Raw genomic sequence first — 72,089 nt, 5'->3', positions numbered from 1 at the left:
GTGATAAGCCTTTCAAATTTCAAAGGACAATACATATACAAAAACAAATTCAAACACAGACCATTGGGTAGAATGTGAAAGACAAAAGGAGAAATAGATTTAAGAAAAGGAAACCCAGACAGCATAGTAAAATAGAAAAGACAAAAAGAGAGCTAAAAGTCAGAATTAAAATACAATGGCAGAATCAAAACACACAGTAAACACAAATGTTATAAACTCACCTATGAAAAGACTTTCAAATAAATCACAAATAAAAATTCAAATATATTCTAAACATAAGAGATGTTGCTAAAACAAAGTGCCTCAGTGGTTGAAAGTAAAAGGATAAACACATTGTATCATATGTATGAAAACACAAGATTATTCAGAGGCTAAGATATTAGACAAAGTTGAATTCACAGCAAAGAAACATTAAATAAGACTAAGAAAGTATTTTGTAATGACAAATGCTATAATCCATAGGAAGGTACACTTCCTTAATACTTAAATACTGAACACTTAAACACTAAGTAACATAGCATAAGCATAATTATAAAAATTTAAAAAACTTAAGAATCTTAAAAATCTTAAAAAACTTAAGAATCTCCAAAAATTTTTAATCTTATTTAAAATACTCTCAGATGAGAGAAAAAATCAAAGCCAAAAATACTGAAACTATCCATTGAAATCTGTAGGGTTTACAAATAAAAAGGTTATCAGGAAAAAACAAGCTTCAAAGAAAAATCACGAAATAAGGAGCTAAAATAATTAAACATTCAAAATATGAAATTATGGTCATCAACAAAATAAATCTAAGGAAATCAGAAGTAAGGAACTGAAAGAAAATGAGAAATACCTGAATAGCTAAAACAACCAGAAAAAAAAAAAGAACAAAACTAATAAATTTAAGAAATTGTTTATATATTTTTTAATGTTTTTAATGTTTATTTATTTTTGACAGAGAGAGAGACAGAGCATGAGCAGGGGAGGGGAAGAGAGAGAGAGGGAGACACAGAATCCGAAGCAGGCTCCAGGCTGTGAGCTGTCAGCACAGAGCCCGACGCGGGGCTTGAACTCACAGACTGCGAGATCATGACCTGAGTTGAAAAAGGAGGCTTAACTGACTGAGCCACCCAGGCACCCCAGAAATTGTTATATTTTAAAGTTAATATGGGGCGCCTGGGTGGCGCAGTCGGTTAAGCGTCCGACTTCGGCCAGGTCACGATCTCGCGGTCCGTGAGTTCGAGCCCCGCGTCAGGCTCTGGGCTGATGGCTCGGAGCCTGGAGCCTGTTTCCGATTCTGTGTCTCCCTCTCTCTGCCCCTCCCCCGTTCATGCTCTGTCTCTCTCTGTCCCCAAAAAAATAAATAAAAAACGTTAAAGTTAATAAGATTGGTAAACCATAGACATAATTTTTTAAATGGTAAGAGATGAAGAAAGGACAAATATCTAAAGGGAGTAATTAAGTTGAGAACCTAAGTGTTGTTATTGAAGGAATTAAGAATTAAGAAGTAAGATGTATCTTTGTTTAAACTTGCATATGGATTGAAAAATCTAAATAAAATGGATATTTCTAAGAAATAAAAATCACCAAAATGACTTCAGAAAGTATAGAAAGTTTAAATAGACCATTCAGAGTAATTATGGAAGTTGTCAAAAAGTGCAGGCATCAGGCCTAGATTACACTGTATGTGATGCCTAACAAAAACTTTAAGGAACAAAAATTCCAATGCTGTTGAAATGACTCTAGAGTAGAGATTGAAGAAAACCCATTTTTTAATATTATCAATCATAATAATCATACCAAGATGTGATAGCATAATATAAGAAAACTATTAATCTTTCCTGTGAGTTTTGATTCCAAAACCCAAAAGAATACATTAGCAATCAGAATCTGACATTATTTTAAAAGAATACATCATAACTAAAGAGAGGAAATTAGCAATATTAGGAAAATTATTTATATTAATATACTATAATATATAATTTGAGTTACTATTATATGAGAAAAATGATATGACCATACTCAGAAAGGCTATAAAGGGATATCTAAGTTTGATATCCATTGCTGATAAAATCTCTACAACAATAATGAATAATAATTGTAATAGTAAACATTATAATATTTGCCACTTTGGCTGTAAATATTTACATTTACAGCCCAAAGTGTGCATGTCCTAAATTGTGAAACTGCTAGAGATATTTTCAAAAGAAAAAATATTATAATGTTTACTATTATAATTATTATTCATTATTGTTGTAGAGGTCCTAGATTTGCATTTAGAAAGGAGAAACAAATACAAGTTTGAAGAGAAGACCTAGAACTATCATTCTTTATGTATGATTAAATTGTATAGCTGGAAAACGAGAACTTGCAAATATCATTATCAACAGTAAGTAAAATAGCTGGCTATGGTATTAATACACACAAACCAGTTATTTTCATATGGTCAAGTGAGAGCTGAAATATAAAGGAATAAAAGTAGCATTTATTGTAAGAAGAAAATGATAAAATATAATAGGAACAACCTTAAGAAATGGTCAACATAGATATAAAGGACATTAAAAGAATATCAAGGGACAGATTAAGAATTGAACAAATGTAATTATATACTTTTTTGATAAGAAGATTTAATATTTTAAAGGTGGCAATTCTCTCTTTATTAAGCTTTACATTAATATTATCCCAGTGAAACTACTGCACAAATAATTTTTAGAATAGACCATGTAGAAACAAGATTTTTAAGGTGAAATTAGTTCCACAGGGTATTGAAATATAATGCTACATGAATTAAAATACATTTTTACTAGTACATAAAAACACAACATGAAAGGCATGTGGGTGTCTCAGCTGGTTGAGTATCTGACTCTTGGTTTCAGCTTAGGTCATGATCTCACGGTTCATTAGTTTGAGCCCCACCTCAGGCTCTGCTGCGCTGATGGCACAGAGCCTGCTTGGGATTCTGTCTTCCCCTCCCTCTCTGCCCCTTCCCACCTCTCTCTCTTTCTCTTTCAAAATAAATAAATAAACTTAAAAAAAATTTTTTTAAATGAATGGAAGAAATGAAGAGTTGAGATAGGTACCAAAATCCTCTTCTTATAAAAGGCTTCTTATAAAAGGCTTCTTATAAAATGGCTTCTTATAAAAGAAGCATTTCAAATTCATCCCCCCACCCAAAATGATTTATTCAATAACCAATGGGGAACAATTGCCTAGGCTTCTGGAAAATAATAAATTAATTCCTACTCCTGTCCTTGTGCCAAAATGAAATCCAATAGGATCAGAAATGTAAACTTTACAAAAGGAAACTCTAAAGGTACTAAAAAAAATTACATGAGAATTTTAAAATTAATGTTGGAATGAGATTAAGATGACACAAAATCTTGAAGACATAAAGGATGATAAATGTGTCTACATAAAAATTAAACATTTATGCATTAGAATACTGTAAAATCAGTGACAAGCTGGGAAGAATATATGGGTTTTCCTTTTTCAAGTTTTTATTTAAATTCTAGTTAGTTAACATACAGTGTAATATTATATTCACCTGTAGAATTTAGTGACTCATCACTTACATACAACACTCAGTGCTCATCACAAGTGCCCCTTTTAATCCCCATCACCCATTTAACCCATCCCCCCTCCTCCCATCCCTCTAGCAACCCTCAGTTTGTAATAAAATACAATCAGTGACAAGCTGGGAAGAATATTTGGAAGATATTATAGCACAAAGGACTATCTTTCTCAATATATTGATGTTCTTAAGGATCAATTAGAAAAAATATTTTAAAACTAGCAGGAAAATGGGGAAGGACATGAGCAGGCAGCTTACAAAAAAGTAAAATTCAAGCAGCTTTTAATTTAGCAAAGATATGTTCAGCCTTGTCAGTCATTAAGAAAATGTTCATTCAAATAACAATAATTTATCATTTAAGCCTATCAGATTGAGACATACTAAAGTATGTATGCATGTATGATTGTGTCCACATATGATCTCTCTGGGGTGGATCATATGAGATGTCCTCTGTGGAGGACAGCCAAGGGTCAAAGAAAGGTGAACATACACGTTTTTATGTCACACTATATTGCATGTTTAAATTTTTAACTGTGTGTATATTACTTTTAGGGAATAAAATCATTATTCAAAATATAAACTGAAGCCAGAGAAGTTAAGTAAATTAATTAATGTAATACTCTTAATAGAATATGTCACACAGTTAAATAAATTCAAACAAATTCAAGCCCAGGACAACATGATTTCTACAAAACTGCATAGGCATACTGTTGACATTAATTTGCATTATCATTTCCAGAGTTTTTGTCCACTAATTCAACTGTCTATAAAGCCTCTCTCTTGAGGAAGCACCAAATGAACACTTGTTGGGAGGTTGATATTTTTCCTCTCTTTGTACTGTTTTCTTTTTAAATTTTATTTTATAGAGACGGGAAACAACTTGTGACATATTCATTTTTAATGAACACCTCTAACAGATCTGGGGTCTTTTTAAAAAATTTTTATTTATTTTTTTTGGGGGGGAGGGGCAGAGAGAGAGGGAGAAAGAGAATCCCAAGCAAACTTTGCACTGTCAGCACACAGCCTGACATGGGGCTCGATCTCACGAACAGTGAGATCATGACCTGAGCCAAAATCAAGAGTTGGATGCTTAATCGGCTGAGCCATCCAGGCACCTCTTGTCTTCTTTTTAAGGTCTTTTTAAGCCTTTTCTTCATTAGTAAAATTAGCACTGGTGTGTGTGTGTGTGTGTGTGTGTGTGTGTGTGTGTGTGTGAATAAGTGTGTGTAATCATAACTATTTTTAAATAGTTTTAGACTATTAAATTCCAAAGCCTAGATTGAGAATAGAAATACTTTTGGTATCCTATTTGGCTAGATGAGATAAGTGGCTCTGAAGGAATTTACCTTTGGAGTAAATACTCCAAAGTAAATACTTACACAGTATTGAACTAGGAGACTCTCCTCCTCCTCCTACTCCTTCCATTCCCATTCCTCCTTCATTCTTTCCTCTCCCTCCTCCTCCCCCTCCTCATCCCCTTCCCTCTCCTCCTCCTTCTCCTTATTCTTCTCTTTTTAATCACAAACCCACTTATTAAAATTGTGCTTCATAGAGCATTGACCTTTACTATAATGGCTTCCTTTGGGCTATTAGAGCTTGTAGGGCAAATGTCTTCCAATCTTTCAACCCTCAAGTAAAGTTTACAAAGTTTTAGAGTACCAAGTACCTAACTCTCCACTTGCAAATTCTATTTCCTCACCCAAAACCAAAACCATTAGCCCACTCTGGGGACTTTTAGTGTATGGAATGACATTCTTAAAAGTCAAATTTAGGGGAGCCTGGGTGGCTCAGTTGGTTGGGCGTCTGACTTCGGCTCAGGTCACGATCTCGCGGTCCACGAGTTCGAGCCCCGCGTCGGGCTCTGGGCTGATGGCTCAGAGCCTGGAGCTTGCTTCCGATTCTGTGTCTCCCTCTCTCTCTGCCCCTCCCCTGTTCATGCTGTGCCTCTCTCTGTCTCAAAAATAAATAAACGTTAAAAAAAATTTTTTAAAAAAAGTCAAATTTATCTTTGAATAGAAAAGGGTTTTTTTTTGTTTGTTTTGTTTTTTAAAGTATAATCTCCTAAGATAATAGGTTTAACTGAAACCCTAAAAAACACCGAATAAAACCTCCTGCTCTGATTTAGGATTCCTGGGTTGTTTTCTGACCGAATTTGTAAAGAGAGAAGACTAGTTTTTATTTCAGTTAATGTTTCTTTGTAATATACACCAACATTTAAAGTAATTATCTAAGTAGTGAGGTTATCGGTGATCTTTTTCTTTTTGTTTATATATTTAAATGTTTAAATCAATAAACACATTAACTGTGTTTACAATTTAAGTGCAACATTGTGAAATCTAGAAAATACAAACATGAATAAGAATGAAAAACAAAATTGCCAAATAAATTTTGCTGCTTATCCTATCAGTATTTTCTGTGTAGTATAGTATATATATATATATATATACACACACTTGTATTATGAGTGGACTAATTAGCAAGTACTTTAAAAACTCCCAGTAGCAGTGGTATTGGAAAGAAAATAAGGCTTTTCTCTCTCATGTTAAAATCTAGACATAGAGAGTCCAAGGCTACATTGCATCTCTGTTCCATAAAGTTCTCAGGGAATTAATCCCTTCCACCTTATGGTCTTTCTGTGCATGGTTCTATTCCCAAGGTCATTTAATGATCCGAGATAGAAGCTCCAGCCATCACATTCACATTTTAGCCAGTAGGACAGGAGAAGGTGTAAAGAAAAGAACATAACTTACTTTTATTTTTATTTTATTTTATTTATTTTTTATTTTATTTATTTATTTTTTAATTTACATCCAAGTTAGTTAGCATATAGTGCAACAATGATTTCAGGAGTAGATTCCTTAATGCCCCTTAGTTAGCATATAGTGCAACAGTGATTTCAGGAGTAGATTCCTTAATGCCCCTTACCCATTTAGCCCATCCCCCCCACACAACCCCTCCAGTAACCCTGTTTGTTATCCGTATTTAAAAGTCTCTATGTTTTGTACCCCTCCCTGTTTTTATATGATTTTTTGCTTCCCTTCCCTTATGTTCATCTGTTTTGTCTCTTAAAGTCCTCATATGAGTGAAATCATATGATATTTGTCTTTCTCTGACTAATTTTGCTTAGCATAATACCCTCCAGTTCCATCCACGTAGTTGCAAATGGCAAGATTTCATTCTTTTTGATTGCCAAGTAATACTCCATTGTATATATATACCACATCTTCTTTATCCATTCATCCATCGATGGACATTTGGGCTCTTTCTATACTTTGGCTATTGTTGATAGTGCTGCTATAAACATGGGGGTGCATGTGTCCCTTCAAAACAGCACACCTGTATCCCTTGGATAAATGCCAAGTAGTGCAATTGCTGGGTTGTAGGGTAGTTATATTTTTAGTTTTTTGAGGAACCTCCAGACTGTTTTCCAGAGTGGCTATACCAGCTTACATTCCCATCATTGTGGTTTTGATTTGCATTTCCCTGATGATGAGTGATGTTGAGCATTTTTGCATGTGTCATTTGGCCATCTGGATGTCTTCTTTGGAGAAGTGTCTATTCATGTCTTTTGTCCATTTCTTCACTGGATTATTTGTTAGAGCATAACTTCCTTTTGATGAGAATTCCTGAAGCTAAACATGCCACTTGCATTTACTGGGTAATGCCTATAGCACAGTCTCATGACTGTAAATATCTCCTTGCATGAAGGGCTGGACAATATAATATTTTTTTCTGGATGGCCATGGCCAACTAAAAATCCCATGTCAGGTTTCCTGCTTACTAAATCCCATTGTTATATATCCTACCTACCACGCCTAATATGGGAGATAAATTTTTGAGAACTTAGATTTATTCACTCTGATGTATAAAATCAAGAAATGAAGATCAACTTTAAGACCATACAATGGGAATTTTTAAAAAAATAACATAAATCATCAACATTAACTTAAGGTGAAGTAGGATATAATAATTTGTAAAACAAACAAGTTCTCATTGCGTATCTATCTCCAACTTTCCTACATCCAAGTAAAGACATTCATCCCAAACATGTAATTTTACTAAACTCTCAGATTTTAAATAAGTTCTATTTTATAAAAACTGTCTTAGAGACTATGAAAAGAAGAAAGTTAATCCACTTATTTTATGAGGCTAGTAAAATCTTTATAGCAGGATTTATTAAAGAGAGCATAACAAAATAAATTCAGAATTGAAAGGCAGTTATGAATTTAGCTTAAGCTTGTGATATATCAAAAAATTGAGATGTTTGCTGGGTTTATATTAAATGTATAGATTAATCTAGGTGAGTTTCTTTTCATGTATAGGGAGAGGGTTATTGACAGATTTGAATTATTTTCTTATGCCATTTTTTATCCTCTACTATTCTGGAAATTAGCCACCATATGCTTATTTATTTAATGATTACACCTGCTGTTTTACACAAATGCTTAACAAAGTCTAACATTAATAAAGGTACTGGGTGAAGTTTTCTTAATTTATTCATCTTATTGAAAAAGTTTTGTTGGGTATACAATTTTAGATTGAGACTTAATTCTTTTAATGTACTTAATATACTATTCTACTATGTTCTGCCTTCACTATTGTAGAGAAGTCAGTTTTCAGTCTAAGTGCAATTTTTTATATGATCTCTCTTTTCTCCCAGGCTGTTTTCATATGTTATGTCTCATTCTTTTCATTTGTTTGTTGTTTGTTGTTTTTGTTTTTATTTTCTGTAATTCAAAGCTTATCTATAATGTGTCTAGGTGTGAGTATAATTTTTATAGTGTTTGGAATTTATTGGACTTCTTGGATCTAAGATGTGGCATCTTTTCACAGTATTAGAAAATTCACAGCCATTTAACTCATCAAATATTCTCTCCTTCTTGCCTTCTGAAACTCCAATCCAATGTATGTTAGATCTTCACAGTAAATTCTCGATGCCTTATAATCTACTTTTCATATTGTTCATATCTCTGGACTGTATCATAATAATTTCTTTGAAAATGAGTTCCAGATAATTGATTCTCTCCACAGCTGTTTAATGCTTTCACTCAGTTTTTAATTAGCTATAGTATTTCTCATTTCTATAAGTTGTATTTACTTCTTTTTCACATCCTCTTCATTATTCTTTAAGTTGTCATATTCCCTACTCATAATTTCATGATACTTAAAAAAATATCTTTGATAATATTAAACATGATTATTTTTATACTCTGCGTCTGATGATGTTAACACCTAAAATCTTTCTACATCTATTTATTCTGTTTTTTTTTCTGCCAGAAAACCCAGAGATTTTGATTTTCAGATGTTTTATAATTTTTACTATGAGTAGCTTATTTTCCTTTGAACTTGGAGTGGGAATTCTTTGAATTGGGGTTGAAATTGAGTTCCTCCAAAGAAGATGTGCATCCACTACTGACATAATCCCCTTAAATTAAGCTTCTTAGCTTTGGTTGTTGTATGTGGGTTTGGGGATGAATTTGGTTGTTTGTTACTGTTTTGGGTAATTTGGGTGTTTTTCATTTGGACAGTACATCTTGTAACATGAATTCATAATAAAAATCAAGTCTATAAAAGCAGACTTACAACTAAAGATTCTCAAGAGAGATTAGTTTTTTCTTCTTCTCACAATGCCAACTTCAAGACAGGCATGATTTTTTGCCCTTTATGTGAAGTGGGATTTTATCATGTACCCTTGTATTGAGGGTGTGGCCTTAAGGAAGTATCTCTTTGTGGAGATGCCCTTTCTGTGGGATTCTCCACTTAGGGCTGGCCTCAGGCTTTGCTTTTGTTTCCTGCATCTCTTATAGCTATCAAAGTGGAAGTGCAAGGTATCCAGGGTGTGTCAGAATTCCTTAGAGAAGAGGCAGCTTTGAAATTCACTCATCTTCCTGCTCTCATTTGTTTTGGGAATTTATAGATTCCTTATTTTCTTGTTAGGTCAATAATTCATTTAAAGGTATTGTTAAAAGCTTTCCCCAACTAGCTGTTCCTCTTGAGGTCTAATCTGCCATATTTCAGGAAATAGAAATTATTCAATTATGTCTTTACTTAATGTTTCTGTTTTAATTATGCTTGCTCTTTATCAAGCATATCAATTATATATATGAACAACCTCAATTCTCTGCTTCTTAGCAATGACTTTTTTCATTCTCCTGTTTTTCTTTTCCCCACTGTGTTTTATTAGAGCTGCTTATATGCTTGTCCCATTTCTCCTCTCATAATTCTTGGCAATTTCAATATCCAAATAGAAGACACTTCTAGCACCCTGGACTCTGAGTTCCTTACTCTCCTCTCCTCTGTACCTCAATCAGTCACTCTGTTAGTTATATCTTAGTCCTTGTCATTACCAATAACTGAAATTAGTCCATAATCTCAATTTCGACATTTCCCCTCTGCCCATTGCCTATCTTTTTAGCTCACTCCTAGGATTTTAACACTAGTAATTCTTCTATTCCTCAAGAATCTACAAGCTAATAATTGTACAGCCTTTTAGTCTCTCATGTCTATCCTCACTCCTACACTTACCCAGTTTGTATTCCATGGTCTAATATTAAAATCACCCTCTTGCATAAATCAACTCCGTGGTTCTTCTCTGGTTTTGACAACTGTCAGTCTTGGCAAATCCCGATTTTTCTGTATTCACCATATACCACTGTACAGCTGAATTTGGCTGGAGAAAAGCACATTCATATCGACTGGCTTCCCTTAAATTTATGGCCATTAATGTTAAGAGGATTTTTTTGTGCTGCCTGATATTCATATTGCATTTCTCATGACCATTTATGTTTGCATTCCCCTATAATTACTCTTTTACATTTTCTCTTTCCTCAAACCATCCTTCCCCATACTCACTCTTTTTTTAATTTATTTTTTTTAATTTCAAGTTTTTATATAAATTCTAGTTAGTTAACATATATGATAAAATTGGTTTCAGGTGTAGAATTTAGTGATTCGTCACTTACATATACCACCCAGTGCTCATCATAACAAGTGCCCTCCTATATGCCCATCACCCATTTAGTCCATCTCCTGCCCACATCCCTCTATCAACCTTCCATTTTTCTCCATAGTTAAGAGTCTCTATAGTTTAATTCCCTCTCTCTCTTTTTTCCCCCTTCCCATATGTTCATCTGTTTTATTTCTTAAATTCCACATGAGTGAAATCATATGGTATTTGTCTCTGACTGACTTATTTTGCTTAGCATAATACACTGTAGCTCCCTCCATCCATGTCATTGCAAATGGCAAGATTTTCTTCTTTTTGATGGCTGAGTAATATTCCTTTATAGATAGATATAAATATAGATATAGCTATAGATAGATATATAGATATAGATATATAGATGATATAGATATAGATATAGATATAGATATAGGTATAGATATAGATATAGATATAGATATAGATATAGATATAGATGATATAGATATAGATGATATAGATATAGATATAGATATAGATATAGATATAGATATAGATACACACACACACACACCCCACAGCTTCTTTACTCATCAGTTGATGAACATTTGGGCTCTTTTCATAGTTTGGCTATGGTTGATAATGCTGCTCTAAACATCGTGCATGTACCCCTTTGAATCAGTATTTTTGTATCCTTTTGGTAAATACTTAATAGTGCAATTGCTGGGTCATAGGGTAGTTTTATTTTTAATTTTTTGAGGAACCTTCATACTGTTTTCAAGAGTGGCTGCACCAGTTTGCATTCCCACCAACAGAGTAAGAAGTTTCCCCTTCTCTGCATCCTTGCCAACATCTGTTTTTTCCTGTGTTTAACCATTCTGACAGGTGTGAGGTGGTATCTCATCATGGCTTTAATTTGCATTTCCTTGATGATGAGTGCTGTTGAGCATATTTTCATGTGTCTGTTAGCCATCTGGACGTCTTTGGAAAATGTCTGTTCGTGTCTTCTGCACATTTCTTAACTGGATTATTTATTTTGGGGGGTATTGAATTTGGTAAGTTCTTTATAGATTTTGGATACTTACCCTTCATCTGATATGTCATTTGGAAATATCTTCTCCCATTCCATAAGTTGTCTTTCAGTCTTGTTGTTTCCTTTGCTGTGCAGAAGCTTTTTGTTTTGATGAAGTCCCAATAGCTCATGTTTGCTGTTTCTCTTGCCTCCAGAGACATGTCTAGAAGTTGTTGTGGCTGAAGCCAAAGAGGTTGCTGCCTGTGTTTGCTTCTAGGATTTCACTGGTTTCCTGTCTCACATTTAGGTCTTTTATCCATTTTGCATTTATTTTTGTGTATGGTGTAACAAAGTGGTCCAATTTCATTCTTCTGCGTGCTTCTATCCTGTTTTCCCAACACCATTTGTTGAAGAGACAGTCTTTTTTTCCATTGGATATTCTTTCCTGCTTTGTTGAAGATGAGTTGACCATAAAGTTGTGGGTCCATTTCTGGGCTTCTATTCTGTTTTATTGATCTATGTATCTGTTTTTTGCCAGTACCATACTTTCTTGATGATTATAGATTTGTAGTAGAGGCTACAGTCTGGGATTGTGATGCCTCCCAATTTGGTTTTCTTTCTCAATATTACTTTGGCTATTCGCGATCTTTTGCATTTCCATACAAATTTTAGGATTGTTTGTTCTAGCTCTTTGAAAAATGCTGGTGGTATTTTGACAGGGATTGCATTAAATGTGTAGATTGCTTTGGGTAGTATAGACATTTTAACAATATTTGTTCTTGCATCCATGAGCATGGGATGTTTTTCAGTTTCTTCATGTCCTCTTTCTTTCCCAAGTGTTCTATAGTTTTCAGAGTACAAATCTTTTACCTCTTTGGCTAGGTTTATTTTTAGGTATCCTATGGGTTTTGGTGCAATTGTAAATGGGATCAATTCCTTAATTTCTCTTTCTGCTGCTTCATCATTGGTGTATAAAATGCAACAGATATCTGTACATTGATTTTCTATCCTGTAACTTTGCTGAATTCATGTATTAGCATGAATTCAACAATTTTTTGGCAGACTCTTCTGGATTTTCTACATAAAGTATCATGTCTGCGAATAGTAAAAGTTTGAAGTCTTCTTTGCTGATTTGATTACTTTTATTTCTTTTTGTTGTCTGATTGTGGAGGCTGGGACTTCCAGTACTGCATGAAATAAGAATGGTGAGAGTGGACATCCCTGTCTTGTGCCTGACTGTAGAGGAAAAGCTCTCAGTTTTTCCTCATTGATGATGATATTAGCTGTGGGTCATTTGTATATATCACCTTTATGATGTTGAAGTATGTTCCATCTATCCCTAATTTGTTGAAGGTTTTTATCAAGAATGGATGCTGTATTTTGTCAAACATTTTTTTCTGCATCTATTGAGAGGATTATATGGTTCTTACCCTTTCTTTTATTAATGCGGTATATCACGTTGACTGATTTGCGAGTATTGAGCCACCCTACAACCCAGGAATAAATCCCACTTGATCATAGTGAATAATTATTTTAATTCACTCTTGGATCTAATTTGTTAGTATCTTGGTGAGAATTTTTGCATCCATGTTCATCAGGGTTATTGGCCTGTAATTCTCCTTCTTAGTGGGGTTTCTGTTTGGTTTTGGAATCAAGGTAATGCTAGCCTTAGAGTTTTGGAGTTTTCGTTTCATTTCTATTTTCTGGAACAGTTTGAGAAGAATGCATATTACTTATTCTTTAAATGTCTGGTAGAATTCCCCTAGGAAGCCATTTGGCCATGGACTTTTGTTTGTTGGGAGACCCATTCTCACTCTTAGCACTAACTTTGCTTCCTGTTTCGCTGAGAAGCAGTTAGAATAGACTTTCCAAACTCTTCCAATGCCACTCTACTTACCTATTTGAACCTAGACCAGTCTGTTTTTCTTCCTTTCATGAATGAACATTCTGTTTTAAGGCCATTTTTTATATGTCACATCTTGTCTGCTTGGGAGCATCATTCCAACAAAACTTCCCTCTCCTCAGCATCATCATTTCCCCCCTGCACTTCTCCATTATTTCCTTCTTACCTCTATTAATCAGTTCTTTGTTTAGCAGCCATAGTGCTAAAACATTCTTTGTTTAGTATATAAATGTAAATCAGAACATTTCATTCATCTGCTTATAATCCTCCAGTGGCTTTCCTTCATACTTGGGATAAAATTTAAATTCCTTAACCCAATTTGCAAAGCTATCTGTAATCTTGCCCCAAACTATCTATTGAAACCCTGTTGTACTATGTTCTGTCTTGTTCACTATATTCCAGTCACAGTAGCCTTACGATAACTTCCCACCCTATAGCTTTGTTCCAGTTTTTCTGTCAAGCTACCAGTCTCTTTCCTTGATATTCATGAGTATCTCTCTTTCCATTCATACTTTTGCTTGAAGTTATGTTCACAGAGAAGTTTTCATGATCATCTAATCCAAAGGAGGCAATGTCTATCACATTACTTTTAATTCTTAGTACAGTACTTATCACTCAGTGTGTGATATTTTCTTATTTATTGCTTATTTACCAATTGTTAATCCCTTCCTTCTAAATTTTTACCTCCATTATAGTGTGAACTTCCCCCTGCTATATATCCCTAGTACACAGAACAGTACTTTATATTAGACATTCAATAAATATGAATGAATGAATGAATGAATGAATGAATAATAAGTGAATGAGTGGAAAGCCTTCTAACTTACTTTTAACAAATTCCAGTGAAGGTAAGTCAACCTTCTTACTAAGACATATGTTACATTGCCTTATTTTAACACATTTATGTAATTTTAAATTCATTTTGTATGTATTTTAAATTCATTATAACAAGGGAAAGATGGGGGTTTCCATTAAACCTTAATTTTACTAAAGGAATTACATGTGGCTAATAGGAATCATAATTAACAGAATTACTTGGATTTCTTCCATGCTGTGGATGTAAAAAGAAACCAGTGGTAAATGTTCTGCCCTTTTAGTGAATATGATAGAACAAATGTACCAGACATAGTTAGAAAGATGGAGTCCTCACTTTTCCATCTCAGGTGCTAAGGACATGTAAATGTAACTTGAGAACTTCAGACCACCAGAGCTTTCTCCTTTTACCCAGGGAAAGTGAGTCTCTATGTACTTGTCACCTCTCCATCTATAGCACATCTTTAATGTTTCACATTTTATATTTCCTTCAGCTGAGTATGGAAATGTTTAGTTACTTAAATGGTTCCAAAGCTACTGTTAAGTGAAAATACTTAAATCTGGAACAGATGTTCAAGTATTGGGGTAATAAAGATATTATTTAGGGCAGCTGAAAAGCAGATAAAAGGATAGGGAAGATCAACTCATGATGGATGAGCACCTGCAGCCAAAGCAACTGCAGTAAGAAGCAGCAGGCAGTCGGCATCCAAAGGTGTGGGAGCCTCTGCCATTTTGTGAGGGGACAAAGGCCATCAGTATAGAAGAAACACCATGAGGCTCATCTGTTTCTTTTTGCTTCATGACATTTACTGATGGGAGAGAGTGTGTTTTAGAGCCTGAGGAATCCCCAGAGTGGTGGTTTCTCAAATTGTTCCCCAGAAGTTGTAGCAAGAATCCTGTGGGTGGATGAGTAGACAGGACTTCAGCTCCCCCATCCCCACCTCCATTGCTTCAACCTAAGCAGTTCTGCAGAAGATTTCATTTGGATAATAATATTTTGTTGTATGGAAGTTTACAAATTTATTCTAATTTATCTCGAAGAGTTAATGTAGAAATATAGCTACAAAAGTCCTATATTTCTTTTTAAAGAGTAATAGGCAAGAGGCTTTGCACTAAGTTCAGTTATTCTAAGCCTGTAATAAATAAAATGGCATATATTCTAAGCCTGTAATAAATAAAATGGCATATACTGGCTTAGTAATAGACAACTAGATCAACTAAATAAGAGGTACACAAACATATTAATAATACATAGAAATTTTTTATATAATAAGGTATTATTTCAAATCAAATAGAAAATGATAGATCATTCAATATATGATGTAGGAGTCCTAGCACACAATTACCGGATAGTTTAATAATTTAACTATGAAAAATAAAATCCTATAAGTACTTGAATAAAACATAGCTGAATGAATGTATTTTAAAACTTGAGATGGAAAGAAGTAAACAGCCAATCAGGACACCAAAACCAGAAATGATAAAGGAAACTTTTTTAAAAATGTTTATTTATTTTTAAGAAAGAGAGAGAGAGAGAGAGAGAGATCATGAGTGGAAGAAGGGCAGAGAGAGACAGAATCTGAAGCATGCTCTAGGTCTGGGCTGTCCGCACAGAACTCGATGATGCAGGGCTTGAACTCAGGAGCCATGAGATCATGACCTGAGCCAAAGTCAGATGCTTAACCAACTGAGCCACCAGGGGAACCCCCATAAAGGAAACTCTTAATTTTAACTATGTAAAAAGTAAAGATGCCTATATGGCAGAACACTAAAAGGAAGATTAAAAGATAAAAAGCAACTTGTGATGAGCACTGGGTGTTGTATATAAGTGATGAATCACTAAATACTACTCCTGAAACCACTACTACATATATATTAACTAACTTGAATTTAAATAAAATCTTGTAAGAAAAAAAAGACAAAAAAAAACCAAGGAAAATATTTGAAACATACAGGCAGATAGAGGATTGATATTCTTGACATGTTAAGTACTATTACTACTATAAAACAGCCAAATAGAAAAATATACTATGTTAATTGTACTTTACTAGAGAATTTAAATGGCCAATAAATACATGAAAAAATTAAACCTCATTAGCAGTCAAAGACATTAATTTTAAAAACTTTGGTTGATAATGTACAATTCTGTCAAACATATATAATAAAAAGTACTCTAATATACTCTAGGTGGCTTTACAATTTGGATACAACCTCTGTTGGGGTACAATTAAGTCAATTTCTATTGAAAGTTAAACTGCATACCTTTTAGCCCAGAAATTATATATTTCTAGGAATTTATTCTAAGGAAATAATCAAATAAATTTGAAAAAAATAATATAATAATACAGAATACATATTAATTATATAACTATATTAATAAATAATATCATATATATTCTAAGTATTATATATATATATATATATATATATATATATATATATACACACACGAAGATGTTCAGGGGTGCCGGGGTGGCTCAGTCGGTTGAGCGTCCAACTATTTTTTTAAATGTTTATTTATATTTGAGAGACACAGACAGACAGAGTGGGAGCAGGGGAGGGGCAGAGAGAGAGAGGGAGACACAGAATCTGAAGTAGGGTCCAGGCTCTGAGCTATCAGCACAGAGCCTCACGCGGGGCTCAAACCCATGAACCCTGAGATCATGACCTAAGCCAAAGTCAGAAGCTTAACCAACTGAGCCACCCAGGTGCTCCTGAGCGTCCAATTATTGATTTTGGCTCAGGTCATAATCCCAGGATCATAGGATTGAGTGTTGCATCAGGCTCCATGCTGAGTGTGGAGCCTGCTTGACATAGTCTCGTTCTGTCTCTCCCACACACTGTCTCTCTCAAAAAAAGTGTTCATTGCAGAATTGCTTGTAATAATGAGGAATTTGAAATAACCTATGTCCACATATGGACTATTATCCTGTATGTTAGTCAGGATAAGCTAGACTATGTTGCTGTACTAAGCAAATTCTGAAATCATGAAAGCTTTATATATAATTTTTTTTTTCCTTGCTCACATTGAGTGAGTGCATTGTAAGTCTGGTAATCTCCTCAGGGCAGCTCCTTGTCCAGGCTATCTCCATCCTGTAGCTCCATCATTTCTATTAATGCCACTGTGGCAGAGCTGAAGGGCAACACAAAGGCTCTTCACTGCCTCAGCCTGTAAGTGACAACATCATTTCTACTTACAGGTAATTGGCCAGAACTAGTCACATGGCTCTGCCTAACTTCAAGGCAACTGGGATGTGTATTCTTCAGTGTGCCTGGAAGAAGAAAATAGGATATGGGTAAGCTGTAATGATCTCTACCATATTTGGCATTAAAAATGCTATACATCTTTATTTACTAACACTAAAGGATGTCCACAATACATCATATAGGAGGAAAACATATTTTGGATAATTCATTTGTATAGGGGATGGGGGTAAATGGCAATGCAGACTGGAAAAATGTGGCAGTATATATCTCCACATACACATTGAAAAATGTGGAAGGAGTTATATACTAAAAAGTTAATAGCAAAGGTTTTCAAGTGATGGGATTATGGATACCTAAGTGTATTTAACTCAGATTTAGATGACAGCAGCGGTCTCAATCAAGCATAGTAATAACTAACACTGTAGACCACTTTAGTTTACACTGTGCATTAACATATTCTGGTTCACTTAAGCCTCTCAATAATTACGGCATTATCTATGTTTAACACATGGAAATCTACCTCAGAATTTGAGTGATTTACCCAGTGTTAGTAAGTAGGGTTACAAGGATCCACCAACTCTAAATAGCATGCCCCTTATTTATTTATTAAGAAATGTAATAATTTCTTTTGGATCCTGATTGAATCTGTTATTCCAGCAGACTAGGGCTTCCTGGATTCTTCCTATATGGATTCTGCTCTGAGTCGGAGGTTAGCCGAAAAATGTATTTTTTTAATAAAATAAATAAATGTGGGGTTCAGGAAGACCTTATATCTTTATGTTTCTGCCCACTTTCCTTCACAGTCATCCCATGCCTTGTGAAATATCTTCCACATTGATCTCTCATGTAGACAGTTTTTCAAGAAAGAATTAGGTCAAGGCCTTCACTTTCTGTTCTTTTTTTAAATTTGAATTCCACTATAACTAACATACAGTGTTATATTAGCCTCAGGTGTATAATATAGTGATTCAACACTTCTATACATTACTCAGTGCTCATCATGATAAGTGTACTCTTCATCCCCCCCGCCAACCTCCCCCTACACCTTCCCTCTGATAACCATCAATTTGTTCTCTATAGTTAAGAGTCTGCTTTTTGTTTGTCTCTTTTCTTCTTTGTTCGTTTTGTTTCTTAAATTCCACCTCTGGGTGAAATCATACGGTATTTGTCTTTCTCTGGATAACTTACTTCACTTATAGCATTATACCCTCTATATCCATCCATGTTGTAGCAAAGGGCAAGATTTTATTCTTTTTTATGGTCAACTAATATTCTCTCTCTCTCTCTCTCTCTCTCTCTCTCACACACACACACACACACACACACACACACACACACCCCATATCTTCTTTATCCATTCATGTATCAATGGACACTTGAGCTGCTTCAGCAATTTGGCTTGTAAATAATGCTGCAGTAAACATAGGGGCACATATATCTTTTCAAATTAGTGTTTTAGCATTGCTTGAGTAAATACCCAGTAGTAGAATTACTGAATCATATGGTAATTCTGTCTTTAATTTTTTGAGGATCCTCCATACTGTTTTCCACAGTGGCTGCAACAGTTTGCATTCCCACCAGCAATGCACAAGGGTTCCTTTTTCTCTACACCCTCGCCAACACTTGTTGTTTCTTGTTGTTTTGATTTTGGCCATTCTGACAGGTAGGAGGTGATATCACATGGTAGTTTTGATTTTCAGTTCCCTGATGATGAGTGATACAGGGCATACTTTCATATGTTTTTGGCCATTTATATGTCTTCTTTGGAGAAATGTCTGTTCATGTTTCTGCCCATAAATTGGATTATTTGTGGTTTTTTTGATGTTGAGTTGTATAAGTTCTTTATATATTTTGGATACTGACCCTTTATCAGATATGTCATTTGCAGATATCTTCTCCCATTCAGTAGGTTGTCTTTTAGATTTGTTGATGGTTTCCTTTGCTGCACAAAAGCTTTTTATTTTGATTTAGTTTCAATAGTTTATTTTTGCTTTTGTTTCCCTTGCCTCGGGAGTCATATCTAGAAAAAATGATGACACTATAGCTAATGTTAGAGTAAATACTGCCTATGCTCTCTTCTGGGATATTTATAGTCTAAGAGGCCTCACATTTGGGTCTTAAATCCATTTTGAGTTTATTATTGTGTATGGTATAAGAAAGTGGTCTAGTTTCATTCTTTTACATGTAGCTATCCAGTTTTCCCAACACCATTTGTTGAAGAGACTGTCTTTTCCCATTGCATATTCTTGCCTCCTTTGTTCAAAGATTATTTGACCATGTAATCGTGAGTTTATTTCTGAGCTTTCTATCCTGTTTCATTGATCTATATGTCTATTTTTGTGCCAATACCATACTGTTTTTGACTACTATGACTTTGTAGTATATCTTTGAAATCTGGGATTGTGATACGTCCAGTTTTGTTCTTCTTTTTCAAGATTGCTTTGGCTATGCAGGGTTTTCTGTGGTACCATACAAATTTTAAGATTATTTGTTCTTGTTCTGTGAAAAATGTTGGTATCTTGATAGGGATTGCATTAAATCTATAAATTGCTTTGGATAGTATGGACATGTTATCAATATTTGTTCTCTTGATCTATAATCATGGAGTATCTTTCCATGTCTTTATGTCATCTTCAATTCCTTTCATCCATGTTTTATAGTTTTCAGAGTATAGTTCTTTCACCCCCTTAGTCAAGTTTATTTCCAGATATGTTATTATTTTTGGAGCAATTTTAAATGGGACTGTTTTCTTAATTTCTTTTTCTGCTACTTTGTTATTAGTATATAAAAAAGCAATGGATTTCTGTACACTGATTTTTATATCCTGCAACCTTACTGAACTCATTAATCAGTTCTAGTCATATTTTGATGGAATCTTTAGGGTTTTTTATATATAGTATCATGTCATCTTCACTTGTCATGTTTTTCACATGACATGTTTCACTTCACATGTCATCTTTTTTTAACCTTACTGCTGGTCCTCTGCTCTATGCTGTCACCCATTCAATTCATCCTGCTTCCTATTCAGTGATCTAAGTGTGCCACTTTCTTCATCTAAGGAGCCTTCCCAGATTCAACTCATTCTAAGCTGACCCTTTCATGGTTTTGGATTCCCTTAGAATTTATGTATAAATAATCCTGCTTTATAAGCTATATGCTTGTATTTCCATGTGTGTAACATCCATTACAGAGTTTTGGACAGAGACCTTTATACTTAATCCTTTTTCCCTCTCTCCTTTCATATGTGTCAGACCTGCATTTTTCTGAATCCCCTCTCTCTCTATTCCTACTCCCTTTCCTTTTATTCTTCATAATCACTTCCCCCAATAAATCTCTTGTATGCCTATTCCATCTTGGCAAGTATGTCTTCTTTTTATTATTATTCTTATTATTATTATCATTCAATTTATTTAAACTAAAGCGAAATAAAACAGAGCTCTGAATGTCAAAGTGAAGTAATTCATTGAAGTGTGGGTAAATGGTGAGAATTACCATGACTCTCCTAAGATGAGTGCTTCTTGAAGGACCTGAGCTGCCACACATAGTGTCTGGTAAATGCCTAATAACTGCTTTTGAATGAACATTGGTGAAGAGTTTCTTCTGTCCACTGCACTTCAGTGTAGGAATAAACTGGATGTTACGTATAACATCCTAATTTTCCTGCTTTATGATTCTTTCTTTTTGACAGTGTAGACCAGTCACTCTTGTTTTTTTTTTTGAAAGAGAGGGGTGTGTGCCCGAGTTGGGGGGGAGGGGCAGACAGAGGGCGAGATGGAATCTTAAGCAGGCTCCACACCCCCTGTGGAGCTGGATATGGGGCTCTGTCTCACAACTCTGAGATCATGACCTCGGCCAAAATCAAGAGTCAGATGTTTAATCAACTGAGCCACCCAGCCATCCCAAGACCAGTTTTTCTTAGGTTTTTTTTTTTTTTTCTACCTTTCCATGCGTCAAACTCCCTAGACAGCTGTACAAGAATGTAGAGTAAGCTATGGACAATCCTGTCCTGCTAGTTCAAAACCCATTCCTTTTCTCTCTCTCAAGAGAGCACGGCATCATAAAATGACCTGGGTAATCCAGAGCTACTTTAATTTATTTTAAAAAGTAAATGATTTTTAAGCTTTGGACCCCTTCCTATTATTAGTTACAACTTCTTTCAACATACTTCATAATCAATTCTGACATACCAGTGTGTTGCAACATCACAGTGAGGATATTGCTCTAATCACAAGAAAACAGCTGTAAGTGTCCAACAGATGAGTGAGCAAGAATAAAATCGTGCTTTGTGAATGAAATCATAAAACATTTTGCAATCAAAGTAATAAATGTAGTTCAGAAGATATTAATGCACTTCAATTGGTAATTGCGTTTGTCATTATCAAGTACTCTATAATATAGTACTTAGTTATTCCAAAGTCACTCAGGTATATTAAACAATTAAACATGAGTCTGGGGAATAGCTTTGTTTAGTCTTTTTCAATTATAGAACCATGTATCATATTCAGTGTTTTCTCTATCAAGTATATGAGACAATACTATTTTAAAACAGAGTTTAAAATATATAAAAATATATACACTTTTTGTAATATAACAGTTGTTATTTCAAATGATTTTTACTCATATCTTTTCCCCAAACTTTCTATAATATCTTGCTGGACTTATCTTAAGAAATAAAATATTTAAACCCTAGATGTTTTTCATTGATAAAAACCTATTTTTAAATACAAGAAAGTTTAGGGGCTCCTGGGTGGCTCAGTCGGTTGAGCATCTGACTGGCTCAGGTCATGATCTCACGGCTCATGAGTTTGAGCCCCGCGTTGGGCCCCGTGTTGGGCTCTGTGCTGACACTCAGAGCCTGAAGGCTCCTCCGCATTCTGTGTTTCCCTTTCTCTCTGCCCTCCCCTTCTCACGTTCTGTCTTTCCCTCTCTGTCTCTCTCTCTCTCTCTCAAAAATAAATAAACATTAAAAAAAATTTTAATGCAAGAAAGCTTAGCTTTGAATAGTCTTGTGGTCTTTGAATGGTGACCACTGGCCACCATGGCAACAGCCTCATGACAAAAATATGAAGCTCAGATCATTTATAAATTAAATTATTAAGTAATACTATTTCATTACATAGCTAAATATTGTTGTATACATGTAAAAGCGTTCCAACTAAACAAAGCATTTTATGATGAAATAATCAGGTCCTGGATTTCTAACACCACAGTCCCACCCTACCCCATCCCATCCATCTTTTCGTTTGTTTGTTTGTTTGAGGAAAGGATAACTAAACGAGTACATTTGGAAACACAGTCATAAAAATTGTATCTGGAAATGAATTTAATTTAGGAAAATTATAACTTTAATGTGTGAAAGTTATTTCTGGCAAGGTTCTGCTCAGGTCTTGGGGCAGTGTACTTTTTTTTTTTTTTTTAATTTATTTTTTTGAGAGAGAAAGACAGAGTGAGTGGGGAGGGGCAGAGAGAGAGGGAGAGGCTCCGTGCTGCCAGCACAGATCCAGATGCAGATGCAGGGTTTGAACCCATGAAACTGTGAGATCATGACCTATGGAAACGGAAACCAAGAGTCAGATGCTTAACAGACTTAGCTACCCAGGCACCCTGGGACAGTGTACTTTTAAGATAACTCAAATATTAGCACCTTTGGGGCAGCTTCTGATGAAAAAACTTTTAGCGAGCCATTCTCTTTTGAGGAAAAAAATACATATTTATCAAAAAAGACAAAAATAAAGGATTCCTTTGTGAAATTAATGGGATTTGAGCCACTATTTCATGGGTGGACTTGAGGGATCCACCTCTAGGTAAGTTTTTGCTTTGGGACATTCTTGGTTGAATCACAAAAGTCCAAGTCCTCCACCCTTTGACAGAGACTCGCAGCAGATATGACACTCCAGTAAACATTCAAGTAGAGTGAGAAACTTTCCCAGTTTGCCCTGGGACTGAGGGGTTTCCTGAGACATAGAAGTTTTCATTCTAAAACCAGGACAGTCCCAGACCAACAAGAATGAGTTGGTCATCCTACCAAGGCTCTGGCTCCTGAACCTCTTCGGTTGTTTTTCCAGCAGTCCGTGTTAGGTAGTATTCTTAAGAAATGTTTTGGCTCAATTGGAACGCATTACATCTTGCAGCAATTCTGACAACTCTGCCATTCTCCAAAAATCTGGGGGAGGAAAGTTGGAGACCCCACTTCTTCCCTAGACAGTCAAGCTTTCCTCTGGGACTAGCAAAGCAGTATGATCTATGAACTCCTAAACTGCCTGTCTCAATTTCTCCCTTATCCACATGGCCCAGGTGTGGTATACAGGGGCATTGAGGTTCTGAGGCAACCCCATGGGATTATGAAACTTGATATGCCAGGCCTTTGTTACTACACACACATTTTATCCACAGTGGGTCATTTATTCATTCATTTAATTCAACGAATATTTGTTGAATGTTAATATGGGATGGCACTATTCTACATGCTGCAGATACTGTAATAAACAAAGCAGAATAAGTACCTTTGCTCAAAGGGCTTGCATTTTAGAGAGAAAGAAGTGGTCAATAAAAAAATATAAACAAATAAAAGAACCAGATATTTCTGTTGATCATAAGTGCTGCAAGATGCTCATTAGCAACTACTAATAAGTAGCAAATAATAAATTTCTAAAGTAGAGCTTCTCAAAGAGCTTTTTAAACTTTAATGTGCATATGAATTGCCTGAAGATCTTATTAAAGTGCAGATTTTGATTCAGTAGGTCTGGAGTAGATCCTGTGCTCCTAACAGGTTTCCTGGTGATGCTAATATTCCTGGTCTGTGAACCATACTTTGAATAGCAAGATTCGAAAAACATGTTAGGGAATTATGCTTGGAATTATACTTGGAAGGGAATGCTCCAACTACCAACCCTATTTAAGGCAGATAGGCTCAGAATGGGCATTGCTCTAGGTTTCTTAGCAAATCCCAACTATCAGATGGGATTTGAAATTGAAAACAGAAAACATGGAAACTCCTATGAGGACAGGATGTTTTTCAAAGAGCAGTGGAAGCCATAGCATACTATCACATTCCATCTAGCTATAAACATTAAATGCAATTCTTTTTTTTTTTTAATTTTTTTAATGTTTATTTATTTTTGAGAGAGAGGCGGAGGGGCAGAGAGAGAAGGAGACACAGAATCCGAAGCATGCTCCAGGCTCTGAGCTGTCAGCACAGAGCCCGACGTGGGGCTTGAACTCACAGAGTGCAAGATCATGACCTGAGCTGAAGTCAGAGGCTTAACTGACTGACCCACCCAGGAGCCCCTAAATGCAATTCTTATATTGTTCATATACAGGCATCTGCTGTGTTTAGACTTCATCTTAGTTCTTTAAAACCATAGCTCAGTGTCAGAAAGTGAGCCAAATACAACCCTCTTATTCTGCCCACTGTCCCTCCCCACCTCAACTTCGACCTAACGTATCACTTACAAATAAACAACAGGATTGTAGGGGGTACAGGTGGACTGATCATCTATCGCCACAGGACATGCCTCGCAAGGAACAACTTCCTTTGCAACCTCCTTTTTAACTGAGCCGTGAGAAAGGGCAGTGGAGTAGCAGTGAGTAAGCAAGAATCCTATGCGTGTGGAAGATCTGGGCCCACTGTGGCTCATCTAGGTACCACTTTACAACTCCCATCATCACATCAGTGGAACCACAACAAGCTCTGTGCAAGCCAAAGGGGAAAGTGTCATTGTGTAACTGAAGACAGCTGCTTCCATAATAGAACTAATTGCACACTGCATCACAGAACTAAATTAGTAGTGAAAACAGTTATAAAACCCGACAGACAGTGAAACATGACTCACTTAGGAACTGCTGCCAGTCAGGCACATTGTCATTGGCCACTGTTCAAAAACCCACACCTGCATTTTTTGAATAGTAAACATATAAGATGTAATTACTAGTAAAACATATGCCACTTTTCAAATGTGACAACGCTATGTTTTGTCCTTGGGACCATGAGTGGCATGGGACTAAACTGACCACAGTACTCATTCATCCCCAGGAGGCTTAGTAGATGAAGTAAAGCATAACTAAACGTTCTGAGCCCCTATTCATACATAAAAGGCTGTCTTTAGATTAAACAGTCCTAAGGGATCTATGCCTTCTGGGCTGTCAATCAAGGAAAAAATAACATGGAGATATAAGAAATATCAATTCTAAAAAAGTGTGTGAATATATGGCCCAACTTAAATATTCAAGCTTCAGTGAGTTGGGGTGTCTTCCGTGGCTTCCCTCACAGCTACACAGTAATTGCTGTCTCAATAAAAACCAGATGTTCTGAGAAGACTTCATCTGTTCTTGCAGGCCAAACTCCCATTTCTGACTTCTCTGCTGCAATCTGCTTTAGTACATCTATACTTCATGCCAGATACAATTGAGAGGATGTTACTCCACAATGGGTAGGTGGTTACTAGTGATAGCAAACAAACTCACTGGCTTCTGACCAACAAGGTGGAGGGTAATGACCACCAGAGAAATGCTTTGGGCTAGGGCATGGCAATTTAGCTTTAAGCAACAGTTCACACCTTCATCTGACGTTTTTTAAGTATCCAAATTGTGTTGAACTACATATGTCAGCTAAGAAGGTGAGTGGGATTTTATTCTGAAACAGTTCACGGAAGAAAATCTGTTCAATGTCCTGGTGAGGATTCTGCCTGTAGAATGTTCCTGCTTTCGCTAATGGAACCCTGGTGTTGCTGATGAGTTGTAAAACCATATAGTGACTAATCCTTCTTTTACCTACTAATTAATTAGTCAAACCTAAACAATAAATACAGAAACACTTAAGAGAATTCTGCTGGGGTTTTTTTGGCACATAAAAGGTAGGTACTAAAAACGATCAGTGTTTTCTTCATGCAAAAGACAGCAGAGAATTATGTAAATATTTTCCAAAGGTCATAATACTTCACGAGTTCTAGAGATGGTTGTGTAAGCAAAAGGAGAGATGTGACAATTGATTTGAGGGTGTGAGGGTGTGTATTCCGTTTTATTTATTTATTTATTTTTTTAGTTAGTTATAAAATTTAATTGTAAAGATCAAGCAGTGGTTATTGGTCAAACCAATCCACATTAATAGCTCTGAAGTGTACAGACATTAGTTTTTAAATAAAGGTGACAAATACCAATCATATTCTTATAACACTGTTCAGGATCTAAATAAACGTGATTCTGGACATAATTCAATCCACAAGGCTAGTTGAGTGATAGTGCAATCATCAATAATTAAACCAAAAGCATAATTTTCGTAATCACTTTTAAACAGAATAAATTCTAGCTTTTGTAAAAGTTTAAAGCTACAAAAAACTCAAAGCAATGTAACTATTTTTCTACCTGAGATCAAAACAAGTTTCTTTTTTTTCGATCTAAACATAATTCTTGGCATTGAGGTAAATCTGAATTCACGTGATACACTTTGTCGAACTTTTCCAAAAATTTTAAGCCCTGCTTTAGAGATAAATCCTCATGTTATACATACATATTTACATATTTTTTCTTCAAAAACTAATGACAATTTTATGAGGTTAATAGGCATGTAATGGGACCATGATAGTACTAATAATGTGAAAATAAAAAGCCGTTCTTTTTTTTTTTTTAATTTTTTTAACGTTTATTTATTTTTGGAACAGAGAAAGACAGAGCATGAACAGGGGAGGGTCAGAGAGAGAGGGAGACACAGATTCTGAAACGGGCTCCAGGCTCTGAGCTGTCAGCACAGAGCCCGAGGCGGGCTCCAACTCACGGAAGGCGATATCATGACCTGAGCCTAAGTCGGACACTTAACCGACTGAGCCACCCAGGCGCCCCAAAAACCATTCTTTTATACAAAGTGTTCCTATATGGTGCAATATGAAATGCGATCACAGAATCTATGTACATACATGAATCACCAAAAGTTCAGAAACTAAGCTCACTTTAAGAAAATTAATTTTGTTTTTTTTGGAGTAGAGGTTGCCAAGTTGTGTATAACAAAACTTTTGTGCATAAAAGCTCTGAAACCAAGTCTTAGCCTAAATGGGCAATAAATGCAACTTAAGTTAAAAGCTAAGTGGAACTAAATCTTTACTGTGGCTTTGCAACTTTTGCTTTGTGGCCTGCAGGTTTTCCTGAGGTAACAACCTCTTATCTCTTGCCTCTCCTTCTTGCTGCCCCCCCTCCCTGCCTCCAGCTTCCTTTTTCATGGCCGTCTTTGGCAATGCTTCCAAATCTTGAAAGCAGAAGAACCTGCTAAAGTAAATGGGAAGGATGAAAAATAATACTATATATGATGTACAAAAACCAATCTAAGAGTATAAACCGAGGGGAAAAAAAATACTAGAAGGAAGGCTGAGCAGTTGTATTCCGTTTTAGATGAGGAACCTGTGTGTAGCATTTATAACTTGTGTTGCAATTGGTTACTTACTTGCTTCTTTTCAAATAGTGAGTTCCTTGAATATAGGAACCATCTTATTCATCTTATTTTCCTTAAATATGTAAGGCCCTGGATTAGGCCTTATAGGGGAGATAAAGATGAATGAAATATAGTACTCTGCCTTTAAGAAGCTTACCATGGAAAAGATACCCTCTCCTAATAATGTTCTCTGACATGTAAAATATTTCCCCCAACCTTCCATTGCTCTATCCTAAACTTCCAATCTTTATTTTTTAAATTGAGACATAATTGAAAATATAGGTACCAGTGTATTAGTTTTAGGTGCACGACATAATGATTTGATATATGTATATATTGTGAAATGATTACCACAATAAGTTTAGTTAATATCCATCCCAACACAGTTACAATTTTTTTCTTGTGACGAGGACTTTTAAGATCTACTCTTTTAGCAACTTTCAACTATTCAATGCAGTATTATTAACTATAATCACCGTGCTGTATATCACCCAGAACGTTTTTATATTACAATTAGAAATTGTACCCTTTGACCATCTTGACCCAATTCACTATCTTCTCATTCATTTTATTTCTAATCTTATTATTATTATTATTATTATTATTTTTTTAATCTCCAGTTAGCAGTAGGTCACAATCAACCTTGATATTTGTAGGGTCCTTCTTAGGCGAATTTGCCTCATTGGTCACTCCCAGATTCAAAGTGATTGACAGGCGTGGCTAAGAGTAACTTCTGCCCCAGAAGCCAGAGCATGCTGCTTCTCCTCAGAGCACCAGAGAAGTCTGCAGAGCAGCTGCTCATCCTACAGGCTGATTCAAAGGGTAAGGCACGAATGTTCAAACTAATCAGATTCTCAGGTCTCACCCTTCAGGGGCCATTTCTGAAGAAGGCAAGAAGAGGATCTGTTAGGCTGAAGTGTCTCCTTAGTCTATAGCATTGCTAGACCAGTCATTGAAATGTAAGCATGACGATTTGGATCCCAAACCTCTTTTCAGCTTGATCAGTAGTTACAGAGTCGAAATGTTAAACTGGCGGATTTACAGCAGAGAATAGAAACTTTCATCCTGTTGTTGGCATTTATCTGCATGAGCCAAATGTGGATAGCTTTGGAACGTGTAAATATTAAATAGTGAAGGTTCAGGGCTGTGTGCATAGCTCTAAAATAACTAAGGTAAAATGTTTAAGAAGCCTAGATTTTCTGGGAGTATTTACCATTAAAATATAAAACACTAAGGAGTAAATGTATTTGTCAAGCATTGAAAATCTTTCAGAAATCATGTTATCAGCTTCTTGTTAGCAATAACATAAAACATGGTGCCAGCCAAGTGCTAATAAATAGTCTTTTATGCTGGCAGCACACTAATTCCTCGGTCTTAAATTTTTTTTTCCCTCTCATATGGCAATATTTTAGCAAGCTGTTGAGTTTTACTACTTCAGCTTCAGGAACTGTAACTTCCAAAGCATTGGGAGCTTGTGATTTCCTTCATTTAATCTTACTTAAAAATATATGAACTGTTACTACTCTTTAAATAAAATTGGTAAGGAAATTAGAAAACATTGGTCTAAATTTTTGAAATATCAATTCACTAAAAGACTAGTGCCTCTACAATCCCAGGATGTGGGAGTCAGGTTTCCTTTTGGATCACTAAAAAAAGTCCCAAATGCCATGAGTGGAAGGGCTGAGAAAAGAGCACATCTACTTCCTAATTCTCCTCCCTCCCAGACTTCCTACAAAGAGAATGAACCCATGGTAAGTTATAAAACAGACCCAAGAGATTCTAAGACTAACATGGGGCTTGGAATGGAGACAAAGGTGAGCCTAACCACATGGCCTGCTCAGCAGAGTTTCTGAAATCTGTCCTCTCCATTCTTTTCCTGCCATCATTGCCCTAGTTGAGTTATAAGATCCTTGCATACCATTCCCCTGCCCTATTCTCTACTATGCCACCAAACCAATCTTACAAAAATCAAGTCTGACAGTGTTTCTTCCTTGTTTAAAACTTCTCTGTGGCTCCTAATCACCAAAAAGGAAACTTCTAAGTTCCTTAGCATGGTGTAAGACTTGTCCAGGACTCCTCTTTTCCCCGGTGCCCAGGTCCTTTATGCTTTGGTGGTATAGGTCTGCAGGCTGTCCCCAAATTCACTGTGCTTTTCAGGTCTTCAAGGCTTCTTAATGCTGTTTCCTCTGCCTAGAAAGTGTTTCCTCAGGACTAATCTCATCTGGAAGTTCTTGCTGAAACACATCCCCTTTCCTATCTTCCACCCATGTTCCCTCCCCCACCTAATTAAATTAAACTCCACCTTTGGATATCTCTCTAACTGGTAAAAGCTTCAACTATTCCACTTTATTATTATTACTACTACTACTAACATTATTAGTGTTATTAGCAGATTGTCTTCCTTTTCTAGAATAAGTTTCTGGAGGGCCTTGGGAGCAGGTTTTTTTCTTGTTCTTCCCTATACATCCCCACCCTACCACAGTGCATGGTACATGCAGCAGCTCAGTACATGTTTTAATAAAGTCCCAGAGTAACTGCGTGGCAATCAACTATCTAAAAGAATAATCTTAAGCCATGCTATGTGCCATAGAGACTTCTAGGTCAACCTCACATTACAAAATGAAACTTCATGTTTTCTTTGTTAGCTAATGCAAATGATCTAACTCAAAATGCCCTTTTAAATTTGACTGCCTAGAAACTCAGCCATTAATTTCATTTCTCCAGGATTAACTGAACCATCTTTAGCCCTTCATTCTGTTTTCCATCCCCCAGCCATCTTCATTATTTGGTTCTTGTTTTGCTTTTGTATTGGTCTGTACTTCTTTACTTATTTTTATTATGATGTCTTAAATATTTTGAAAGTAAATCATAACAAAATCTCAGAAAAGAATAAAGAAATCAAATAAAATTTCCCCAAAGTTGGTTTACTTTCAAATATATATTAAGTATGGGTAATAGTTAAGAAAGACAAATGAAACGAAGTTGAACAGGACAAGGAAAGGGAGAGAGTGGAGCATAGGGACAGACAGAAAGCAAAGGCAAAATGTTTATTATTCCAAGTATGAATGTTTGTCTTCCATGGTACAGTCAGTGTGACTATAAAATAAATGTGACATAAAAGATTTATTAAGCACCATACTATGTAGGAAATGCTAAGAGTAGGAAATATCATCTTAATTGTTCAGATTCCAGAATGATAAATGGAAGGAAATTTATGTTCCCTCTTTGTCAATTAAGCAGGTAGCACATGTAGCTAACAAGACTAACAGGCAATTCTTCCCATCTGCGAAATTCAGGTCTTGAAAACTCCTTTGGTGAGGTTCAGTAATTATTTTATGGAGAAGTAGTTAAACATAAAGTATCATGAATAAGCTTTTAAAATTTGATCAATACTAATCTTAAAATTAAAGATAGTTTGCTAAATAAAGGAGTATTCAATACTATTTTTAAAGAATCTATTAAGCATCATTTATAGGGAGAAAACAAAGATATTTTATTTAAACAATGACTTATTTCTCTATAGCACTTTCAATTTACATTATACTTATCTGATCCTTATAAAAATCCTATGAGAGAAGCAGAGCATACGTTAACAAATTTTAAAGAGACAGAAGCATAGTAGGTGCCTAATACTGTAACTGAATATAGAATGTTTCTCTGTTATTGGTGGAGATGATTAAAAAAATGGATTTATTTGGAACTGAGCTATTTATGTTAAACGTGAAAAAATCTATACTATGGAAAATTATGAAATAAAGGGATAAGCTAGCAAAGGTAGTTGCAGGATTGTGTTTCTCAGAAGCCTTTAAAAAATAAGGGATTCTCATTTCATGGTAATGGTTTGAAACTGATGAATCCAGGGGCGCCTGGGTGGCTCAGTCGGTTAAGTGTACTTCTTCAGCTCAGATCACGATCTCATTGCTTGTGGGTTAGAGCTGCGTGTCAGGATCTGTGCTGACAGCTCAGAGCCTGGAGCCTGCTTCAGATTCTGTCTCTGTCTCTCTGCCCCTCCCCCGCTCGTGCTCTCTCTCTCTCTCTCTCTCTCTCTCTAAAATATAAAATAAAAACATGAAAAAAAAAATAAAACTGATGAATCCAGAATATTGGAGCCAAGAGTAATTGGTTTCCTGTGTTCCATGCTATGATGCGTAAACCATTATATTTAGGCAACAGTGGCAAAAGAAAAGAAAAACTTCAAATCCATGATAAACATAAAATGCAATTTGCATTTAAAGACTTAAAATTTATTTTAAAAGTGATACACATTTTAAAGAATTTTAGAAATTAGCCTAAATAGCAAAAAACATAAATCACTCATAATTTTACCATCCAGAAGACCACTGGCAGCATTTTGGCTCTTGGAGGATTTCTTTCCTATTAACCTCTCTCTGTGTGTGTGTGTGTGTGTGTGTGTGTGTGTGTGTGTGTGTGTCTGGCATATATATATATGGCATACTGTAGGAGGAGAAAAAAGCTGGTTGAATGGATATATTTACTTTATAATTATACATGTAAATGGATTTTTGTCCAACTTTTGATTTCTGATACATGGTTTATTAGTTATCTATTACTCCATACCAAATTACTCCAAATCGTAGTTGCTTAAAATAACAAACAAGTATTATTTTACAGTTTTGGTGGGCAGGCAGTTGGCCATGGCTTGGCTGGGTTCTGTGCTTTATGCTCTTTCAAAATCCTGAAATCAGCAACCGGCAACTGTGGTCTCATCTGAAGTGTTCACTAGAGAAAGATCAACATTCAAGCTCACTCACTTGGTTGTTGGCAAGATTCAATTCCTTGAGGGCTAGAGTTTACCTTTAGTACTTTGCCAGAGTCTCCAACCTGGTAGCTTGCTTCATCAAAGAAAGCCAAGGAGAGAGTCTGCTGGCAAGAAGGAGGTGGCAATCTTATGGAATAGTTTTAAGGGAATCCCCACACTTCCATGTGTTTCAAGGAATCTCACTTGGTTCTATGACTGAAAATGTGAGAACGATCCTTCACAGTTCTGGGAAGAAAAAGGGAAGAGTAATCATTTGGAAATATGACCAGTGTTCTCCATAGCAAAAGCACACTCTCCAGGGGTTAAGACTTGACCAGAGCTTTATCCCAGCTGAGGGGCATTTCTTCTGCTCTCCTCTCCTCTAGCCTTTCTGTTGCACCAGAGAGGGGGAGGGGGAGCTATCCCTTGGAAGAAACACTTGTGAAGTTCACAACTCAAAGACATAGGTCTAAAAAATAGCAGTTAATCATAAGATTTTAGAACGTTCCCTCTCCCCCATATTTTAGCATCAAACCAACATCTGCCCCCCAGATGATAGTGGATTACAGCTGAAATTGGTGTAAGAAACAAATGTGCTCTGAGAAAGAGTGTTTAGGAAACCCAAAGTGAAGAGGGGAGACAAAACTTTAACATGAAACACAGCCCAACTCTTAGTCAAATTAACATAAATCCTCACACTAAATTTCTAGTGTTTGCTTCAGTTTCTGTGTACCTCAGTTTCTATTACTTAATATAATATGTCTGGCCATCAGCAAAAAATTACAAAGCATCTTAAAAGGTAAGAAGAAACACAATCTGAAGAGACAAAGCCAGCCTCAGAATCAGACTCAGAAATGACACAGTTTTCGGAATTATCAGAGAATTTGAAATAAATGAGACTAATAATCTAAGACTTCTGGGGTGCCTGGGTGGTTCAGTTGGTTGAGCATCCAACTCTTCATTTAGGCTCAGGTCATGATCCCAGGGTCATGGGATCGAGCCCTGTGTCAGGCTCTGTGCTGAGCATGGGGCCTGCTTAGAATTATCTCTCTTTTTCTCTCTCTCAGTCCCTCTTCCCCTCTCAAGTGCTCTCTCTCTCTCTCCCTCTCTCTCTCTCTCTCTCTCAAAAAAAAAAAAAATCTAAGTCTTCTAGTAGAAAAAGTAGATAGCATGCATTTGGTAACATAAGCAGAGAGTAGAAAGTATAAGAAAAAATCAAAAGGAAATGCTAGAACTCAAGAACACTATAACAGAAGTTAAGCTAGAACTCAAGAACACTATAACAGAAGTTAAAAATGTCTTTGATGGGCTTATCAGTATACTCAACACAACCAAGGAAAGAATCAGTGAGCTTGAAGATAGCCCAATAGAAACTTCCCAAGCTAAAGTACAAAGACAAATAAGAAAACAAAACAGAACAGAACCTAAAAGAACTGTGGGAAAAATTAAAGGCATAACATCATCATAATTGGAATACTAGAAGAAGAAGAAATGAGGATAAAGCAGAAGAAATGTTTGAAATATTAATGGCTGAGAACTTTCCAAAATTAATGACAGATACTGAACCATAGATGCAGGAATGTCAGAGAATACCAAACAAGAGAAATACAACAAAACAAAACAAAACAAAACAAAAAACAAAACAACTCCCCTCCCCACCAAAGCACCTAGCAATATCATATTCAAACTTAAGCAAATCAAAATCAAAGAGAACACTTTGAAACAAGCCAAAGAGGTAGGGGAGAAACACCTTACTTATAGAAGAATAAGGATAAAAATTACAACATACTTCTCATCAAAACTATACAAGCAAGAAGAGTAGAATTAAATATTTTAAAGTGCTAGAACAAAAAAAAAATCACACCAACCTAGAATTCTATAGCCAGCAAAATTATCCTTCAAAAGTGGAGGAGAAACAAACTTTCTCAATCAAAACTTGAGAGAAGAAACTACTAGTAGACCCATCCTGCAGGAAATGTTAAAGGAAATTTTTCAGGAAAAAAAAAATTACACAGGTCAGAAACTTTAAGATATATAAAGAAAGGAAGAGTTTCCAAGAAGGAATAAATGAGGAAAAAATAAAATATTTTATTTTTCTTATTCAAAATGCATTTAAAAGAACTGATTTTTAAAAACAACTCTAGTAACAATGCATTAGGTGATTATAGCATACAGATAAGAGAAATGAATGGCAGCCGTGTCACAAGGGACAGTAGAGAGAAATTGGAAATAGTAGTCTGCTACAAGACACCTCCATTAAATGTTGGTGTATGATGTTATTTATTTATCTTTATTTTTGAGAGGAGAGAGAAAGCATGTGAGTGGGGAGAAGGACACAGAGAGAGACAGTGAGAGAGAGAATCCCAAGCAGAATCCCACTGCACCCTCAGTGTAGAGCCCTATGTAGGGCACAATCTCATGAACGTTGAGATCATGACCTGAGCTGAAAGCTTTAAAGCATCTAGAGCAACCACTAAAATTTTTTAAAAAGAAATAAATTGATACATTAAAAGATGAATTAAAATGGAATTATATAAAATTCTCAAATAAAACCAGTCAAGTGGAAAAAGAGGGGACAATAAAAAAAAAGCAATAATAGAAATGTTACAAATACAGTAGATATTAATCCAACTCTATCAATAGTCACTTTAAATGTGACTGGGAAATTGTCAGAGTGGATAAAAAAAAAAAAAATTTAAAAAAAAGGACCCAACTATGTTGTCTATGAGAAATCCACTTTAAATACAAAGACTCAGATACATTTAAAGGGATGAAAAAAGATTCTAAGACTAATAAAAGTAATCTGGGTAGCGATATTAATTTCAGACAAACCTAACTTTAGAACAAGGAAAGTTATCAGGGGTAAAGAATAGAGTGGTCAATTCTCCAAGAAGACATAACAATCCTTAATGTGTATGTACCTAACAAAAGAGCATCAAATACAAGGCAAAAACTACAGAAGTTCAAGTACAAGTAGACAAATTCATTATTAGTTGGAGACTTCAATGCCCCTCTGTTAGTAATTGATGGATCAAGCATGAAGAAAATAAAGACTAAATTACTGGAATAGCATGATCAATTCACTTGATCTGATTGACTTATGTAGAATACTTTATCCAACACAGTCTTCTCAATATCACATGGAACATTCCATAAAAGATTTTAGAGCCATAAAGAACTTAGAAGTATTGAAGTCATAAAAATTATGTTCTTGGGGCACCTGGATGGCTCAGGTGGTTAAGCATCCAACTCTTGGTATTGGCTCAGGTCATGATCTCATGTTTGTGGGTTCAAGCCCTGTATCAGTCTCTGTGCTGGCAGTGTGGAGCCTACTTGGGACTCTCTCTCCCTCTCTGGCTGCCCTCCCTGCCTCTCTTTCTCAAATAAATAAATAAACTTAAAAAAAATTAAAAAATATGTTTTGGATCACAATAGAATTAAATTAGAAATCAGTAACAAAAAGCTAGCTGAAAAATGTTCCTAAATATTTGGAAGTTAAGTAATACACTTATAAATAATACATGAGTTGAAGTCACAAGAGAAAAATTTTTAAATATTTTGAATTAAATGAAAATGAAAACATGACATCAAAATTTGTGGAATGTAGCGGATGTTTAGAGGATGATTTATAGCATGAAATGAATATATAAGAGAATAAGATGGACCTGAATTTAGCCAGATCTGCCTAAATGTTTTGTTTATAAGCAAGATTATTTAACATATTAACAAATTTAGTGGTCTAGGGTTATACAACAAAAGATTTCACAAATTCAACTTTACATAGATTATTTAGTAAGGCACATAAAAATATTATTGAAATTTAGCCTATTTTTTGCCATACATGCAAAAAATACAAAGCATTTGTTTGCAGATAGCTATCTTGAAGTGAGAATATAAGTTAAGCAATAGCCATCATTATTTTCTATACAACCCATGATGTGACATAAAATAGAAGTTTTCAAATTTTGAGGCTTAGGATTTCCTTTGCACTTTTGAAAATTATTTGTAACCCTAAAGAAATTTTATTTACGTGGGTTTTATCCATTTGTATCTACCACATTAGAAGTTATAACAGAATTTTTTTTAATTTTTTAAAAATATTTATTTATATTTGAGAGAGACAGAGACAGAGACAGAGCACAAGCAGGGAGGGGCAAAGAAAGAGAGAGAGAGAGAGAGAGAGAGAGAGAGAGAATCTGAAGCAGGCTCCAGACTCCAAGCTGTCAGCACAGAGCTGGAAGCAGGGATCAAACTCATGAACTGTGAGATCATGACCTGAGCCAAGGTTGGATGCTTAACCGTCTAAGCACCCAGGCACCCCCCAGAAATTTTTTAAATAATTATTTATTCATTTATTCTTAAATAATAATAATACCCCAGATGTTAATGTAAAGAACATATTTTAATGCCAAGTAACTATATTTTCAAAAGCAGAAACAGTAAAAGGAGTGACATTATGTCTGTTTTTGCAAATCTCTTCAATATCCAGCCTAATATAAGGTCATTAGTTTCTCATATCTGTTTCTGTATCCACTCTCTTGTGGTATATTATTTTGATCAAAGTATATAAGGAAAATCCAGCCTTATTACAGATGTGTTATAGGAAAAGGGAGGAATATTTCTTAAAGAATAATTGCAAAGTAGAATCTGAAACTGTATCAATGGACTTCCCCTGATTTTCATACAATAGTAATACATTAAGTGTATTTTGTACTTTTTCTTATACCTCATATCTTTTCCCCCTATTAATAACATCTTACATTAGTTGGTATATTTGCTGCAATTGATGAACCAATATCAATACACTATTATTAACAGAATACGATACTTACTCAAATTCCCTTAGTTTTTACCTAGGTAATGTCCTTTTTTCTATTCTGGGGTCCTGTTGAGGATCCTATGTTAAATTTAGCTGTAACATCGGATAGGCTCCTGCCTGGACAGTTTCTCTGACTTCCCATGTTTTTATAACCTTGACAATTTTGAAGAATTTTATAGAATAACTTTCTTTTTTCAAGTTTATTTATTTTGAGAGAGAGAGAGAGAGAGAGAGAGAGAGAGAGAGAGAGAGAGAGAGACTGTGCACACGTGAGCGGGGGAGGGGCAGAGGAAGAGAGAGAATCCCAAGCAGGCTCTATGTTGCCAGCACGGCTTAATCTCATAAATCACGATATTATGATCTGAGCTGAAATCAAGAGTCTGTTGCTTGATTGACTGAGCCACCCAGGTGTCCCTAGAATGACTTTCAAATGGAATTTATCGGATGTTGCCAGGATTCTCTTCTTAACCCCCTTTCTATACTGTACTCTTTGGAAGCAGCTCACTTTGCACGGCTTATCCTTCAAGAATGAGGAACTTGCTCAATCTCCAGAGGGTAGAGTGGTTTAGTTTTTTTAAACTGAATTCCACTTAAATCCAGGACAACTCGCTGAGAGAAGCCTGAAGTAAATCCTCTGGAAACGTGGACTCTTCTTATTCTGTGAATAGCTATAGTTCTCAGAAAAGTGTGGAATATGTAGCATATGTTTAGATTTTCATTTTGGAGAGAGGGCGCTAACAGTTTTCCCTGGTAACAGTTCTGCTCATTCGTGTATGTGTGTGTGTGTGTGTGCGCGCGTGTGTGTGTGTTGGGGGTGGGAGGGAGTAGAGGGTGTTTATGAAATCCTTCTAGGCTATTTTTTATTTTTAAGCATGATTATAAAAATAAATCAAACTATTCATTTGAGTTGATCTTCAACTCAATTGTTTTCACTAACTGTATCATGGAAATCTTTACAAGTCAGTGGATGAAATGGAAAACTATGACTCCAAGAGAATGGATAAAGAACTTGGTCTTTGACAGAAGGAAAACCAATTCCTCCACATCCTGAAATTGAATATAGTCTTTGGTTTACCTCTGAACTTTGTTTTCCTGACTCTATTTCTACTTTGCAATCCATACTATCTTCTGTTAATTTTGTAAACTTAGGTTTTTTCTTCTTTTTGGTTTTAATGACTGGCAGTATGAATCTCAACTTTTATTGAAGATTTTTATGCTTATTCTTACCTACTTATCATTCTAGATTAAAATTAAAATTTGATTCATATGCAAAAAATTAGAATCCTAGCTGGAATTAAATTAATTTCAGAAACTTACATGGGGATAGTTTTCATTTTCCTTCTCTTTTGTGGCCATCAGGTACAAAGAATTGAATTTATATTACTTCTCAGTTCATAGCATATTATTATTATCAATCACATTTTACTTGTTTGATTTCATGGTTTTTTTCTTCCTTCATTCCTTATTGGTATTTACATTTCTTTTTCATGATAGGTACCCATTTTAGTATTTGAAATACTATCTCAAGTACATGTGCATCCTTATATATTTCTAGTGACTTTATTGATGTATTTTTGTAAATGTATTTTTTATTTCAATGTATTTAAACTAAAGAAAATATTCACCCACTTCTACTATGCCCCACACCCACCTCTAGCAACCACCAATCTGTTCTCTGTATTTATGAGCTTAGTATATATATTTAGATTCCACATATAAGAGAGATCATGAATATTTGCTCTTTTTCTTCCTGACTTGTTTCATATAGTGTAATGCTCTCTAGGTCCATTCAAGTTGTCACAAATGGCAAGATTTCATTCTTTTATGTGGATGAATAATATTCCATTGCATATAATACCACATGTTTTTATCTATTCATCCATAGATGGACACTTAGGTTATTTTCATATTTTGGTTATTATAAATAATGCTGCAATGAACATGGGGGTGCATATGTCTTTCTAATTAATGTTTTTGTTTTCTTTAGAAAATACCCCGAAGTGGAGTAGTCAGATCGTATGATAGTTCTGTTTTTAATTTTTTGAGGAAACCTCATACTGTTTTTCATAGTGGCTGCACCAATTTACATTTCCAACAACAGTGCATGAGGGCTCATTTTTCTCCACATCCTCACCAATGGTTGTTATTTCTAGTCTTTTGAGTCTAACAGATGTAAGTGATACTCATTGTGGTTTTGATTTGCATTTCCCTGATGATTAATGATATAGAACATCTTTTCATATATCTGTTTCCCATCTTCATGCTTCTTTGAAAAAAATATTTATTCAGATCTTCTGACTATTTTTTAGTTGGATTGTTTTTTCTTTGGGGGATTTTTAAGTTTTTTTGCTATTGAGTTGTATGAGTTCTTTATATATTTTGGATATTAGCCCCCTTTCAGATATTTGATTTGCAAATATTTTCTCCCATTCAGTATGTTGCCTTTTCATTCTGTTGATGGTTTCCTTTGCTGTGCATAAACTTTTTAGTGTGATGTAGTCCTGCTTGTTTATTTTTGCTTTTGTTACTTTTGCTTTTAGTGTCAGATTAAACAATCATTACCAGTATCTTTGTCAAGGAGCTTACTGCCTAAGTTTTCTTCTAGGAGTTCTATAGTTTCAGGTCTTATGTTCAAGTCTTTAATCCATTTTGAGTTAATTTTTGTGTATGGGGTAAGATACTTATTCAGTTTCATTCTTTTCAATATGGCTGTCCACTTTTCCTAGCACCATTTATTGAAGAGGCTGTCCTTTGCCCCATTTTATATTCTTGGCCCCTTTGATGTAAATCAATTAACCATATATGTGTGGGTTTATTTCTGTGTTCTCTGTTCTGTTCTATTAATATATGTGTATCTTTTTATGCCAATACCACATTGTTTTGATTCCTACAGCTTTGTAATATAGTTTGAAATGAGAGTGCATGATGCCTCCAACTTTGTTATTCTTTCTCAAGATTTCTTGGGCTATTCAGGTTCTTTTATGATTCCTTACAAATTTTAGTACTGCTTGTTCTATTTTTGAAAAATGCCATTGGAGTTTTGATAGGGATTGCATTAAATATGTATATTGTTTTAGGTAATATGGGTATTTTAACGATATTAATTCTTCCAATCTATAAGCACAGAATATCTTTGCATTTATTTTTGTCTTCTTCAGTTGCTTTCATTAATATCTTGCAATTTTCAATGTACAGGTTTTTCACTTCCTTATTTAAATTTATTCCAAAGTATTTTATTATTTTTCTTTTGGTATTTTAGTCTTTTTGATGCAATTATAAATGAGATTGTTTTCTTAATTTTTTTCTGACAGTTCATTATTAGTGAAAAGAAACACAACAGATTTTTTTATTTTTGTGTATTGATTTTGTGTCCTGCAACTTTACTTAATTTGTTTATTAGTTCTAACAGTTTTCTGTTCGGGTCTTTAGGTTTTTTATGTATAATATCATATCATTTGCACATAGTGATAGTTTTATTTCTATTTTTCAATTTGGATGTCTCTTATTTCCTTTTCTTGACTAATTGCTCTCGCTAGGACTTCCAATACAATGTTCAATAAAAGTCCTGTCTTTTTCCTAATCCTAGAGGGAAAGCTTTCGGCTTTTTACCAATGAGAATGATGTTAGTTATGGACTTGTCATATATGGCCTTTATTACATTGAGTTGCATTTCTTCTATACCCACTTTGTTGAGAATTTTTATCATAAATACATGTGTGATTTTTTAAAATGCCTTTTCTGTTTCTATTCAGATGATCCTATGATTTTTATTCTTCATTTTGTTAACATGGTGTATCACACTGATTTGTGAATGTGAATCATCCTTGCATGCCTGAAATAAATCCCTTTTGATCATGGTATATGATTCTTTTAATGTGTTGTTGAATTTTCTTTGGTAATATTTTGTTGAGGTTTTTTTTTTGTGGCTATGTTCATCTGTTTTTGTAATTTTCTTTTCTTGTGGTATCCTTGTCAGGTTTTGGTATCAGGGTAATGCTGGCTTCATAAAATGAGTTTGGAAGAGTACTTTCCTATTCTGTATTTTGAAAGAGTTTGAGAAGGACTGGTTATTAATTCTTCTTTGAATATTTGGTAGTCATCACCAGTGAAGCTGTCTGATCCTGGACTTTTGTTTCTCACGAGGTGATTCAAACTCCTTACTAATAATTAGTAAGGAGTTCATATTTTCTATTTCATCATGATTAAGTCTTGGTAGGTTATATTTTTCAAGGAATGTTTTCATTTCTTCTAGGTTGTCCAATTTGCTGGCATATAATTGTTCATGGTGATCTCTTATGATCTTTTGTATTTCTGTGGCATCGGTTGTAACATCTCTTTCATTTCTGTTTTTATTTGAGTCTTCTCTTTTTTTTCTTGATGATTCTAGATAAAGGTTTTTAAATTTTGTTTATCTTTTCAAAGAACCAGCTCTTAGGGGCACCTGGATGGCTCAGCCGGTTAAGCATTTGACTCTGGCTCAGGTATTGATCTCATGGTTTGTGGGTCTGAGTCCCACTTTGGTGTCAGTGCAGGGCCTGTCAGTGCAGAGCCTGCTTGGGATTCTGTCTCTCTCTTTCCCTCTCTCTCTGTCCCTCCCCTGTTCTCCCTCTGAAAATAAATAAATAAACTTAATTAAAATAATAAAAATTATTAAAAAAGAACCAGCTCTTAGTTTCATTAACCTTTTATATTTTTTAGTCTCTATTTCCTTTATTTCTGCTGTAATCTTTGCTATTTCCTTCCTTCTACTAACTTTAGACTTTGTTCCTTTCTTTATTTCTTTTTCAGGTATGAAGTTAGGTTTTTGAGATTTTTCTTTTTTCTTGAAGTAGGCATTTATTGCTATGGACCTTCCTCTTAGAACTGCTACACTAGAGGTGTTTAACAGCAGACTAGATGAAATGGAGGAAGGGTTCAATAAACTTGAAGACAAGGTAGTGGAACACAGAGCAGCAAAAAGGAAAAAGTATGAGGCAAAGTGAATAAAGCTTAAGGGGTTTGGGGGAGAAGAGAGAGAGAAAGGGAAAGAGATCACATTTGAAGAAATAATGGCTAAAAAATTCCCTATCCTGAGAGTGCCTGGGTGGTTCAGTCAGTTAACCGTCTGACTTCTACTCAGGTCATGATCTTGCAGTCAGTGGGTTCGAGCCCCGCATGGGGCTCTATGCTGACAGCTTGGAGCCTGGAGCCTGCTTCAGATTCTGTGTCTCCCTCTCTCTCTGACATTCTCCCTCTCTCTCTCTCTCTCTCTCTCTCTCTCTCTCTCTTTCTCTCTTTCTCTCTCTCTCTCAAAAATAAGTAAACATTAAAAAGAATTTTTTTTAATTCCCTATCCTGGAGAAGAAAATGGATATCCAGATCCAAAAAGTCCACAGAGTTCCAAATAAGAGGAACTCAAAGAGATCCACACCAAGACACATTATATTTAAAATGCCAAAAGTTAAAGATAAGAAGAAAATATTAAAAACAGCAAGAGTAAAACAACTTGTTATGTACAAGGGAACCCCCATAAGACTATCAGCAGATTTTTCAGTAGAAACTTTGCAGACCAGAAGGAAGTGACATAGTATATTAAAGGTGCTGAAAGAAAAAAAAAAAAACTGCTGAGCAAAAATACTCTACCCAGCAAAGTTATAATTCAGAAATAAAGGAGAGATAGTTTTCCAGGCAAGTAAAAGCTAGAGGAATTCATCACCAGCCTTACAAGAAATGCTAAAGGGACTTGTTTAAGTTGAAAAGAAAGAGCACTAATTAGTAGCAAAAACACATATGAAAGAATAAATCTCACTGAGGAGGGAAATATATAGTAAAGGAAAGTGGATAAATTACTTATAAAGCAAGTGTAAAGGTTAAAAGACAAAAGTAGTAAAAATAACTATGATTAATACAATTAGATAAAGGATACCCAAGATTTAAAAATGTAAAATGTGACATCAAAAACATAGTACATGGGGTGGGGTGAGTAATAATGTTGACCTTTATAATGTGATAAACTTAAGTTCTTATCAACTGAAAGACTGTTATAAATATAAGTTGTTATATGTAAGTCTCATGGTAACTACAAAGCAAAAACCTATAGTAAATACACAAAACATAGAGCAGAATATAAGCATACCACTAAAGAAAGTCATGAAACCACAAAGGAAGAGAAGAATAGAGCACACTACAAAAACAGCTACAAAACAATTAACAAAATGGCAATAAGAACATGCCTATCAATAATTACTTTAAATATAAATGAATTAAATTCTCCAATCAAAAGACATACATACATAAAGAAATAAGAATACATTAAGAAATAAGACCTGTCTATATGCTGCCTACAAAAGACTGACTTCAGATGTGAGGTCACACAAAGACTGAAAGTGAAAGGATGGAAAAAGGTATTCTATGTCAGTAAAAACCAAAAGAAAGCTGGAATAACTTATTTATATCATAAAAATAGACTTTAAACAAAAACTGTAATAAGAGATAAAAGGTATTATGTAATGATAAAGGGGTCAATCCAACAAGAATATCAACACTTGTAAATATTTATGTACCCAATATAAAGCACCTAAATGTATAAAGCAAATATTAACAGACCTAAAGGGAAAAATAGACAGCAATACAATAATAGTAGAGGACTTTAATATCACACTTACACCAAAGAGTAACCATCCAGAAAGAAAATCAATAGGGAAACATTGGCCTGAAATGACACATTAGATCGGATAGACTTAACAGATATTTTGCACTTTGAATGGATATTTTACTCATGTCTAATTTTATAACATGATGCATTGGTCATTTGGAAAATGTTGCTTCATTGAGCTATACAGAGTTCCTAAATGTTGACACCTTTTATAATTCAGTAGCAACAAATCACATTCATTAATATCACACCAGTCTTATCCAAAAAGCCTGTGAGTATTGGGAAGCTGTCAAGCTCACAGTGGCAGATACAGATTTTCCAAAATTCTAATTTTTGCTTGAAAGCTCAAATTTTATTGTCGGCAACAAATACTGTCAGTTGTTTTCCTTGAAGTGACAAGTTCACTTTGTTCATTTTTGACAAAATGTCTGCCAGATACCCAAGTCTGAATAACCATAGTTTGTCAGTCATTCTTTCAAGCAAAAATGGCATTCTATTAAAAAAAAAACAGGTAGTCTAGCTTTCAACTCAAATATCTGCACAGATGCATATAATACTTCTGTATGCGGCAGAAGTGATTTATATGTACTTTCCATTTTGTCATACTGAAAAGAAGCAAAGTCACGCATTGAGACTTAAAATAATTTTTAGTACTTCATCAAAGATATCCTGGAGCAACTCTGACTTTTTTCCCCTACAGGTGCATGATGATGAAAAATATGACTATTAGTTTCATGCCACTGCCTCTATTTGGACTAAGGCAATGGCACTAATGCCCACCATTGCTTTTGTCCCATCAGTTCAAATGTTAAAACCGTAAAAAAGATATTGCCTTAGTATTTTTATGAAAGTAGTTTTGATGCAGTGGGCTTCTTGACGCGAACCTCACAGACTTCAAAAATTCCTATAAGATATATGAAGAAAATAAAAAGGCCCATGCCATTCACATCCAGGTAATTCAGTGCCTGTTCTGTCTGCTGCCATCATAAGGGCATGATAATCTTCTGAGGGAGCATCTATAATAAGCATGTTAGAATGGAGAAACTAAAGTAGAAGTAACCATAATCCACTAATGTGAGGGGTTTTAATTTTATCAGAGAGAAATTGTAAATGAGGGTAGTAATCTAAACAGCCTAGAGATTCAGGGTCACTGTACAGTATGGTCATTTTGCAGGTGACTGTTCTAAAAAGTAATTATAACATTTCACTTTTGTCAAATTGACAGAAGATTGATGGAGATGGTAGGGGGAGAAACTGCTTTTTAGGGGAAATGTGGGAAGAATCAGCTATCAATAGAGCTCAGGCCATCACAGGTCCTGTCATTCCTGAAAATGCACAAAGCTAGCAGTGAATGAAATGTTGGGCCCGCCTTCATTTTGTTGAAAACGGAGGAGAGCACATCTGAGTTGACATAGCAGTGTTAAGAATGTGGCTTGTTCAGATATCTGTGGTTTTGGATATCAGCTTGTTTTGCCCTTACAGTCATGTTTCTCTATCTATAAGAAACATAACCTCTGCTCAGGAAGTGGTGAGTTAAAGGCAAGTGAAAGACATCCATGCATTCTGGATGTCTCAGGAATGCATTAGTACAAGTAGTGATACCAATCTATACCAGGAGGACAGCCCTTTTCTTATTAATAAACATGTTTCAGGGGATATTAACCAATACCACAGCCTCCTCCAGTCAACTGCTTTAATTCTCCTTCTCAGTTTTATGGAAAAAAAAACCTTCTGGGGGCTGAAGTAAAAGCAGAAGTGGATGTAAACAAAATTAAAAAGTCAGGTTTTCAGGCTGTATCTGTAATAAGCTTTCAGCTGAAATGAAATGTAATTAGTAAGCACGATAATGCAGTTTGCTTCATTTAGCTCTTCAGTGGGTTTATAAACAAATTCTATCGGTTAACTTGTAAAGCAGATGCATCCACTTACACTCTGGCTAAGCATGTTAGAGAAGACAGACTCATGCAGGTGCAAGGAAAGCAATGGGATGATCCATTTTTCAATTTACCAGTTGGGAATGTTGGCAGCAATGACCATGCACCATTTTTAAATGCTCCCCAGTAAAGAAAGTTAAGAAATATTTCATCTGAGGGATTAAGGAAGAAAAACTGGGGAGCAGCACTCAAATTCTTAAACATAAATGTTACTCAACTGTCATTTGGGGTCTGAGCATATATTTAGTAACTGACTACGGTTTACTCCTACCAAAATTTAGCAGTGAGTGTGAGGTGGGATTGAAATCTTTTCAAACATTTCTGTACTTTTATATTTTACTCACATTACCTTTTTGATGCGAAAAAAAATAATTTATTTGAAAAAGTGAATAAAAACAAAACTTTGAGCTCATCCCAGAAAAGATTTTTTAAAATACTAATGAATTATTCTTTTAAATAACTTTTAGTCTGTTTGGATTTGGGAAAATCAAATCCTTTCACTTTGGGATGGTCACATGGAAGTCCCTGAAAAAAACTATGCATTTTTGATTCAAATTATATGATCCACATGCTTAATTAACATGAGAAGAAGTTCTAGTTTTCCCAAATTAGAAATTTGCATTTTCATTCATGTAAAACAAATTAGGGCAGAATATACTCCTAGCTATTTTGTAGGGGAAAAAAAATTAAGAAATATTAAGAGACTGAGAATGTCCCCCCCCCAAAAAAAAATTAGAAGACCAGTTAGAAGATATGGCTGGCCTAAAGGAAAAACTCTTCAATCTTTATTGTGCCAAATTTTCTCAAAATTTGGATCAAATTCTAACTCCTCCAATATAACCTCCACTAGTTCTCATTCCCACTTCTGTGGAAATTCTATGGCTTTTCCTATCTGTGCTATTTTTGTGGCCCTCAACCCAGCTGCCCTGTGCTATTTATGTGCATGTCCCACCCCCACCCCACTCCCAACAAGATGGAGTGGAAACCGTGATTTATCTCTCTTGGCATTCTTAGAGGCTAGCACCATGCTCCATGGTTGGGAATCACATATATAGTGATGCTAAGAGAAAAGAGTATGTGTGTATCTTTAGGAGTGGCTCAGACACAGGGAAATGATTTTTGACAGAGTGGACTTCTTTACTAAAATTTCACAACAGGTTCGATATTATAAATGCAGGTCATATCTCTTTGTCTTGATGGATTTAGCCTCAATAATGGCTCTAAAATAGCAAGTACTGAAAATGACTACATTGTACTTATGTAAAAGCCTTCAACTAAAATGAAAAAACATACTTACAAACTAGGGCACCCTAGGGAGTCAGCCTAAAATTTGTTCATCAGAAATAACTGTCATTGGGTTTTTTTTTTAAAGCTTTATTAGGACTGGCTCTGTCCTATGAAACGTCTTTATCAGAATATTTTGCATTAGACTTGTAATGTTTAATGGTGGATGAATCTTATATTCTGACACTTGATGCCCACCTTGAAGGTTGTAAGATAACACTATCCATCTTTTTTGTAACCTACTAATGTGCAGATCTGTGAACTCACCTAAATCTTTGAGTCTACTTTCCCCAGTGAACAAAACAAAAAAACAGATGTTTTTGACAAGTTCTCATTCATTAATACATTCATTTAACAAATATGCATTGACCAAGTACTACATCCCTGCTTCTGTTTTAGGCATTCAGGATATAGAAATGAATGAAACAGGAAAAAAACTTCTTGCTTTCATTATGTTTATATTCTACTGAGGAATAAAAACAATGAGCAAACATAATAAACACTGATGGAAAAAGAGAACAGGATAAGAGAAAAATGGGAGTATGAAGCTGGGATGGGAGGTTCAATCTTAATGGTGTTAATCAAATTAGTGGGATAACGACATTTAAGCCAGCACTCGAAAGAGATGGGAGTTAGCCATGAAAATATCTTCTTCAATTTTCTAATAATATTTGAAATTTTACGTTTGATTCATACATTTGGCTCATTACATTTGGTTCAGACATACATTAAGTCTGTGCATTTGGTCTTAGCACACACATCTCACATTCTCAACTTGCTTTTTTATTCATTTAACAAATATTTACTGATTACATAGCATATGCCACATACTACCAGGTTTTAAGGATATATTAACATAGTCCCTGTATCAAGGAGCTCAAAACCTAATGGGTGAAGCAGACAAGTGTATAAATAAATTATAATGCTCCAAGAGGGCTGAGTAGAGGCTATGGGATCCTGAGAAAAGGCAGAGTAACTAACTTTCCAGAAAAACTAGAAAGTCTTCTTAGAGGTGATGGTGACATTTCAATGAGATCTATAAAAACACTTGATAGGGAAAAAAATCCAAGATGATAAAAATATTGGGAATTAATAGTACTATGATTCTTATACACATAGAAAGTACATAGGATTGCCATTCATAATATTTTCTGGAAATACACAGAGAAATTCTGAAATGTCTAGATTCTTGCCATATTAACCATCAGTAATAATAGGGTAAATGCTAACATTTCTTTAACACTGAGCATCTACGTGTTTTGATCCTTGTCATGTATTCTTATTTCAACTCTCAGGAAATTTTCTTTCAAAGATTGATAGACATATGAACAATTATTGAGCATTTTCAGTGCAAAGCCATTAGACTGGATCTCACACAAAGAATCTTCACTTACATTTTTCCTATCACAGGATAAGTTTTCATATATGTATTATATATTTATAATTTTAAAAGTGCTTTCATGCTGTATTACATGGTCATCTTTCTATATCTATGACCATTTTATCCACAATATCTCCAATCTTTTAGTTCTAAGATACTGTAATCCCTAGAAGATAGGCTTTCTTCCTATCATCATAGCTAAATTATATAATACAAATCCAGATTATTACAATAGTTCTTTTTATTGTGGGCATCTAGCATAATGCTTAATAAGAATTTGTGAATGTAGGGGCACTTGTGTGGCTCAGTCAGTTAAGTATCTGACTCTTGGTTTTGGCTCAGGTCAGGATCTCATGGTTCATGAGTCTAAGCCCCATATCAGTCTCTATGCTGATAGTGTGGAAGCTGCTTGGGATTCTCTCTCTCTCCTCTCTCTCTGCTCCTACCCTGCTTGCACTCTCTCTCAAAATAAATAAACTTTAAAAATTAAAAAAAAGAAATAAAAATCTGTATGCTAGATAAATGTTTCCTTTTCCTTCCTCCCTGAAGGAAATGATCATATCCTTTAAGACCCAACTTAGCTTATTAGAACTAGGAATCTTTTTGCCCTACTCCACCCCACGTGGATTCTTCTTTTAATTGTACATAGTTTCACCTCTTTTCATCTTCTCTTGCCCATCCCCTGTCCATCTCAGCTTTTTAAATTCTACTCTTAGGTGTCTTATAGGTTCTATAATTTTTCTCCAGTTCCATCAGGATTTCTGATGGAATTCAAGAGGTGACACCTGCTTAGAAATGTTACATTGAATCATTTTCTGGCCTTTGGCCCTGTAGAGGAGTCACTAGGAATGATGGACCACTGGAAATTTTTGTCCCTCATTGGGTCACTGATACTAGAAGGGTGGTCATGACTTCTGAGCAAACTTCTGGGGCTTGTCATTCTTTCAACCAGCACTCAACTAAGGACATGCTCCAATCTCCCTACCATGTTCTTGAACCGACTTCTCAGAGCCACGCTGGGATCATGACACTCATTCCCACTCCACCTGGACCTGGTTTCAGCTCCTAAGTTCCCTAGATGTGACCTCCATGTTGCCTTTACCTATGGTGGATGTAGATAAGCTCTGCTACATCCTGGGTACTGTTTTATAGCCTATCCTAACCCCTATCAGAGCAACAACTCTTTCTTCATATTCCCTTAAGTTGTTGCTAATTCTCTTCCTGCTTCTTCCTTCTACCACCATCTATCCACTGCCACGCTACCCCTTCCTCCCCTCCTCTCATCTCCAGGATGTTTTTCTCAGTCAAGATGATCTATAAGATCAAGCTTTGATCTTATAGACCCTTTCCTCACACTCATCTCTCTCCTCAGCATTAGAGGCCAACCCTGCTGTGGTCTTCATCTTTCCTTATCGCCATGCTATAGCTGTAACACCAACTGGAGCCATAAAGAGCAGCTGCCCTAGAACCAACTCTAAAATCAATCAAAACATGACATCTACAGAGATCCATGAATATTAGTTGAGAGTTTTTGCATTACTAAAGTACTGTCTTCTGCAGAGTGTTTCAGGAGGAGCAGAACAACTATTTTTATGCTAGGAGTTAGGGATTCCCAGAGCTGCTCCACAGTAATTCAGAATGCATTAGTACCACAGTGAAAGCTCTTCCTGTACGTATCACCAAGGGGATTTTTAAACTCAAAGTGTGTATTTGTTTTTAGAAAAGAATCACAGTTACTATACATGAAAAGCATTTTATTTGTATCTCCCCAAAGATGGTTGAAGTTAGTGTAAAACACCTGGAAAACTATTTCTGTAAAGTGATGGTCCTTTTTAGAAGTGCTACTTTTCTTTGCTCAAAATAATTCTAAGTGAGAATGCTTCTCCAAGAATTACAATTTCCCTTTTTTCTTCCTTCCTTCCTTCCCTCCTTCTTTCCTTCTTCTTTTTTTGCCAAGAACTACAGTGATGTGAATGCTTTCCTAATGCAAAGAATTTTGCCATACTTGTGATTATTGCAGTGCCAAATTATTTGGCCTGAGTAAGGGGAAGAAAATTGATTTTTCTTAATTTGAGATGAAATTAAAAGAGAAATGGCATTGTTATATGCAAAAGTTACTTGTAACTGTGATCCACCAAATAAATACACAGTGGTGTTATCAATAGAAGTAGCACCTGAAATAAGCTACATTCAGCATGCTATGAAATTCAAGGAGGCCTTCATGGTAGGGAAGAAAGTGGATTTGAAATTGGTTTTAGGGGCGCCTGGGTGGCGCAGTCGGTTAAGCGTCCGACTTCAGCCAGGTCACGATCTCACGGTCCGTGAGTTCGAGCCCCGCGTCGGGCTCTGGGCTGATGGCTCGGAGCCTGGAGCCTGCTTCGGATTCTGTGTCTCCCTCTCTCTCTGTCCCTCCCCCGTTCATGCTCTGTCTCTCTCTGTCCCAAAAATAAAATAAACGTTGAAAAAAAAAATTAAAAAAAAAAAAAAAAGAAATTGGTTTTAATTTTAATTTTATTTTTTAATGTTTATTTATCTTTGAGAGAGAGAGAGAGAGACAGAGAGAGAGAGAGGAGGGGAGGGGCAAAGAGAGGGAGACACAGAACCTGAAGCAGGTTCCAGGCTCTGAGCTGTCAGCCCAGAGCCTGATGCGGGACTTGAACTCATGGACCACAAAATCATGACTTGAACTGAAGTCAGATGCTTAACTGACTGAGCCATGCAGGCACCCTGAAATTGGGATTTTTACTTTACAAATTAATATTTTTTTAAATTTAAAAGTGTTTATTTTATGTACTCTTTCATCTTTTTCTTTTCTAAAATTCTTTTTTGGGGGAAGTGATGTCTGCAGTCCACTATATCCTGGTGACTTTTTCATTACTTGACATTAGTAATCTCTAGAGCATGGAGTAAAAAGGTGATTGAATCATAGAGGATAAAGTCAGTTATTTAGTGACCATCTAACATATTTTTTTTTTTCCTCTAAACTAATATGAGTTGCAGGATAGACCATCTTGGTAATAGACGTTTTTGTGTTGTTCACTTTTTGAGATAGATACTGGATAAATTGCATTCAATTTCTTCAGAATGGGAATATATATTAGAATATATTTTCTAAGTGTGTCAACATAGTATATTTCAAAGTTTTGTACAGAAAATCATGGTGACAGGCTGCTGCTGGTGGGGTTGGAAATCTCTACTCCATACTTGAGCAGTGTTCCTCAAACTTCAGTGTGCATACAGATCAACTGGAGATGTTAATAAAGTGCAGATTCTGATTCAGTAGATTTGGGATAGGATTGAGATTCCGCATTTCTAACAAGCTGTTAGGTGATGCCAATGTTGCTGATTCAGAGACCACACTCTGAGTAGTAGCAAGGCCTAGAAGTCAAATTGTTTTATACTAGAGATAGGAGGTGTCTTGCACAAATTTGGGAGACTGGAGACTCTTGTTGAATCAAGAAGACTTGGCATGCTTGCCTAATATATCTTATAACTAAAATTTTCTCCTTTCAGTCAAGTCTTCTCATATTTGCCCAAAATTATTGGGCGAATGAGCATATGTATATGTATATGTATATGTATATGTATATGTATATGTATACATACATATATATATACATACATGCATATATATATAATTGGCAATTAATTTTTGATAACATGGGGCCAATGTGAGTGTGCGAAAACTCCTATCCATATATCATAAATTGTCCCTGAGGGATAAAAAGCAATTCCTATCCCACTAGATTTAAACCTGGGATCTGAGTTTTACCAAATCAACTAAGTGCAGGGAAACTACCCTACAAGGACCTGACATTATGACCCACACTTACTGTTATTGTGAGAATTACTGGCAAAAGCAGAGGGAAAGGAAAATTTCTTGTAGATTTTAATTATTTCCAAAGAGTAATAAACAAAAATAACTCAGAACATGCCGTCTGGGGCATGGGACTTAGGACAAATAGGGTTTGCTTTCCAAGAATGGTACTCAGGAGAGAAACCAACAGTTAAGCAGGGTATGTCTGAGAGCTAACAGCCTGCACATTTCACTATCTCATGAAAAGCATAATTTACAGAGTTGTGGTAATAATAACAATGATAACGATGTGAATTAATAAACTCACCAGTGAAACCACCATTCAAATACATTTTCAGTAATTTAATTAGCCTCAGCTGCACTTTCTCTGTCAATCCCAAACTTACAGGGATTGAATTGTTAAGTACATTTTTCACTCTGTGATTCTGAGAAGTTTATTTTTACCTGGCAAATTATTTTAAATGTGAGACAAAGCAGGGCCACAGTAGTGAAATCATATAGGAAGTCTGCGTTCCTGCTCCCTGGGCCTGGGCCCTGGCTGCCCCCGGACTCTGGTGCACAAAGGGCTGGTGTGAATTTCAGATCCTGGGTCTGCTCTAAATCACAGGAACTGGAGAAATTAGAAATGACACCATTTACCCAGGGGCCTTTGCCGAGGAGTATTTTTTTTGGAACTTTTACATCAGTCTCAGAACTCACTGGCTTCATTAAGTCATGTGTGTCATTGTGTTAGGAAGGAAGGAAAGAACATGTTATTAGCTAGGGATTTTTTTTCTTTGCCCTCCATCAGGCTCCTTTCTCATTTCATTTCATTGCATGTGGTATTTCCCTTCCCTCCCAAGATATCTTTTGTATCTTTCATCTCAAGATTCTTGATGAAGTAACCTATGTTCACTCTCCTGGTGCACGCTCTGAGGAAATAGATTTCTTTATGTATACATAGTTTTGGAAGTAAACTCCACAGCGTAACTTGAGAGATGGTTCTATGGGTCATCATTTAACTTCACTGTTGATACAATCTTTTTCTTAACCACATCTTTTTTTTTCCCTTTCCCTTTAAAACTTGCATATGCAGAGAGCAAGGGAAGAAATCGTGAGAAATAACGTTTGTGTCCACGTGTACGTGTGCGTGTGTGTGTGTGTGTGTGTGTGTGTGTGTTAGGAGGATGATTGTCATTGAAACTGATAGGTCTAGTCGATAACAAAAGCTGTCCTAGCCTCCCACGGAACACAAGCCCTAAGGGCTGAAAGAACAAAGCCATTCTCAGAGATGAGTGGGAAGGGATGTGGGGTCAGGCACAGCCTCTCATCCCTGTGGCACCAGCCAGAGCCCACAAACCATTTTATCATCCTCTGGCCCTAGGAGATCAAGGAAGGCAATGTTTGGAAAGTTCACTTCAAGGCTGAGTTAAATATTCCAGTCTTTTGTTTGTCCTAGTGGCTTTCCCCTGACTTTTCCTAGGATACTCAGCATAGTCTGAGTCAAAGGAAGCTTCTAGGCAACCCCCCCTTTTTTTTTTTTATTTTTTGGCTTGGTTTGGGTAGAGGCCTTCATTCAGCATTCCCTGATTTGCTTCCATGCCTGCCCCTGTATAAATTTAACTAATAGTTGGGAATAAAAAGAAAATCTTTTCTCTTTACATTGAGGACCTGTTCACTTATACGTCAAAAGCAGCTTTGACTATTGTTTGTTGAAACTTTGCATATTTTATGTTTTTTGAAAAGTTTTTTTTTAAAAAGTTCTAGGCCTAGAGAAGTATTTTGGACTCAGAGAGATATTTTATTGTTAAGATTAATAAGTCTGAAAAATATGCTTTGCATAAGTATATCATGCTTAATGATATTATTTCTGAAATTTCTAGTAACAGAATGTCCATCTAAAAAATATAAAAGTCTGGGGGGTAGTTGAGGGCAGTGGGAGTGGCTATTAATAAGTATGGGGTTTCTTTTGGGGTGATGAAATTGTTATAAAATTGAGGTGATAGGTTGTACAACTCTGTGGAAATACTAAAAAAATATTGAAGTGTGTACTTTTTAGAATCACCGGGAGAGCTTTTAAAATTTACTAAGTTCCAAGACCAACCTGAGACCAAAAGAAACAAAATGAGTATGGGGAAGAACCCATTAGTGTATTATAAATATCTTTTTATTTTTTAAAACTTTGAGTTGACCATTTAAATGATTCCAAAGTTGTAACAGTGTAAAGAGTCTCACCTCCAGCTATCTCTCCATCCACCTTTTCACCTGCCCCTCACACTAGAGGTAACCATGTTTAATAGTTTTTGTGTATCTTTCAAGTGCACTTTTCTATAAACTAGTGGTTTTCAAACTGTAGCATACATAAGATCACATGGAGGGCTTGTGAAAAAGACAACTGGGCCCACCCTTGGAGTTTCTGATTCAGTAGGTGTGGGGTTAGGCTGAGAATTGCATTTCTACCAAGTCTTCAGGTGATGCTGCCTGTAGAACCATGCCCACACAAAAAGGAAAGGAATCACAGCAAGGAGAAATCACTGATGGGAGTAAGAAAAAGGGGGAGGGGGACTAATAAATGAAACAAGATTCTGACGTTGGTAGGGAGGGTCTAGAAGAGCAGTGTAGATGAGATGAAGATGGTTAAGGAAGATGTGTCTTCCTTAGACAACCTAGTGAAGGAAAAGCAAGACTCAAAATATTGAGAGACCTGAGGCTGGAGATAACATCACACCATCCATTCAGCACTATCCAATATGGCAACCACTACCCACATGTGGCTACTGAACACTTGAAATATAGCCGATGTGACTGAGGAAATAAAAATTTTAATTTTAATTAATTTTAATTAATTGGAAATGAAGACAAAAAGCTGATACTTGATTCAGGTAATGGCAAACTTTTAAATATGTTTAGGACAACTTGGTATATGAATCTATATTTTTAACTGTACGTGTTATGAAATCTTAATACAGTAAAATATTTCTTATGAAAATCTAGTGTCTGAACTGATATGTACTAGAAGCATAAAATATATACCGGATATTGAAAACTTAGCATACAACACAATACAAACCTCAATAATTTTATATTGATTACATATTAAAATGATATTTTGATATATTGTGTTAAAATATATTGAGTATATGGAAGTAATATTATTAGTTATATAAAATTAATTTCTACCATTTCTTTTTACTCTTGTAATGTAGCTTTTAGAAAGTTTGGAATTATATATGGACAGCACTGGTCTATATGGTATCCAGTAAAGTAACCACTAATTATATGCTGCTATTTAAATTTTAATTAAAATGAAATTTCAAAAATTCAGTACCTCTGTCCCACTAGCCCCATTCCAAGTGTTCAACAGCTGTACATGCTCAGTGACTACCATATTGGGCAGTGCAGATATTTACATCATCACAGGAAATTCTATTGAATGGTTTTGGTTTATACCTTTTCAATGAATTAAGAGATCCTTTCCCAAGGGTGGTGTTGGGAATTTTGAGAAGAGTAAAGGTCTAAAACAGTAGATGTAGAAAATGCTTCAGGGAATTCTCAAGAGATGAATAAAGGGATTGGAAGACTTCACTGAAGCAAGGCAGTTGAAGGTTGACAGAGATATAATGGCAGTATATCAAGGGATTCAACCTGGGAAGCAAGTGCCTTGTTTAACAGGCTAACTAGAACTCCACACCAGGAAAGAGAATAACTAAAGCCAAAATTGGGGTGGAGGTAGTACAAGATTGTTTAGGATCAAGGTACAGAATGAACATCAAAATGCTGACAAAGAACAAAAGTTGGTTAAATATAAGATGATAAGAGAAATGGAAGATGAGTGAGGTACATCATCTGACAGAGAAATTTCCAATTTGCATTATTTGCATAGAAAATTTCAAGTGGTGAGAAAGGCTAAAGTTTCACTTTTTAAGTGTGTAGCTGAGTTTAGAGTCAATAATAAAGGGTGCAGCCAGCATACTTGAGTGTCAGTAATGTGGTTATTAGAATTTCTAAAGATGATAGCTGGTAAGAAAGAGAGAAGATCTGCTAGGTACTGATATTGGAAGAGTGGCCAGGAGTTAGTGGGTGGCTGTGGTCAGAAGAGGGAAGAGTTGAAACAAACTGATGGTCAGAATCCCAAAAGAGAAGTTGTGGAGGAAAAATATGGGAAAGATGATCAGAAATCGTAGAAAGCAAGGAATATGCTGCTTCATAAATCCACTCTTAACTTCTACCATCAAATGTGATCTTTCCCTCTTTTGAACCCTGAGGCACTTTGCACTTCTTTGGTAAATGTTTTGCATTCTTTGAACTGTGGCTATTTATATACTCACTGAACCACTCCTCCTACTCCTCATCTCCCCAACTCCCCTATCCCTTACTCTTTATCTGATACACACACACACACACACACACACACACACACACTCTTCATCTGGCTATCTGACTGGAAGCTCTTTGAAAGTTGGAACAATGTTTTTCCTCTTTTATTCCAGTTTGTGGATATCAATAAATTCATACTGAATTAAGCTTGATTGAGATTCATATAAATCAAAAATATAGAGGCTAGATGTACAAATTTAGGTGGAAATCAGAAGAATATCTGTAATGAAACATCACAAAGCTCTGTCCTCTATGTCTTCTTGTTCATTATTTTCATCAGATGTTTGAATGAAGACATCCTTAGGCAAATAACACAAAGCTGAGCCACAGTACATCATTACAGAATTTTTTAAAGTTCATTTATTTATTTTGAGAGACAGAGAGAGCATGAGTGGGGTAGGGGCAGAGAGAGAGATGGAGAATTCCAAGCAGGCTCTGTGTGGTCAGTGCAGAGCCCAATGTGGGACTCAAACCCACAAAACTGGGGAATCATGACCTGACTCGAAATCAAGAGTCAGACACTCAGTTGGCTGAGCCACCCACGTGCCCTGCATCATTACGGAATTTTTAAGCAGAAGAAATCTAGTGCCAACATGCAGGACAGATTGATGATAAAGATGGGACCCGGGAATAAGGGTGTGTAAGCGTCTCAGTATAATTTACTCAGCATCTTTTTGTAAGGTACTATGCTCAGCTGTGCATGTGTATGTGGCTATGGCAAAAATCCCAGGATAGAGTGCTCATGGTGCAGGTGCAGTGTAGGAAGTGTAGGAAGTGCAGTGAGATAAAAATGGGGAGGCAGAAGAGCAGTGACCACAGTGTTCTGGTCCTCAGGTTAGTGCCAACTAGTTGACCTGTGTGTTACATTTAGAGCAAACTAAAAGTCCAGGGACACAGAAAGCCAAATAGAAGAAGTTAACATCCACCTACAAAAGGACAATAGTTTGAATCCTGTGACTGATATTTTAATCCCCCAGCACCCAGAGGTCAGGGCTTTATGTGCCAGGAATGGATCAGTTACACAAATATAATGGTAATGCAGAGCATGTGCTTGGGGCAATGTGTCAGTCTATGTCACCTTGGATGTCCCGAAGACTGCACATGACATATGCCAGGATATCCAAAATGCTAACATTGACTTCCTTCTTACATCACTTCACATCCTTTCATGGATAATTAACAATTTGGCAAAATTGATTTTGAAAAGAGGGGAAACAGAGACAAAATTTTATTTATTCTTTTCCTTCTTTTCACTTAAGATATGTTTCCCTCTGTGCTCCTTGCAGTTCAAGTTCATTCCGTAGACCATTGAGTCTCATTTTGCTCTGGAATTTTGGATAACTTCATAGTTTAAGGGCAATCTGTGAGTCCCCTATCTACGTTTGCTTAACCTGGACCATCAACAGGAAAATGAAGCCGGGTGAATTCTGCCTCAGGCTCTGGAAAGAGCATGGCAGCCCTCTGGAAGTGAAATGGAAAAACTTAGTTGGCCCAGGGAGGCCTCCATTTTGGGCTGCAAATTTGGATATTTGGAGCCAAATCCTCATTCCATGTGACTCCAGGGGAGCTTTGGTCAGTGTGTAATTCAGTGTGGGTTGGGCAAGGAAAAGACAGAAGAAAGTGAAACTGCCAAGTTTGAGGCCTATTACGCATTTGTGACCTGACCTAGAGTATGGTGCCGAGTTGTGTGTGGGTAACTCAACCATAAAAAGGCAGCTGTGGTCTTATTAGTCGTGAACTTGAGATCATTTTAGTAGAAGACGAATTGCCCCTAAATGATTGATCTGGTATTCAGAGGAAATGCTGTTCTCCCTGCTTCTCCCAAGTGGAGACACTAACCAGACGCTTGTCCCACACCCAGAATGTTATTTGTGGTGTGGCTGGTACTGTGGCCTGCTGGGGGATGATGACCTTGGACTGACAGTTCCCCCTTAAGTAGCAAACTTATGTTTTTCATCTTAACATGATATGCCAGAGGCACTGAGTAACAACCTACATCCTTTCACACACCTCATGTCTGTGCCAGGTTTAAGCTGATAAAAGCTGGAGGGTTTTTTTTCTAAGTAGCCTGACTGAGGCTAGAAATGGGGACATTCAATAAGAGACAGAAAGCCCTCTCTTTTTTTGCCCGTAGGCCCCCTTGAAGAAAATCACAGAGACATTCTGTGAGCTTGGACTCAAAGTGGCTTAAAATTTCAAGCCAAGGGAAATGTCCCTCCCCTTTCTTTGTGAGGTTTTGCAGCAAAATAACCTGTTTGCTTGAGAGATTAGATTTGTCAGCTTCAGCGCTGTATGGGAAGGTCTGACCTTGAGTATTACGGGGCTCTCAGGAAAATCAGCAGTGGAGGAGAAAAGCAAGCCTGTGGCCAACATCACCTGGCCCAGCTCACATCTGATAAGAACCCGGAAGAGGAGAGCCAGGGCAAAGGTGAGCCCAACCTACCAACCTCTGTCTTCTAAGGCACAGAAAAATAAAAATCTGGGAGCAGATGCTGGAAGATTTTCCCAAAACATAGACATGGCCCCCTTTTATTTCTCTTCTAGAAGAAAAAGTAGTGCATGGATTTTCTTCCTATGCTGCTTCCTAATCTATGTGATGGTGCTAGATTTTCTTCTGAACCTTTTTCCTACCCTTTGGCCATTACAGCCATTGTTGTTGGGGGTGGAGGGACAACTGGACAGTAAACCAGCAGGACTGAGGTTACTTTCATCCTGAAAATGCAGACTATTTCCAGGTGTGAACTAAAAGGAATCACACATTATATCAGGTATTTGATGAAAATAAAAGCCTTGAGAATAAAAATATCTTCTGTTTGGATAGCATTTGATTACTTACAGAACAGTTTCTCCTATAACCTCATTTGATTCTCACAAAAAGCCCTATGAAGTAGGTTGGCCTTGTGTTGTTATTTCCCAATTCCACAGATAAAGAAACTGAGTCTCCAGCTGATTGTTTAACTAGTCAGAAATCACAGAAGTATGGAACAGAGTAGGCGTGGTCTGGGGATCTTGTCATTTCACACTGTACTCTACCAAAGTCTTATCTTAGGCTGCAAAATAACAAGTGATGATGAATGACCCGTGGCATCCTTTGGTGTTATGCTTCCACTGTGACCCCCTCTACTAGGGTGATTATAATGTTTTCCTTCTGGTTACATAAAGCCTTACCTCCATCAAAACTCTTTCTAGTGGCCCCTTTTCCCCCTATCTCCTCTTCTTGAAAGTACACAACTGTCAGATGATCCTTTTCATTCTCAGTAACCAAATAACCTTGCTCTTTTTAGTCTCTGCATGTGATTTAAAACTCCAGGAATAAATATTCATTACTTTTACCATTTTGGCCAGCATAGGGAGGCTTTGTGGATCTTTACAGAAGAGTTTGTTTGTCTGTTTGTTTTAAACACAGAAAACTTTCACGATGGCAGATATGCGAGGGTCTTGTACTGGTGGCTGTCTCTTCCTAGAAGGTTGTGCATCCACATACCCAAGTTTTCCTTCCCTCACCTCCCTCAAGTCTTCACCCAGTCTCCTGAATGGGCCCCTCTTCCCTACCACCAGCCTATTTAAAAATGTCAACCCACACCCCACCCCTATACTCCCAGCCCCACTCACATTTCTTTTTCCATGGCATGTATCACCTCCTAAAATATCATATAGTTTATTTCTTCACCAATCACATTTTCTTAATACCAAATAACCCCAAGCCACTGATTTGCCTCCACTTATGAATATTACCATATGTATTATATACATTGATATCTATCTTGATTTCAGCTCAGGTCATGATCTCACAATTCGTGGAATTGAGCCCCACATCAGGCTTTATGCTCACAGTGCAGAGTCTGCTTGAGATTCTCTCACCCTTTCCTTCTGCCCCTTCTCCACTGGTGCATGCTTGCTCGCTTGCTCGCTCTCTCTCTCTCTCTCAAAATAAATAAATAATTTTTTTTAAAAAATAAAGCTATTCAGTCTTTGTTAGCATAAGGACAGAATAATATATGATGGAGCCATATGGATGATGGAGGCACATAATGTACTATACGGGCCCTTTTTCGTACCAAATAAATCTGTGAGTATGGGAACAATTAGTGGAGGGGGGGAAAGATGATGTAAAGCATCACCTCCTTTACTAAAGGACTGAATAATTCACAAAGAGACATATGTCTGCCAAGCTAATCAGAATATTGATTCTGGTTTAGTTGATCATTGCCTTCCTGATAAGATAATCTACTTAGGAAACAAAATTCTGAACTGAAGGTTGCATGATGAATATAGATTCAGAGCAAAGGAGCTTGGTTGTATCTGATGGGCAGCAATGATATCCCAACTCCAGTAACTACAGATCTGAACAGTGTACACTAGAGCTACAGAGAGTGGGCCAGATATTCACACCAACAATCACTTGATTATATCTGCAGCTACCACAGACACAATGACATTGGCTACTGGCCCTAATTCTTCTGTTCTTGACTTAATGATGACATTACCCTTCTGTTGTACTCATTAATCTGTCACTCTTTCTCATCCTAATATGTACATGGATTTCACTTACATGTTTCAGTTTACAAGCTCCCAGTTTACTGTACAGGTTGGTATCCCTGTTACTAACTGGAGACAATGTGCAAACCCTTTCCTTCCCAGACCCCCATTTGAGTAAGGGGAATACAAGGTGAATTCATCTCAACACATGTCTTCAATACATGCACCCAGTAGCATTAGGGAATGGATTGTAATACACACTATACAGATTAAGTGAACTGTGATTTGCCTCAACCAAAAAATTCACCAGTCTGGCACTAGCCTATACTGTTTCCTCTAATTTCTAACACCATCCTACATGATAATTATTCCTGTACCACCTAATGCCTTCAGCTCCTTAAATATAATACAAGTACTTACACATTTAAGATCTATGCCTTTGACTCTATATGTATCTGTCTAAAGCTGAAATATACCACCATGAATGAAAAGATTGACGGATGTGACTACTGTCAAATTAAATATACTAGAGGCATGTTATAATAAACATAATAAAAGTTACCAAAACCTACTATTTGATATTTAACAGACTAAACTTAATAGATGTGGGGGAAATATTTGTCATGACTATTTTGTTACTATCCCAAACATACAAAATACTTAGTGTTATTCACTAGAAAAAAAAAAAAAAGACAGCCATCAGAGATGAGCAAAGGACATGAATAGGCAATCCTCAAAATGTGAACATCAAATGGCCAGAAATTAAAAAAAAAAAATGTCAATCTTACTGGTGACCATGGACATATTGGTGTTAAAAATAATGACACTCTGGTTGTTTATCTTCCAGGTTGGTAAAAATTTTAAAAGATTGGTAATATGTATGTTGAAAAGAGTGGAGAAGGAGACACTCTCATGCCACAGCTGGAGTGTAATTGCAACATTTTTAAAGAGAAGTTTGATAAGATCATTAAGCACAGGAATCTTTGACTTTGCAATTCCACTTCTATATCTTATAACAAGACTCTCAGAAGAGCACAGAGATATTTGAAAAAAATATATTAATGGCAGGATTGTTTGTAATAGCAAATTCTTCTTCCCCTAAATATATATCATAAACTATATGCAACATCCACAAAATGAAATCTATGCAGCTATTAAAATGAAAGAGCAGATCTATATGGACTGATGTTGGAGAATGTCCACAATATATTTATGAAATGAAAAAAGCAAGTTATAGAGTAATATCTACAGTGTAATCTAATTTTTATAACAAAGATTTTTAAAACTTTATTTCTAGTATAGTTAACATACAGTATTATATTGGTTCTTAGGTGTACAATATAGTGATTCAGCAATTCCATACATTACTCAATGTTCATCAAGATAAATGTACTCTTAATCCCTTTCACCTATGCTTCCCACCCACTACCCTTCTGGTAACCATCAGTTTGTCCTCTATAGTTAAGAGTCTGTTTTTTAGTTCATCTCTCTTTTTTTCCTTTGTTTATTTGTTTTGTTTCTTAAATTCCACATATGAGTGAAGTCATGGTATTTCTCTTTCTCTGACTGGCTTATTTCACTTAGTCTTATACTTTAGATCCATCCATGTTGCAAATGGCAAGATTTCATTCTTTTTTATGGTGAATAATGTTCCATTGTGCGTGTGTGTGTGTGTGTGTGTGTGTGTGTGACATCTTCTTTATCCATTCATCTATCCATGGACACTTAGGCTACTTCCATAATTTGGTTATTGTACATAATGCTACAACAAATATATGGGTGCATATATCCCTTTAATTTAGCGTGTTTGTGTTCTTTGGATAAATACCCAGTAGTGTGATTCCTGGATCATAGGGTAGTTCTATTTTTAGTTTCTTGAGGAAACTCCATACTGTTTTCCACAGTGGCTGCACCAGTTTACATTCCCAGCAATAGTGCATGAGCATTCTTTTTTCTCCACATCCTCACCAACACTTGTTGTTTCTCGTGGTTTTGATTTTGGCCTTTCTGACAGGTGTGAGGTAATATCTCATTATGGTTTTGATTTACATTTCCCTGGTGATGAGTGATGTTGAGCATCTTTTCATGTGTCTGTTGGCCACCTGTATGTCTTCTTTGAGGAAATGTGTGTCATGTCTTCTGCTCATTTTTAATTGGGTTGTTATTTTGGTGTTGAGTTGTGTAAGTTCTTTATATATTTTGGATACTAACCCTGTATCAGATATGTCATTTGCAAATATCTTCTCCCATTCAGTATGTTGTCTTTTAGTTTTGTTGGTTGTTTCCTCTGCTGTGCAGACAAAGATATTTTTATGAACATAGAAAAAAGGCCTGAAAGAAACGACATCAACTCTTTTGATAAGGACATTAGTTTCTCCTTTTATTTCTTTACTTTGTACTTCTCTAGTGTCGGATTTTTTTTGTATAGTAACATATATTACTTATAAAGGTTTCCTGGGGCTACTATAACAAAGTTCCATAGACTGGATGGATTAAACAATAGAAACTTATTTTCTCCCAGTTCTGGAGGCTGGAAGTCTGAAATCAGCATGCTGGGAGGGTCGGTTCCTTCTGACATCTGTGAGGGAGAATCTGTTCCATGTCTCTTCTCTGGCTTCTGGTAGCCTCAGGCATTCCTTTGCTTATAGATGGTGCTTTTCCTGTGTCTTTACTTCATCTTCTCTCTCTGCATCTCTCTCTGCATACAAATGTCCCCTTTTTATAAGGAGACAAATTGGATGAAGGCCCACTCTAATGTCTTCATTTGATCATCTGTCCTCAGTTTGTCTTAATGTCCTTAATCTGATCATCTTCTAGGATCCTGTTTCCAAATCAGATCACAAGTACAGGTACTAGGAGTTAGGATTTCAACATCTTTTGGGGTGGACACAATTTAACCTATAGTGCTAATTATGTAATGAAAGCAATTAAGAAAACCCAGTTTATGTTCTTCACTTCCACATTAACTTCTTCACCTTCCTTCTGTATTTCTGTCAGTGACTCCCTTGTGAGTCAACATCAAAGTCTGGGCTTCTTCTCTGATGCTTTCTCCTTTCCAGCTTCCCATCCCATCAGGGGTAACAGCCCATTGACGCTTTTTAATAAGTGACCGCTTGATCACAAACCCATCAGTACACAGGACAAAGATTTTTATCAACAATAAATAGGGAGTTTAGAGCATCTGCACTTCTACTAAGGATATCAGATCAAGAAATAATACATGTATTACAGCTCTTGGGAAAGCTTTACTCAAGCCTCCTTCCCTTTTCTCACTAATCCTTCATAATGCCCCAGTTTCATAATGTGATTTAGTGAAATTAAACTCGAACAGCCCCAAATTATATAATTAATTACATTTGGCTTCAATTACATTGACTAATTGATCCAAGCCTGCTCCAGGCTACCTGCAGCCTGAGGTGGAATGAGGCAGGTGGTGAGGGCTCATTAGCTTAGTAGTTCGTGTGTGCTAGCTAATTTGATTTTTTAAATTATTATAAATCTCAGACAGATCATACCATAAGTCAGGTGAATCTCACTTATTCCAAGCACTCCATGTTATATATGTTTCTATGATTTCTCATCAAGGGGTTATGTGGCCCATGGGTACAACCTCCAAAAGTTGTGTCTGGTTATCAATTTATAAGGGAGTATGCGGATGAGATGGTTGGGAACTTTAGATGCTAATGATACAACTTTAAATCCTGGCTACTCGACATGTCAATGCTTGAGCCATAGCAGCAGCACCTGAGACCTTTCCAGAAATGCAGACTCTCAGGCCTTGCCCTACTAGACTAATGAATCAGAATCTGAATTTTAACAAGATCCTTGAGTGATGTATTTGCATTTTATTTTTAATTTTGAGAAACCCTGTTTTAGAGGAAGTTTTGTGAAAGCAAGGGTCAGTCTGTTCAACACGTAATTCTCACACCAGTGGTCCAACTGTGAGACCCAGAAAGAAGGCAATCAAAAAGAGCAATGGTCATTTTACATACTGACTCTCCACACCACCATCTTTTTACAACCCCTCTTTCAGGTTTTCTCCCTCATGCAAGAACATGCCTATGCTTCTGACTATAATCACTCCCCTTGGGGCACCTGGGTGGCTCAGTTGGTTGAGCGTCAGACTTCGGCTCAGGTCATGATCTCACAGTCCGTGAGTTTGAGCCCCACATCACACTCGCTGCTGTCAGCCTGCCAGCACAGAGCACGCTTCGGATTCTCTGTTCCCTTCCTTCTGCCTCTCCTCACTCGCACTTTGCCCAAAATATATTAAAATTTTTAAAAAATCCCTCCTCTTTTTCATACTCTTGAAAAATCTTCAATCTGACATTCTATATTATGTCCCCAACCTAACTTTCTTGTCGTATTGTCTCTTCCAATTTTTACTGTATACGTCAGCCTATAGGTATATTCTTTAGGCAACTTGGACGAACATGTATTCTTTATTGGATTTATTTGCATAGCCTCTCACACTCTCTTCTAATTGCAGTGTCTCTTTCCACAAAACCTTTTAATAATTCCTCAGTCAAAAATGATCTCTTTGAGGGGCTCCTGGGTGGCTCAGTTGGTTAAGCATCTGACTTCGGCTCAGGTCATGATCTCACAGTTTGTGTGTTCCAGCCCCGTGTCCAGCTCTGTGCTGACATCTCAGAGCCTGGAGCCTGCTTCAGATTCTGTGTCTCCTCCTCTGGCTGCCCCTCCCATGCTCGTGCTCTGTCTCTGTCTCTCAGTAATAAATAAACATTAAAAATTTTTTTAAATGATCTCTTTGAATCCTTATCAAATGTTGTACCTCTCTTTAACTGGTTATATTGTCTTATAATCATTATCTCCTTACAAAACTGGACCAGCACAATGCCCAATACATAGTAAGTGATTAATAACAATCAGATGACTGACTGAATGAGTGAATGAATCTGTGAAGTCAGGACTTATCACATTATTTCTTAAGACCAGTTACATTCTAAGAACTATGATTCTATTTGTATTCTAACTTCTGAGGTGTTGATATTCAGCTCCTTCTCACATAATATTCTCAGACAGGAATTAGACTCCACCAAGGACACTGGCCTGAATCAAAAACACAAGACAATACCATATGTTTTCACTCTTATGCGTATCCTGAGAAACTTAACAGAAACCCATGGAGGAGGGGAAGGGGGGAAAAAAAAGAGGTTAGAGTGGGAGAGAGCCAAAGCATAAGAGACTCTTAAAAACTGAGAACAAACTGAGGGTTGATGGGGGGAGGGAGGGGGGGGGGTGGGTGATGGGTATTGAGGAGGGCACCTTTTGGGATGAGCACTGGGTGTTGTATGGGAACCAATTTGACAATAAATTTCATATATTGAAAAAAAGAAAAAACAAAAAACAAAAACACAAGACGATGTCAGTCTTCTTCAGTCTACATGAAGCCCAGACTGATGGTGGCTCCAGTGGCTACAGGCAGTCACAGACAGAGGCAATCTTTGCATGATTTGTGTGCTGACAGCCCTTCTACCTCACCCAGTTACTGTGAGCCATTCAGCTTTCAAGGCATAAATTTACCCAAATAATACTCTTGTTAATTTAGAAAGGATCTCAAAGGAGCATTGATGGGAAGAAGACAAGATGTTTCTAGCCAGAGCTAGAAGATGAAGTACCTGAACTATTTGCAATGACCACTTATAGAACTTCTCATCTGGATTTTTAAAATAGCATTTTTAGACATGAACCTTGGAAACAGACCTTATTTTATAAAAGTACATCACATTAATTTCACCTTCCTTGATATTGGCATGCTACATGGTGGTCTGGATTATACTATTTGAATTCTGATCCAAGTTCCAGCTTCTCCTTTGAGAGTTGTTACTTTTGATTTCCTTTGCTTAAGCAAAAAACTTCAAAGGTAGCCATGAAGAAACTATTTGTAATGTGAATATCAATGTTAAGAATAGGTAAATCAAATTTCCTGTGGACAACTCTAGAGTTTATATGTTTAAATTAAAAGTAATTGATAGGATTGGTAGGATTTTTTATTATGGTAACCTATACATAACATAAAAATGTACCATTTTTTTTAGTATTTATTTATTTATTGATGGGAAAACTGATTTTTTTAATTCAATTTTTTTAAATTTACATCCAAATTAGTTAGCATATAGTGCAACAATGATTTCAGGAGCGGATTCCTTAGTGCCCCTTACCCATTTAGCCCATCCCCCCTCCCACAACCCGTCCAGTAACCCTCTGTTTGTTCTCCATATTTAAGAGTCTCTTATGTTTTATCCCCCTCCCTGTTTTTATATGATTTTTGTTTCCCTTCCCTTATGTTCATCTGTTTTGTCTCTTAAAGTGCTCATATAAGTGAAGTTATATTTGTCTTTTTCTGACTGATTAATTTCGCTTAGCATAATACCCTCCAGTTCCATCCACGTAGTTGCAAATGGCAAGATTTCATTCTTTTCCATTGCCGAGCAATACTCCATTTTATATATATATATATATATATATATATATATATATATATATATATATATATATACCATATCTTCTTTACCCATTCATCCATCGATAGACATTTGGGCTCTTTCCATACTTTGGCTATTGTTGATAGTGTTGCTATAAACATTGGGGTGCATATGTCCCTTCGAAACAGCACACCTGTATCCCTTAGATAAATACCTAGAGTGCAGTTGCTGAGGCCTAGGGTATTTCTACTTTTAATTTTTTGAGGAACCTCCAGACTGTTTTCCAGTGTGGCTACACCAGCTTGCATTCCCGCCAACAATGCAAAAGAGATCCTCTTTCTCTGCATCCTCGCCAACATCTGTTGTTGCCTGAGTTGTTCATGTTAGCCATTCTGACAGGTGTAAGGTGGTATCTCATTGTGGTTTTGATTTGTATTTCCCCGATGATGAGTGATGTTGAGCATTTTTCATGTGTCGGTTGGCCATCTGGATGTCTTCTTTGGAGAAGTGTCTATTCATGTCTTTTGCCTATTTCTTCACTGGATTATTTGTTTTTTGGGTGTTGAGTTTCGTAAGTTCTTTATAGATTTTGGATACTAACCCTTTATCTGATATGTCGTTTGCACATATCTTCTCCCATTCCGTCGGTTGCCTTTTAGTTTTGCTGATTGTTTCCTTCACTGTGCAGAAGCTTTTTATTTTGATGAAGTCCCAGTAGTTTATTTTTGCTTTTGTTTCCTTTGTCTCTGGAGACATGTTGAGTAAGAAGTTGCTGCAGCCAAGATCAAAGAGGTTTTTGCCTGCTTTCTCCTCGAGGATTTTGATGGCTTCCTGTCTTACATTTAGGTCTTTCATCAATTTTGAGTTTATTTTTGTGTGTGGTGTAAGAAACTGGTCCAGGTTCATTCTCCTGCATATCATTGTCCAGTTTTGCCAGCACCACTTGCTGAAGAGACTGTCTTTATTCCATTGGATATTCTTTCCTGCTTTGTCAAAGATTAGTTGGCCCTACGTTTGTGGGTCCATTTCTGGGTTCTCTATTCTGTTCCATTGGTCTGAGTGTCTGTTCTTGTGCCAATATCATACTGTCTTGATGATTACAGCTTTGTAGTATAGCTTGAAATCTGGGACTGTGATGCCTCCTGCTTTGGTTTTCTTTTCCAAGATTGCTTTGGCTGTTCGGGGTCCTTTCTGGTTCCATACAAATTTTAGGATTCTTTGTTCTAGCTCTGTGAAGAATGCTGGTATTATTTTGATAGGAATTGCATTGAATATGTAGATTGCTTTGGGTAGTATCAACATTTTAACAATATTTGTTCTTTGTATCTAAGAGCATGTTATCTTTTCCCATTTTTTTTTGTGTCTTCTTCAATTTCTTTCATAAGCTTTCTATAGTTTTCAGTGTATAGATTTTTCACCTCTTTGGTTAGATTTTTTTTCCTTGGTATTTTATGGTTTTTGGTGCAATTGTAAATGGGATTGATTCCTTGATTTCTCTTTCGGTTGCTTCATTGTTGATGAATAAGAATGCAACTTATTTCTGTGCATTGATTTTATATCCTGCAACTTTGCTGAACTCATGAATCAATTCTAGCAGTTTTTTGGTACAATCTTTTGGATTTTCCATATAGAGTATCATGTCTTCTGCGAAGAGTGAAAGTTTGACCTCCTCCTGGCCGATTTGGATGCCTTTTGTTTCTTTGTGTTGTCTGATTGCAGAGGCTAATACTTCCAATACTATGTTGAATAACAGTGGCGAGAGTGGACATCCCTATCTTGTTCCTCACCTTAGGGGGAAAGCTCTCAGTTTTTCCCCATTGAGGATGATATTAGCATTGGGTCATTCACATATGGCTTTTATCATCTCGAGGTATGCTCCTTCTATCCCTACTTTCTTGAGGGTTTTTATCAAGAAAGGATGCTGTATTTTGTCAAATGCTTTCTTGCAACTATTGAGAGGATCATATGGTTCTTGTTCTTTCTTTTATTGATGTGATGAATCATGTTAATTGTTTTGTGGATATTGAACCAGCCCTGCATCCCAGATATAAATCCCACTTGGTCGTGGTGAATAATTTTTTTTTTTAATGTATTGTTTGATCTGGTTGGCTAATATCTTGCTGAGGATTTTTGCATCCATGTCCATCAGGGAAATTGGTCTATAGTTCTCCTTTTTAGTGAGGTCTCTGTCTGGTTTTGGAATCAAGGTAATGCTGGCCTCATAGAAAGAGTTTGGAAGTTTTCCTTCCATTTCTATTTTTTGGAACAGCTTCAAGAGAATAGGTGTTAACTCTACTTTAAATGTTTGGTAGAATTCCGTGCTCACTTCGGCAGCACATATACTAAATGTTTGGTAGAATTCTCCTAGAAAGCCATCTGGCCCTGGACTCTTGTTTTTTGGGAGATTTTTGATTAATAATTTGATTTCTTTACTGTTATGGGAAAAATGTACCATTTTTAAGAATACAGTTCAGTGGTATTAAATACAGTCACATAATTGTACAGCCATTGCCACCATCCATCTCCAGAAGTTCATCTTTTTAACTGAAACTCTGCTTGTTAAACACAAACTCCACATTCCCTGATTCCTCACTTCCTAGATAACACCATTCTACTTTCTGTCTCTATGAATATGATTACTCCAGGTGCCTCATATTAGTGGAATCATACAATATTTGTCCTTTTGTGATTATTCATTTAGCATAACATCTTCAAGTTTCATCCATGAAGCATGCATTAGAATATCTTTGCTTTTCAAGGCTGAATAATATTCCATTGTATACATATATACCACATTTTGTTTATTCATTTATCTGATGAATGTGTTGCTTCCACTTTTGGGCTATTGTAAATAATAATGCTATGAATACGGATGCACTAATTGTAGTATGGGTTTTTAAGACAATCTAGCATTTTGAACATGGAGCCAATGTGTTTGGAGGGAAAACAAGCTATAGGTTTATTATCCCATTAATTCAATGTCAGAATTTGCATCTGTGCTGATCACTCACCATGCATTAAGTAACTAATTCTGACCATCAGTCGCCAGCTTATGTGGCATATAGTAACTATTAATGTGAAAAAGAAATCTAAGCAATATAAATGAGCATTGTATGGATTTCACTTGAGCAGTAAAGATAGTAAAGATTATCTTTTATAGTAAAAATTGGTATTCAATTAAAAAATAAATTTCTAATCAAATCATTATACTTTTTAAAAAATCCCACATGATTTGGAATTACTAAAGCTGAACAAATCTTAATTTAAAATAAATTTTTCCAGTTTTTCCCTTTGACTCTCTGAAGATTCTCTACAGTAGCACTACCTAGGAGCTTCCTCTCATGTCTTCTGGTATTTGGAATGAGGGTGATTTTCCTTGACCACATTCTATATTGTATTTATCCACCTTATGCCACTAGATTTGTTGCCAAAAGTGAATGTGGTATTAATAGGATGCAGTCCTATTGACAATAATAACAGCATGGATTGCTAACCACATGATAAGATCAAGATGCATTTTTGAATTGGCTGTATTTATGTTCCAGATGCAAGATGATTATCTGACAGCAGAGGCAACATGATTTAATAGTTAAGGCCCATGGCCAGGAATCGGGAAATCTGGGTTTTATTCCTGGCTTCATCACTTAGGCCATGTATACATGAGTGGAGTATTTTGTAATTGTGCTGTTCTTCTTGACCCCAAATTGTTTCCCACCCTGCTCCTGCCACCAAAAGTGTTTTACTATGTTCAGTTATAATACAATTGCCTCTCTTAATGTTCCTTCTACTTCTTTTTCTCTTCCTTTCTTACTAAATTGTATCAACTTTGTATTATATAAATACCACATTAATACATTTTATTATCGTTTAAAAATCCACAGATGATGTTGACTCTTCTTTAATATTCATTTTTCCAATCCCAGGCACCTCTCCATCTCTTGTTTCCAATGTTGTTCCTTTTCCCTCTTGCTTTTATTTAATTCATTTTCTGGTTGTAGAGACTCATTCCATTTCTACCCCACCCTCTTTTCCATATTTACACCAGTTTGAGTTCTACATATCACCATAAATTCTCTTCTAAAATACATCATGGTGGACATTCAATTTCTAATCTGACATGTAAGAAGCCTGGAAGTTGCCACTCTATCCTAAGAAGTCAAAAGCTAAACAAACTGAAAAATCAACAACTCTTCTTAGATCCATCAGAGAAGTGAGGTCACAGGGCAAACTGTTGCCTCCAAAATGGGAGAGATCAGCAGGTGAATACGGAGAATCCCAACTTACTGAAGTAGAATTCCACAAGTAGCAACCTCCAGGGGAACCATGGCCAGGGTAGGGAAATCTGTACTGTAA

Source organism: Panthera pardus, unplaced genomic scaffold (assembly GCF_024362965.1).
Source record: "Panthera pardus isolate Hobbes unplaced genomic scaffold, ASM2436296v1 HiC_scaffold_8, whole genome shotgun sequence".
Lineage (NCBI taxonomy): Eukaryota > Metazoa > Chordata > Mammalia > Carnivora > Felidae > Panthera > Panthera pardus.
Note: the sequence above shows the minus strand (reverse complement) of the source record.